The sequence below is a fragment of the Maylandia zebra genome, linkage group LG1 (genome assembly GCF_041146795.1).
Source record: "Maylandia zebra isolate NMK-2024a linkage group LG1, Mzebra_GT3a, whole genome shotgun sequence".
NCBI lineage: Eukaryota > Metazoa > Chordata > Actinopteri > Cichliformes > Cichlidae > Maylandia > Maylandia zebra.
The window spans coordinates 45296732-45368820 of record NC_135167.1 but is presented as its reverse complement, the minus strand read 5'-3'; the positions used below and the strand labels follow the sequence as shown (position 1 = coordinate 45368820).

Genomic DNA, 72089 nt, shown 5'->3' with positions numbered 1-72089 from the left:
TACTCAATATTCCAGCGACGAACAGCTCAGAGCCCCAGCCTTAAGAGCCAGAGAACTGCAATCCGCTCGAGATTAGCTGCAGGTGCGTGGGCCAAGGGCAGGAGCCCAATCAGAGCTCCGCCCAGGCAGACAGGTAGGAGAGACAGAGTGAGAGAAAAACAACAAACACTTGTGGCCACACTGGGCTGGCCGGGGAGGCACAGGGACCATGACAGTACCCCCCCCTCAACGGGAGCCCCCCGGCGACCCACCAGGCTTACCCGGGTGCAGGCGGTGGAAGTCACGGAGCAGGTCCCTACCCACGATAGCCGACCGGGGCACCCAGGAACGTTCCTCTGGCCCGTAGCCCTCCCAGTCAACCAGGTACTGAAAACCCCGACCCCGGCGGCGGGAGTCCAAGATGCGCGAGACGGCGTAAACCAGCTGGCCACCCACGAGCCGGGGCGGCGGGGCTTGACCTGAGAGACATGGAACACATCATGAATACGCATGTTGCGTGGCAGCGCCAAGCGGACGGATGCAGGGTTGATCACAGCACAGACATCAAACGGGCCGATGAAGTTGGGGGAGAGCTTCCTGGATTCGGCACGTAAGGGCACGAAGCGAGTGGAGAGCCATACCTTCTGCCCCACCACATACTCAGGGGCGGCCGTCCGGTGGCGATCCGCGAGTGCCTTATTCCGTTCCTTCGTCCGGAGTAAAGCCGCCCGAGTGGCCCGCCAGGCCCTGCGACACCTGCGGAGGTGATGTTGGACAGACGGAACAGTATGCTCACCTTCAACCATGGGAAACAGAGGCGGTTGGTATCCCAGAGACGCCTCAAAGGGTGACACACCGGTAGCAGAGGACGTGTGACTATTGTGAGCATACTCTATCCACGGCAGGTGTTCACTCCAGATGGCCTGGTTATGGGAGGCGACACAGCGGAGGGCGGCCTCCAACTCCTGGTTGATGCGCTCCGTTTGGCCGTTGCTTTGCGGGTGGAAGCCAGAGGAGAGGCTCACCTTGGCACCTATGGCAGAGCAGAACTCCCTCCACACCCGCGACGTGAACTGAGGGCCCCGGTCCGAGACAACGTCCTCAGGGATGCCATGGAGCCGAAAAACGTGCGTGGTGAGGAGTCGGGCAGTGTCCAAGGCTGTGGGGAGCTTAGGAAGCGCAACGAAATGGGCAGCTTTGGAGAAACGGTCAACGACGGTCAATATTGTAGTGTTACCTGCAGATGGTGGCAGACCAGTGACGAAATCCAGAGAGATGTGGGACCAGGGTCGGCTGGGTGTGGAGAGTGGCTGCAGACATCCAGACGGATGTTGATTGGAGTGCTTATTTCGAGCACAAGTGGTGCAGGCGGTGACGTACTCCCGTGAGTCTTTAATGAGGGCGGGCCACCAGAAATACCTGCGCAGGAATGCAGTGGTGCGGTTAACTCCTGGATGGCAGGAAAAACGGGCCGTGTGAGCCCACTGGAGCACCCGGGACCGGACAGCCGCCGGAACAAAGAGTCGATCAGGGGGGCCCGTGCCAGGATCAGGGTCGGTTTCTTGTGCCTCCCGGATGAGCTCTTCGATCTCCCACGTAACTGCTCCAATAACGCAGGAAGTGGGCAGAACAGATCCAGGGTCGGACTCCTCCCCGACTGCGGCGTATTGCCGGGAAAGAGCGTCTGGCTTAACATTACGGGAGCCTGGCCTGTACGTGATGGTGAAATGAAACCGGGTGAAAAACAAAGCCCACCTGGCCTGCCGTGAGTTGAGCCATTTCGCCGAGCAGATGTATTCGAGATTTTTATGATCGGTCCAGACAATGAACGGCTGTGCAGCTCCCTCCAACCAGTGCCTCCACTGCTCCAGAGCCAGCTTTACGGCCAGAAGTTCGCGGTCTCCGATGTCATAATTCCTCTCAGCTGGGGAAAGACGACGAGAGAAAAAAGCACAGGGGTGGAGCTTACCCTCGAACCGTTGGGAGAGCACGGCCCCTACTCCAGACTCCGATGCATCCACCTCCACAACGAACTGCAGGGTGAGGTCAGGCTGGCGAAGGATCGGGGCGGTGGCGAACCGTTCCTTGAGGCGAGAGAAGGCTTCCTGAGCCAGCAGGTCCCAGTGGAATGGCACCTTGGGTGATGTTAACCTAGAGAGAGGCAGAGCAATTTTACTAAAATCCCTGATGAAACGCCTGTAGAAGTTAGCAAACCCCAGAAAGCGCTGAAGCTGCCGGCGATCGGGTGGTCTGGGCCAGTCCAACACTGCCTGAACTTTTGCCGGGTCAGGTTTCAAGTCCCCTCTGGTGATGATGTAGCCCAGAAACGCCACTGAATCCATGTGGAAGTCACATTTCTCTCCTTTAACAAAGAGCCTGTTCTCCAGCAGGCGCTGCAGGATCTGCCTTACGTGGACCTCATGTTCCGCTTTAGATTTGGAGAAGATGAGAATGTCATCTAAGTAGACAAAAGCACATCGGTTAATAAAGTCTCTGAGAACATCGTTAACAAGAGCCTGGAACATGGCTGGGGCGTTGGTCAGGCCGAAAGGCATCACAAGGTACTCGAAATGGCCTAGGTGAGTATTGAAGGCCGTTTTCCACTCATCCCCTTCACGGATTCTCACCAGATGGTAGGCGTTGCGCAGGTCCAACTTACTGAAGATCGTGGCACCCTGAAGTAACTCAAAAGCAGAAGAAAGAAGGGGCAGAGGATACTTGTTACGAACAGTGATTTTGTTAAGCCCGCGATAGTCGATACAGGGGCGAAGGGTCTTGTCTTTCTTAGCAACAAAGAAAAACCCCGCTCCCACCGGGGAGGACGACGGCCGAATGATGCCCGCAGCGAGAGAGTCAGCAATGTAATTCTCCATAGACTCCCTCTCTGGCTGAGAAATGCTGTACAAACGACCAGAGGGAAGCGGAGCCCCAGGCAGGAGATCAATCGCACAGTCATACGGTCTATGAGGGGGGAGTGAACGTGCCCCATCTTTACTAAACACTTCAGCCAAATCATGATAAACACGCGGGACCGAGGTCAATTCCGGAGGCTCGACCGGCTGGTCAGGCCCTGGAGATGTGGTAGGAGCGGGTGCAGCTTGGAGACAGTTCATGTAGCATTCGATGCTCCACCCGGTTACTCTCTCTTTCTTCCAATCGATGTGCGGATTGTGTTGGAGCAGCCATGGATAACCCAATACAAGGGGGGTGCGCGGTGCTTGAAACACGAAAAGCTCGATGCGCTCTGAGTGGTTACCCGAGAGAGTAAGAGACAGGGGTTCCGTGATTTGGGTTATGTCCGACAAGCGTTGCCCAGACAGGGCTGTGACAGCAAGCGGATCGGGTAGGGCGTGTAGTGTGATGTTTAGCTTTTTTGCCAGAGCTGCGTCAATGAAACTCTGCTCAGCACCTGAATCCACTAGAGCTTGAAGAGAGTGGGTAACATTCTTAATGGTGAGTTTTGCAGGCAACATAAGCCGGGGGAGAGAACTTTTAGTAGTTATATCGCCCACCAGTATTCTCTCAACTACTGGCGAGCGCGCCCTTTTGCCCGTGCGCGGCATGAAGAGGCAAAATGGCCCTGACGGCCGCAATATAGACACTCACCGGCAGCCATACGCCGTTGACGTTCTGCGGGTGAGAGCTGCGAACGTCCAAGTTGCATGGGCTGCTCCTCCTCCTCAACCTCGCCGTGCTCGAGTGCCGCTCCAGGCCCCGGTGAGGCGTCCCGCGGTGGCCGAGGCTGAGCGAAGCGACGTTGCGTGCTTCGCCGTGCACGCAGGCGATCATCTATTCGGATGCATAGGGACATGATCGCACCTAAAGAGGAGGGTAACTCACGCACCATTAGTTCATCTTTAATCTCCTCACTCACATTGTTTAGCAGTGCCGTCTTTAATGCTTCCTGCCCCCACCCCGCTTGCGTCGCTAGTGTCCAAAAGTCAACTGAAAAATCTGCCATGCTCCGCTTACCTTGCTTCAGGTTCATGAGGCGGAGCCCAGCCGCCGCAGCAGTGGAGCCTTTATCAAAAACACTCCGGAACAGAGACAAAAAATCATCATAAGTAATTTCAGGACTAGCGCTCAGCACGGCTTGTGCCCAGGTCAGCGCACGATCTCGTAGCAACTGAACAAAATATGAGATCTTACTCCCGTCATTAGAGAAGGCATGAGGCCGCTGGCGAAACTGGAGAGCGCACTGCATAAGGAAACCCGCACACTTCCCTACATCCCCTGAAAACAGCTCAGGTGTGGGGAGATGAAACTCACACACAGCCGGGACCGGAACCGGTGAGGCAGCACTTACTGCGGAGCTTGATGACGCCTGGGCGGGTTCGCTGGTAGGCGAGGGTTCCGGCAATGGAGTGCGCTGAGCAGCTGCTAGTGTTAAGGCAGCGACATTCTCGCTGAGGTGAACAAGCATTCGCTCGTGGCGTTGTAAGATCGCTTCCAGTGTGACCGGGGCGGAGGGAGACGGGGAGGAAGCTGAATCTGCTGAGTCCATGGTGGCTGGAATATTCTGTCACGGGAGTGGAACGGACTCAGGCGCAGACTGAGGTAGCACAGTTCAACGACACTTTATTAATCACACTGGTGCACTATATACACGTGAAGGGGGGGGAAACACCAGGGTCCCGGGGATCACTTGGCTGGGGAGACACACTTCTTCGCACTCGCTCTGCTCCTCGTCCAAACAGTCTCCACACAAGCAGCTCAGCTCACTCTCCTACTCATGGGGTCCAGGGGTCACAAAAGGGCTGATCCAGGTAAACCTGTTTACACAGACGAGGGTAAGTCGAAGGCAAACACGGGAACAGTAGAATCGCAAGGAAGCCAGGCAATACTAACGAGAGTTACTCAATATTCCAGCGACGAACAGCTCAGAGCCCCAGCCTTAAGAGCCAGAGAACTGCAATCCGCTCGAGATCAGCTGCAGGTGCGTGGGCCAAGGGCAGGAGCCCAATCAGAGCTCCGCCCAGGCAGACAGGTAGGAGAGACAGAGTGAGAGAAAAACAACAAACACTTGTGGCCACACTGGGCTGGCCGGGGAGGCACAGGGACCATGACAGCTTATCTCAGAACTGTCGGTGAAAATTATTCTTGGAACTAAGTTTAATTGAGCTGCATTTTAAAGAGGTGCAATTTCACAATTTGTGTATATTTTCTAAGTTCACTATTTTGTCATGTGTTGAGAAAAGCACAGAATTAAAAATTACATGGTCTAATATTTACATTTAGCATAACTGCAACATGCTTTTTTCGTTTTTTTTTTTTTAAAGACTCGAAAGGACTTGAAATTCAAAGTTTCAGACTTGTGACTTTACTCGGACTTTTACACCAGTGACTTGAGACTCGACTCTGACTTGCCTGACATTACTTGAGACTTGACTTGTGACTTGAGGATAAAGACTTGAGACTTACTTGAGACTTGCAAAACAATGACTTTGTCCCACCTCTGTGGCCAAGGTAGAAAATGTAGAAGAGAAGAAGAAAAAAGTGCAGCATGAATGAGGAAAACGAGTGCATTTTTTTCTTTTAGCCTTTCTCTCTCTCTTTTTTTAAATTTTCAAACAAATTTTGATGTTCTATTCAATATGAACAAATATATACAACACTGACAGTACTATTATTGACTATTATTATTGGTTGATCTGATATCCTTGTGTTGGTGTTGTTCCCAGATCATCATACTAAATGTTGTTCCAGGATCAACATTGCAAGTGACCAATCAGAATATTGTGATGTCATACTTTTGTGACTTCGGGAAAAACCGGCGTAAAACAAAAAACTGTACTAAAGCTGCGTGAAACCGCCTCTGTCCGCCGATCAACGGATCCTAACCGTAACCCTTTAATAAACAGTAAGCAGAATTGATATTGTCCTTGCAACATTGGAATTTCATAAATGCACGAATGGCTTGGCGCGCAAAAGAATAACGTCACAACAATGTGATTGGTCACTTGCAATGTTGAACCTGGAACAACATTTTCATGATGGTCTGGGAACAACACCAACACGAGGATATCAGATCATCCATTATTATTGTAGGGGCTACCTTAGAATATAAAGCGCCTTTATACAGGCGATAGCGCTGTGTGAGTAAAATTGATTTGTCTTCCAGGAAAGTGAACAGTGTGCTCTAGAATTATCGTTCCTCACAGTTAAAAAAAAACCTTCTGATATTACATGATATTACAATCACTGTCACTCAATGTTAAAATGAGTGACAGGCATAATGTGTACAATGTTCAAAATAAATAAGCATGTTATATAATAATAATAATAATAATAATAATAATAATAATAATAAATAGCACATTAGCATTTGGCATATTGTGAGTAAAGTAAACCTGAGGCTAATAAAAGTGACATTAGTTTTGTATATTCAGAAAACAAAGTATAGAGAAATATAAAATTCTGACAAGATGACAGCATTAAATTAACAGATGAAGGGATAATAAATAGGCTACAAACATGATTTTTGGAACTGGTGACAAAAACAATATTCAGACCATGAATATTAGTATGCTAAGGGTAATCTGTGCAGAGCTTCACTGGCTGCTCTCTGCCCAGCCTGGAGGTCACTGCAAACTCTCGGTACCTCAGCAGAGCTGGCAATATCATCAAGGACCACTCTCACCCCAGCAACCAACTGTTTGAACTATTATCGTCAGGCCGACGGTACAGGTCACATAAAACCAGGACAAACAGATTCAGGGATAGCTTCTTTCCCAGAGCTATCACCGTAGTAAATAAGCACAAAAACAATTGAACCTATTCCATACCGTCACTGTCATTATATTATGCTGCTATTCATACTGTCATTATATTAATGCTGCTATCCTGTATACATTGTACATACTATTGTTTGAGTACTTACGATTGTTTTTTTGTACTTTTTATATTTTACATTTATATTTATTATTGAAACTTGCACCAAGGGAGTGGCACTCCAATTTCGTTGTACTCTGTACAATGACAATAAAGGCTATTCTATTCTATTCTATTCTATTCTATTCTATTCTATTCTATTCTATTCCTCAGGGAGGGGCAATCATATGCCATAGTAGTTTTTTGTGTGTAGTCCAAATATGGACTAAAGACACTTGTATTTCGGTTGTTGTTTGTTTTGGCCTCTCAGTTGTTCCAATGGCTTTTCCAAGACCTGAAAGAATTCAATAAATTAAATTAATTGCCATTTTTTATCATGTTGTTTCCATTCCACAGTTGCTGGGATGGAATTCAATACCCGGAAAACACTGGTGTCTCTTTTCACATTCATGAGCCGCTCAAAATAAATCATGTCTAAGGCTACGTCCACACTAATGCATTTTCATTTGAAAAATGATTGTTTTCTCTCCGTTTTGGCCTCCACACTGAGACGCCGTTTTCACTCATGGAAAACGCAGCGTTTTGAAAGCGCTCTCAAAAACGCATACACTTGAAAAAGGTGCTTTCGCGTTGCAGTGTGGACAGCGAAAATGGAAACTTTCTAAAATGATGGCGCATGTTAGTCATATGATGCAGTCATGTGACCAATCAAACTAAGATAGCGGAGGGCATTATACAGCAGTTGTTTTGTTTTCTCTCAGTTTTGACAGCGCTATTAAAGATTAATATCAGTCTGCACGTGCTCCAGAGAGCTTTTCTTCAAATTCTTTAACTCTCACTCACTTTTGCAACTTTGTACTTTTGTGTTACTCGCAGCAACAACTCCAGCTCATTGTTGGTCCATTTAAAAAACTCGATGCTTTTCCTCGACATTTTGCTGCGATGTTTCAAAGAGCTGGAAAGTAAATAAGCAGCAGACAGAAATGAGGCAGGTCGAATCTTCTTGCGTTTCACGCATGCGCAGTACAGGAACATAAGTGTTTGAGGCCGTTTCAATGTGGACGCACAACTCTGTGAAAACGACTGAAAATCCTAGTGTGGACGCGGAGCGTTTTCAGACGAAAACGCCGTTGTCAAATCTATCCGGGCTAATAAGTGCTGCAAAGAGCCTAATAAGCTCTTTGCAGCACAATCCTTTTTACTGATTGCATGTTTATTATCATCTGTGGTTGTTTCATTTATATACCACTCCTCTGGGTTTCAGGCTTGTCTATGCTGCTTTTTCTTTTTTTCCATTTTTATGCAGGGCCTCTCTTATGAACATCCAGTCCTCCCTATCAAGGCATACCAAATGTGTGTTTATGTGTATCAGTTCCTACACCTTCAGAATACAACTAGAATGCAGTATGTAGAGTGTAGTGGGCCAAAAATTACTCATTGTCTCTGTCTGCTGGAGGCAGAAAGCAGCGGCTGCTTTAAGCCAGTTTCCTGCTGATACACAGCGTAGAATGTGCGATCTGTAAGTTCTGTCTGTCAAGATCTATTCTGTCTTTGTATTTTGCATCTCACTAGCAAAATTTACAGCAGGCACACATTAGTACATGTAGTCAAAAGAAACAAACGGATGGAAATATGAACATTGCAGCTACCATTGGGATGATGGTCTCTTAGTAGGTATGTTGCAGCAAGAAGCATTGGTAACAACTTTTTATTTCCCTCCTGGATCAGTTTGGCACATTGGTGACTTGCAGTGGGAGGATGTGTGCTGCACTAATTTGCTACTGAATTGCACCACCAATTCAGTGGCAAATTAGAATCCAAACAAACAAAAGAAAGATGTAGGTACAGAAACTGCAAATATCCTGGACAAAAGACTTCATGAACACTGGAAACACGAACGTAACAGACTGGAAACATCAGATCAAAACCAACAGCACGAAAGAGATTAGCACATGCCATTAAATGCTCAGCATTTGCCTTCCTGTTATATCCCATTTCTATACATTTCTGAAATATACACTTCAACACTCAAACATTTTCAGGATATGACTGGTCTGTCTGTGAAGGTCCTCAGTCATCGTCTGGAGTCCAGACGCTATTCTTTCCAAGCTCCTTAGACATATGACTGGTCCACTGTACGTACATGCTGCTCTCCTTTTTCATCTGGCATTTATCACATGGAATAAAAATTCTCAAAATTATTCCAGTGTATCAATTTTTAAGTGATATCAAATCCTCCCTGTATCTGTGATACAAAACCATATATATTTTCTTTGAGTTGTGCCCTTTAGAATAACTAAATTTTTCATGCAAACCAGACTGAATAAAAAAAGGCTCTTAACCAAAATGTAGCAAATAACCTAATATTGCAGCTTTGGAAAAGTAAAAAATAAATAAATAAATAAATAAATAAAAATGTTTTTTTGTTTGTGTCTGTATATTCAGTTCCTCACATAAAGAAATTTTATAGGACTACAAGTGGAAATGAACTGAGGCCACAAAGGTCGGTGTGGGAAGCTGTTAGGATTGAGGTGAACATTATGGTCAGACTTAGCATTTGGTTGTTTCAGGTCAAAGAGGATAGTTGTGCGCCTCTGAAAGGATGAAGGGGTTAAGCTTCACCCCACCCATCTCCTCACCCATTCTGCACTGTCCAAGCCTGGATGACCTCCAAACAAAACCATCAGAATGTCCTGTCCACGGGGAGGCTATTGTTCTATAAAGTAGGTCAGAGCCTGCAGCTATCACAATCAATTTGGACTGATTGGAGACTATTGAGAATGAAGACAGCAAGATATAGGCTGCACAGCCGATCACACTTGTTGATATAAACTGAAGGAACAGGAATTAATTATAGTGTTCTTTCGATTTCATCGCCCTCTTTCTAATTTTCATGTGTCAGGCCTCCTTATCCTTCTAGTCATTGTTCTGTCCCACCCGTCCCAACCTTTCTCCTCTACATTAATACTCCTTCTTTCCTCATCCTTTTTGTATAATGTAATTAGTCATGTGGAGCATATGGAGCATCACATTACATAAGCCAACAGCAGCTGCAGCAGGATTCAACATAATGCAAATCGGGGGCCACATTTGTTTCGCAGAGCACTTCTACAGCATTCATCTGCATTAATATTAAACTTTATGGAGTTATTCTTTATACTTTATGGATGTCACAGGAACAAGGAGCTCGAACAATAACTTGCTGGTGCTGGCCTCTTCCTTTCACAAGACGATGAAATTACATTCATAAACTATTGCTTCCTAGCCTGTAGTATTAATGTTGCATTAGTAAAATAATAATAATAATAATAATAATAATGGATTGGATTTATATAGCGCTTTTCAAGGCACCCAAAGCGCTTTACAATGCCACTATTCATTCACTCTCACATTCACACACTGGTGGAGGCAGCTACGGTTGTAGCCACAGCTGCCCTGGGGCAGACTGACAGAAGCGAGGCTGCCATATCGCGCCATCGGCCCCTCTGGCCAACACCATCGGCCCCTCTGGGGCCAAATATAAAGATTGGTGTTGATTAGATGCAAAAGGAGGTTTTGGTTTCAGAACTACTTGCAAACACTGTACATATAAATGATTCTTTGTTCATTTCTGGGCTATACCTTTTGTGTTTTCTTTGCCATTTTCATTATCAAACCATACTGCATCAAAAGTAATTAGTCAGTGTAATATAACCATATTTTAAATGCCTTTTTAGGCACAATAAGGTCAATGGTAGTGGCTGAAAAAGAAAAAGAAAGTCCTTTATAACGGAATAGTTAATCTATCCAACCATTTTCTGGGACCCCACTAGATGCCTCGTTATATCCCAAAAAGGTTGATTCTGTTCATCAGGGCGTAACGTTTTCAGTGTGAGAAACATTTCATCACTCATCCAAGTGACTTCTAAATTCTCTGCTGACAGCAGGTTTCCCTTTTCACATAAATGGCCTCCTTGACTGCCTGCTCAAACCAGCATCTCTGTCCAGGATGTTACATCCTCATCATTGAAAGAGTGTCCACTGGTCTGTAGGTGTAAATAGTGGAGTCCTGGCCTGACGAGTTGTATTCCCTGATGTATAAATCACAGCAAACCCCTGGCACTTAACAGCGTACACTACGTTACGGTGTTTGTGTCGGGGGACCGGATCCTTGGGGTGGACCAATTTTTAGCCCAGTGTGTTTTGGGGTTTAAAAGCCACAGAGACTCAGTGTTTAGAAAAAAAATGTGTCTCAACTGTTGTGATACTCCTGACACATATGGGATCTGTAAGGGTTTTTACTTAGGTAGCAGTTGTCCTTCTTCTCTCCTGGATCGCCTGGAGCTGTCTTTAGGCACCTTCTCAGCTTTGACAAATGTCCAGCTGGGATAACCACATTTACTCAGAGGGCCTTCTTGATGTGATGTTCTTCTGCTTCCCTGGCCACTGTGTCTGTGGGGACACAGCGGCCACGGGTTGTAGTGTCCCAATGACACCCAGTTTATGCTCCAATGGATGGTGAGAGTCAAACCTTAAATACTGATCCATATGTGCAGCTTTTAAATGTCCCATATTACTGATGGAAATCTCACAGTCTAAGAAGGCTAACCAGCCACTTTTCATATCGTCCCTGGTGAACTTGATGTGTTGGTCCACTGAGTCAATGTGATCCGTGAATTTTGGTGCATCCTGAAATTTGATTTTCGCCCAGGTGTCATCCACATACCAGAACCAATGACTTGGTTGTGTTCCTGGGTAGGATAACATGGCCCTCTTTTCCCCTCCCACATGTAAAAGTTGGCCACAATGGGTGAAACTGGGGAAACCATGGCACACCCATGTTTCTGCCTATAGTAATGACCCTTGTATGTGAAATAGGTGGAATTAAGACACTGTTTATAAGGTTGGGGAAACTGCAGTCAGCTGAGACTGAAGAAGTCACTTGGGTGAGTGATGAAACATTTCTCCCACTGAAAATGTCCAGATGAATAGATCAACCTTTTGGGATTTAGTTACTTGGTTGATTGAGCATGCATCAAGACATACCATGTTATACTTTTTACAATATATTTTTTAGAATGTTGACACCAGCACATAGTGCTAAATATGATATAAAATGATCTGATTGTGTTCAGTATTTAGATTTACAATTTTTTGCTTATTTAAGTGTTTTTATCGATTTCTATTTTGTTCTTTTTAGACTTATTCCAGGGCAAAATTCGTTATTTGTAGATAATTTATTTATAAGCTGTTTGACCTAAGTAAGACATAGTCCTAATTGGCTATTACTGTCAGGGCTTCTTAGCATGTGACCAATCATAGGTGATTAGATAAGAGGGTGCTGGTGCGCTTGACAAACATCATTGTGATGGACCGAGCAGCAAAGGAAACTTAGGCACAGGTTAAAGTCCAAAAAAAGGATTTTTTATTTAACCCAAAAACATTATTGGTTAACTCGTGCAAAAAGAATGAAAATCTTGGGCCCATAAAAAGCACCAGAGTATCTGTGTTTGTTGCAGAAACAATGATGTGGCTTAACACTCCAATGCTAGGTATTTAATGCAAGATCCCAACAAGCTCGGACCCAGTATCTTTCAGCCCAAACATTTGGTAGTGAACACAAGTAAGACTGGCTCAAATGGAACTAGCTCTTTCACCTCTTCACCTCCCTTCAGTAAGAGCATAATTATAGACTAATGGGTTCATTAGCCATGTGTTATTCTAAGGTTTGAATTAATCCTGGGTGCCTGTTTCCTAGCTTCTGCTACCATATGGACCAGACTGGAATATACTGGCACAATGGTACATCTGATGAAAAATGTGGACAGTTGGCTAAGGTATTATGTAATGTTCTTATATTTGCTGATTAAGTAGTTATCTGATAATGTTATTTTGGTCTTTTGATGGTAAGTGTAGCATATGAATGAACTTATCTTATGTGGAGAATGTTCCTCACTGCTCCCCATTACATTACATTTACATTTATGCCAAACATTATATCTTGGTTCCATCAAAAACATAGCGAAGTCTTATTATTCTGTACATTTTGGTAAGTGAAAGAGTAAAGTTCTGAAGTATGTAATGTGAAACCTAAATTATGCAGCTATCAGAAAATCCCACTGAGTGGGACTCAGCAGGAAACTGGCCTGAGTGGGACTTATGATGCATTATTTGACTAAAAACACTCTTGAAAATTGGGCCTGGCATTGTCCTGTAATTACCCTTTCTTCCACAGAGGCAGCCATTGGGCTGAGGGTGGTCCCATCTTGATGTTTAGTAAGGTTTGGTGTGGTATTTTGTTTGTCAAACACTGGGATGTCCTTTTCCTCTGAGTTTCTGTGGGTAGCTACTGTCCATGTTTGTTTCATTCCAAATATGCCAGATGCAGAGTTTTGTTCATCTATATTTTCTAGTGAAGATTAACATGACAACTATAACTGGTTCTGTCAGTCACACATCAACCATGCTAATCTCATTTGAGGTTTACAAAAAATAAATAAATTTTGTCTTTAAATCTAATTGGAAGCATATGCCTTCAGTCATCTTATAAAAAACCATTACTTTATTTTTGTCGTTTTGTTGTCTTGCTACTATGTGGTTGTTTTGCATTCTTTGTTTGTGAGCCTTATGTCTTGTAATCCTCAATTGATAGATGTGTGATAATCAATACATTCAGCAGCTGTGGTAGCATGTTTGACCATAGGGGATTTACTTTAATAATTACACCACCCAACGCCAGATCAGTCAGCCACATTTATCCCCTGATACTACTAATTATAAAACTGTGCCTGTGCGCCCTTTGCGCTGTTCTTTAGATCAACAACTTTAATCTGTTGTAGTAAGGTATTAATTCCATTTGATAGATGTCAGCTTAGGTTTGTGACGATTAATGTGTGGCAGCATACTGTATTAGCGTGGGCCTCCCATTGTCAGGAGGGTGTGTGGATCATTAATTTTATGGGGGACAACTGTTTCATGGCTGAAATTGACAACCTTGCTCTGCTTCCTGAGTCTATAGGTGCTGTAACATAGTAATGTCATGTGCAGCCATTAAGAGGTCTGTTTTCTCAGAATTTATTGAAACTGATTATATTAGGCAGTATTTAAGTGTTATAAAACACAAATCTATGGAGCAGTGTAAAACATGTTTTGTTCCAGACTTCTTAAAAATTACAAAGGGAGCAGCTTAATAAGAAATAATGAAAAACACTTACAGTGACAGAAATAGCCTATCATATATAATATTGCTAGTCATTATTATAGCAGCTGCCTCTAAATAATAGACATTGTTTCTTGTGCTCATTGATCTCTAATGGTAAAAGGAAATGTGAAATATGCACATGATGAACTCAAAGGCCAAATGTTCTTAAAAATTTAATGAGTCACACAAAATATCCTTTCTGCTATGACAAAAATGTATTATACCGGTGTTTATTTAAAACTTATATAAAACTGATAAAAATCAGAGCTTCTGAGATGCAAGTCTAAACCGGGCCTTACTCAGCTAGCACAGCAATAGTAGTGAACCTTTTATTGAGCACTTTGTTGGGGGTAACAGAAAGTTTATTTTAAGCATGACCATCCATCCATCCATCCATTTTCTGAGAATTAACTGGGGCTGGGTCAGTGGGGGCAGCACCCTAAGTAGAAGCCCAGACTCTGCTTCCACTATGGAAGGCATGTCAGTGGGCCTGTGAAGATCTCCAAAGTATTCCTCCCACATTCTGACTATATTCTCAGTGCATATTGAATAGGGCAACACCTCCCCTTCCCGAGTCACCTGATGATTTGCCAAAATAGTTTGGAGGCCAACTAAAACTTTGTCTTAACTCCTCACATACCCAAGTTTTTTGCCTTGGCTACTGCCAGAGCTGCATTCCACTTGGCCTGTTGGTACTTGTCAGCTGCCTCCGGAGTCCCACAAGCTAACTAAGCTCAATAGCACTCAATTCAGGTTGATGACTCCTTTCACCTCCGGTGTTTACCATCTGGTTTGGGGATTACGACCACGACAGGCATCAACCACCTTACAACCACAGTTCTGTGCAGCCACCTGAACAATGGAGTTGCATGACATGATCCCTTCAGACTTAATGTCCCCAGTCTCCTTTCGAATACTTTTGAATTTCTGCTAAAGGTGTGAATTGATGATTTTGTAGACCAGGGCCTCTTGCAGGTGCTCCCGGTGAACCTATTCTATACCTTTGAATGTTTTTTTGCCTCAAAACCCACCTCAGTAGTAGTGGTTAGCATGAATGTAAACACATGAATGGCTTGAGGGTTAGGGTAAATAAAAGACCTCATAGTACCGTATAACCCCAATAGAGCACTTCACTCTCAGACTGCTGGTTCTGATGAGATTTAAAAGTAGAATAGGAGGCAGCACCTTCAGCTTTCAGGACCATCTTCTATGGAACCAGAATAGGCTTAAAACTTTCCTTTTTGATAATGTTTACAGTTAGGGCTGGATCAGTGACCCTGAATCCTGTCTTGGTTGTGTTCCAATAGGCTCTAGGCTCCTTTTGGATTATCTATGTGCTCACACACCACTCTGCATTTAATCATTAGTTATTATTAATCTCTGACTCTCTTCTACAGAGATGGCAGATTTAACTCTTTATTTTCCAGACCCACAGCAAATTACAGTACAGGTACACACTGATCCCACAACATGTAAAAAGAGGGCTTGCATAAAAACAACTGTACCTAAAAGTGTACCTCAAAGTGACATTGTGGCTATACATTTAATAATAATGGATTGGATTTATATAGCGCTTTTCAAGGCACCCAAAGCGCTTTACAATGCCACTATTCATTCACACACTGGTGGAGGCAGCTACAGTTGTAGCCACAGCTGCCCTGGGGCAGACTGACAGAAGCGAGGCTGCCATATCGCGCCATCGGCCCCTCTGGCCAACACCAGTAGGCGGCAGGGTAAAGTGTCTTGCCCAAGGAGACAACGACCAGGACAGAGAGCCCGGGGATCGAACCGGCGACCTTCCGGTTACAGATACGCTTCCCTACCCCCCTGAGCCACGGTCTCCCCGTGTGTAGGGTAGTATGTGTAGGGTAGCTGCCCAGTAATAGAAGATGAAATTCAACATCACCTTTTCTCCTAACCGTTTAGGCCTCTATAAAGAAATATTTAACTTATCCTTAGGGGCTTTTTATTCCAAACAAAGCCCAAGACAATGCCATCAAGTTTCCTGATAAAGGATATGAGGATAAAATTGGGATAAAATTTTGGCAAAACATTCATTTTAACTAGGCTTATCCGACTAGCTACAGATAAGGGCACTAAGGACATTCTCTCAAAATCTTCCTGTATTCTCATGAGGACAACTGTGAAATTGTATTTAAACAAGTTTTTAAACCCACAGACTTATAAAATATATTCTAAATTGTTTTAAATTGGATCGTATAACAGGGAGTTACAGGGTGCAGCACTGATCAGGAAAAATCTGTTCTTATCAAGAATCAGCTTGTAGCCAGAGGCCATGTCCACACGAATATGTTTTTCTCTCCGTTTTGGCCTTCCGTCCACACTGAGATCGCATTTTCGGTCAAAGAAAACGCAGGGTTTGAAAACGCTCTCCAAAGAGGATACATTTGAAAACGCCGTTTTCGCGTCCTGTGTGGACAGCGTAACTTTCGGCTTTCGGAATCTATGACACATTTTAGTCATATGATGCAGTCATGTGACCAATTAAACTAAGATAGCGGAGGGCATAATACAGCAGTTGTTTTGTTTGCTCTCAATTTTGACAAACCAAAGATTAAGTTTGTACATGCTCCAGATAGATTTTCTTCAAATTCCTTAATTCTCACTCGCTTTTGCAACTTTGTACTTTTGTGTTACTCACAGCAACAACTCCAGCTCATTGTCAGTCGATTTAAAACACTTTTCCTCGACATTTCACCGTGACGTTTCAAAGAGCTGGAAAGTAAATAAACGGCAGACAGAAATCGTCTTACGTTTCATGCATGTGCAATACAGGAATGTAAGCATTTCAGTTGTTTCAGTGTGGATGAACTACTGGTCAGAAACGATTGAAAATGATAGTGTGGATGCAGAGATTTTAGACGAAAACGCAGTTTTCAAATTTATCCAGATTAGTGTAGACGTAGCCAGAGATTGAACCACACAAGTTAAAGACAGAGAGGACTTACCTGGCAGAGAAACATTTAAAAGCAAACCATCACGCCACTCTTAATTGGTGATTCTAAATAGCCACAGGTGTGAATGAGAGTGTGAATGGTTGTCAGTCTCTCTGTTTTTTGGCTATGTCATAGACTGCTGACTTCCTCGGTGTGTGCTCTGCCTTTGAGGTGAGAATGGTTCAGGCATTATTAAAGGGCAAGATCAGAGAGGCTAAGGACAATTACAGGAAAAAGCTGGAGTGGAACTCCAGCAGAACAGCATGAGAGAGGTGTGGAGTAGCATGAAGACAATCACTGGACTCAGGCCATCCAACAGCAAGGGAGCTGGGGGCAATGGATACAGAGCTAATGAGTTGAATGTATTTTTCAACAGATTTGACACTACCCTTACCCCACCTGTCACTTTCACTAATGACCAGGTTCAGAGAAAAATGAAGACTCCACTCAGGCAAGTCTGCAGGACCAGATGGGGTGAGTCCCCGTGTCCTTAAGGCCTATTTCCCCCAGTTTTGTGGAGTCTTTAATAAATGTTCATGTTGAGTCTGAGTCTGCAGGGGGTCCCAATGAAGACGTCATGTCTTGTAACTGTACCAAAGACCCAAGTCCCAGTGGCCCCCAGAATTACAGGCCTGTGGCACTAACATTCCATGTTATGTAGGCCCTGGAAAGATTCATACGTGACCAGCCCCCGTCTTTCAGACCACATCAGGATCCCCTTCAGTTTGCTTGCCAGCCCTGCCTCGGAGCTGAGTACGTCATCATCTACCTGCTCAATCGTGTCTACACCCATCTGGACCAGCCAGCGAGCACTGTGAGAGTCATGTTTTTTTTACTTTTCTTGTGCATTCAACACCATCAGGCCGACCCTCCTGGGTGATAAGCTGACAGCAATACAGGTGGATGGCTCTCTGGTGTCCTGGATTGTTGATTACCTCACAGGAAGACCACAATATGTGCTTCTTCAACATTGTGAAGAGGCACATATTGAGATCAGCAACACAGGGGCAACACTGGGGTACCGCAAGGGACTGTCTTCTCCCCTTTCCTCTTCACCCTCTACACCAGAGACTTCAGCCACTGCACAGAGACCTGCGTCAGAAGTTTTCTGATGACTGCGGTGGTTGGATGCATTGGTGAGGGTGACGATTCAGAGTATTGGGCTGTGGTCGACTCCTTTGTCACGTGGTGTGAGCAGAATCATCTGCAGCTCAATGTGACAAAAACCAAAGAATTGATTGTGGACTTTAGGAAGACCAGGAAAACCTTGACCCCTGTTTCAACCCAGGGGGTCGATGTGGACATTGTGGAGGACTATAAATACCTCGGAGTACATATAGACAATAAACTGGACTGGGTTAAAAACGCCACTGCGCTCTACAGGAAGGGCCCGAGTCTCCTCCATTTTCTGAAGCAGCTGAGGTCCTTCAACATCTATGGTCAGAATTTTTTACGAGTCTGTTGTGGCCACTACCATCCTCTATGCTATTGCATGCTGGGACAGCAGGTTGACACAGGAAATCATTCCTGCCTGTTCAACTCCTCCATCTAATGCACAGTACACACTACACTGTAATCCCAAAAGTTATTTGCATTCAAATGGTTTAGCTATAATCACTGATGGTAATTAATTTTCTTTGTAAAACTAAAATCATATAACTGTGTCAGACAGAACTCATTGGTGGAAGCTTTTTGCACTTAACCTATATTGTTTTGCATGTGATGCACTAAAATGAATACATTTAACATGGTCCTTTCTATTTTAAGTTCATTCTAATAAATAGTTTAAGTTCAATTTTTTATAAGAGAATACGTTTTAAACTCAACACTCAAATAATAAAAGTAAATTTGATGTTTACTGATCATGTTTAGTTGAAAGCACTTTCACTATTTTTAAGTTTTTGTTGCCCCTCCCATATTTTTCCCGGCACTGGAACCGAAGAGACGTCTGGACTTGTTTGTCAGGAAAAATTAAGACAAGTTGTTTTTGGTGGTTTTGCCTGGGATTGGACATGTTTGTTTCAGTCTACAGTCGATAGGGAGTACTTTTCCTCAAACCTCCACGCAAACTGGTAAGTTAAATCTTTGTATTTCAACTTTAAGCAAAAATAGTTGCATGTTACATTACGCAAATGTGCACGCTAATTCAATCTACAGTGAACCCTCGTTTACCGCGGGGGTTACGTCCCAAAAACAACCCGCAATAAGTGAAATCCGCAAAGTAGTGAAAAGTATTTATTATAAATGTTTTAAGGCTGTAACCCTCACAGCTACGTGTTTTTACGTGTTTTGGAGTTTTTACGTGTTTTGGAGTTTGTACATGCTTCAGAGTTCGTACGTGATTTGAAGTTTGTATGTGCTTTGTCTCTAGGGGCCACTGTAAATATACTTTTATTTATTCACTCCATATAAAATATAATAAATAAATCATATAATACAAAAATCAACTATTCACATTTCAACTTTTAACTATTTAAATTTTCAGCTTTTTCCTTTTACAAATTTAAAGTGAAACAACACAAAACACTGCAAACCACAACACAATTAAATATAAATTAAAATATGAAAACAAAAAGAAACATGCACATTATCTGTCATATGGGCCTGCATGAATAAACTTAATGAATCCTTTATCCTCTGCAACCGAAAATAGTTGTGGATGATTACTATACCTTTCTAATGTGACGTTGTTGTCCCTGGCTCTCTTTCTCTCTCTCCCCCTCTGGATCTGTTCCTGTGTTACTGAGTGTAATTACCGCCCCTCCCCCTTCTGCCCAGCGTAAAGCACAAGGCTCGCTTGCTGAGTGAAGCAGAAAAAAAGTGCGAGAGAGAGGCTGAGAGAAAGAAAAAAAAAAAAACCCACGTGACGGCTCGCGATAAGGAGCCGGCTCGCGTCGTTCACGTCAAAGACCCGGCTCTAAGAGCCATTTCGTTCACGAACGACCCATCACTACCAGGGACAACAACGCCACATTAGAAAGGTATAGTAAACATCCACAACTATTTTCGGTTGCAGATGATAAAGGATTCAGAAAGTTTATTCATGCGGGCCCATATGACAGAGAATATGCATGTTCTTTTAGTTTTCATATTTTAATTTATATTTAATTGTGTTGTGGTTTGCAGTGTTTTGTGTTGTTTTCACTTTAAATTGGTTTAAAAGGAAAAAGCTGAAAATTTAAAGTTAAAAGTTGAAATGTGAATAATTGATTTTTGTATTATATTATTTATTTATTACATTTTATGTGGAGTGAATAAATAAAAGTATATTTATGGTGGTCCCTAGAGACAAAGCACATACAAACTTCAAAGCACATACAAACTTCAAATCACGTAAAAACTCCAAAACATGTAAAAACACGTACAAACTCCAAAGCACGTAAAAACTCAGAAGCACATAAAAACTCAAAACACGTACAAAAGACAACAGAAGTGCTCCAGGATGCTGGGCGCAGTGTTGAGCTTTTGTTATCTTGTGGCTACACAAGCCAGCAAGTACCAACGACCGGATTTGGTGTGTGGTAGTAACAGGTAAATGAATTTTTTTTTTAATTATTTGAATATATATGAGTGCCTGTGTATAAATACACAAACAATACACACATGCTTTCAATTGTGTAATTTAAGTGATCTAGTAGCTCTGCTTTGGAAGTTCAGTTCATGCTAGAAATGTGTTTTGGAGTTTGTACGTGTTTTGTCTCTAGGTGCCACCGCATATATTTATATATAAACATATATAAATAAAACCACTTTTTTTTTACGTTAGTAATTCCTTTTGTGCATAATTTTATATTATTGTGAATAATAAATTAATTAAAGCAACAAAACAACCTGAAGAGCTGGTTCGGAGCCGAAAGTGAGCCGAACCGAAAGAGCCGGATCTCTAAAAAGAGCCGGAAATCCCATCACTACAGATCAGTTTTACAAATCAAAATGTATTAAGAAAAACTACTAAAAGCACAGAGCTGTAAAATCAGAAAAGTTCTTAAGGTAGCAGGGCTGAAACTGCAAGATAGTTAATTAAAACACTTTATTAACAAACAATGATAAAAATGACCAGGCTACATTAAAACCATAACAGCTTGATAAAATAACTAAACAAAATGGTGGAGACCGGCCACTTGAGGAGGCAACCTACAGAGAGGAGTGCCCAAGGGTGCAACCAATTACTCACCCGTGTAGTTCCACTGCAAACCTCACTATCACTCACACTGAAATCTAGATGGTGCAATCTACCTATGCCTGGTGTGTACACTCTCATGCATTGGGGAGCGGATTCCACCTCACGTGCCTAGCCCCTCAACAAGCGGCCGCACCTCCACTAAAGCAATAAAGCATAAAACGTTAAACAAAATAGTAAAAGATAAATAAAACAAATACACCCTGAGTTACAGTACTTTATAAAAGCAAGATTAAAATATAGCAAACAATTTCGAGTAAAAGCCCATAAAACCAGGAGTCAGTCGAGGCCAGTCCATAAACGTTTGTAAGATAACCGGCCACAACAAGACAGAATAAAACGAACAAGACGGAACGAGACAAAATCGGAAAAGACTGCCAAATGCCTCCATGTGGTAGTGGTAATTATTAGCTGGGAAGGTGTGGACGTTAGTGCTGCATTTGCGGACATCACATAAAATCCTAACCCAAAATCTGCTTCACTACACTTAGTTATGCTGCAATAGACGTAGGCTGCCGGGGATTCCCATGATGCATTGAGTTTTTCCTTTCCAGTCACCTTTCTCACTCACTATGTGTTAACAGACCTCTCTGCATTGAATTATATCTGCTATTAATCTCTGTCTCTCTTCCACAGCATGTCTTTATCCTGTCTTCCTTCTCTCACCCCAACCGGTCGCAGCAGATGGCCCCGCCCCTCCCTGAGCCTGGTTCTGCCGGAAGTTTCTTCCTGTTAAAAGGGAGTTTTTTCTTCCCACTGTCGCCAAAGTGCTTGCTCATAGGGGGTCATATGATTGTTGGGTTTTTCTCTGTATCTATTATTGTACGATTTACTGTACAATATATAGCGCCTTGAGGCGACTGTTGTTGTGATTTGGCGCTATATAAATAAAATTGAATTGAATTGAATCAAGTGAAAGGTGCAGTGTCAGTATCAGCTTAGGAAACTTCCTTCTACAAACACAGTAGATTGCTTTAATGTTTCTTTGATAAAGTCTGAACTTGAAACTGAAAGATTAAACTTTGAAACCTTTCACCTTAAAGTGTGTCATCGTCCTGGGTTTTGGATGCTGTTTTTTGAGTTTTTGTGAATTTATGATTTTTTTTTTTTTTGGTTGCGAGAATAATTTATGTTTAACCCCTTAACACCTAATGTATCATATTTGATACATGCAGTTTTTTGTGAGTTTTTGAGACTGCTACATCATCAGTGTGACTTTCCCCCCTGAAAGATATGAATAAATTGAGCATTTTTAAGCAATTTTAAAAAAATGCCAGAATGCCAGATTCCCTGGTTTTGTTCTCTAGTTTTTTTTCTGGACTCTATTAACTCACTGGATTGATAAGCATCAGTAGCTTGCTTTGACTTCAGCTCCAGTCTGTGATGTCCTGCATTTTGGGTCCACTATATACTGGCAGAATATGAAGTGCCTACAAAACATACTCATACTCAAACTCGTACTCATATTATTGGTTGATCCTGAAGTGTCTGTCTCACTTTATTGTCTTTCTCCACACCACTGAGAACACACTTTGATGTTAAAAATTTTGTAGAATTTGTGGAAGCCCTTCAATGGGGGAAATATATGGGCTACTGAGTATTCAGGTTGGGTGGCCAAATGGAAGTCAGTCCCGGACTGTCATTTTAATGTCCATCTCCTCATTCACCTGCTAATAGGATCAAAAGCAGGAGGGTCATGGCCTGGCAACCAGCAGGGCGTACCATCTGCCCCAGATAGACGGTCGAAGCCATCTCTGTGGATTAGGAACTACTTTGTTTGTGTGTGGGGATGATGGGTAGGAATTGTATGCCAATCATAAGATTTATATTACTTCCTCTCATTTTCAAAATGACACATCCATGTAGATTGTAACCACTTATCGCTTGCACTCTTCAAGTCCACTGTTGTGGAAGCATCTTTGTTCTCTTCCTTTAAAGAAACCAAACATTTAGCACCACAATATTAAGTTACAAAACCTGTTTTGGGCTGCAGAATCAGAATACTTTAACAAACCCTAAGGAAATGATGTGGGCTGCAGTTGCTCCAAGACAATAACAGTAACAGACTAAACAAATTAAACAATACAAATTTTGTAACACTAAGTTTAAAAAAATATAAGAAATAGATCGAATATATATACGAATAGCTCAATTTAGATATCAAGAATATTACAGAGTAGTGATGGTAAGTTCGTTTCTTTTTACTGAATCGAGTTTGAATGAGTCACTCACCGAAGTGAATCGGATTTTGAGTCATTTGAGTCACTGAGTCAGGTGACCAGAGAGTTCAAAAAATTTACATTTTCACTCAAACTTAATTTGTTTCTCTTTTCATGTAAATCCTACTGCTAAGATGAGTTGAGTGAAAAAGAAAAACAACGATTTTTATAGAGCAAAAAAGAGCAAAAAAAAAAGATTTCTAAAGGGAACATTTGTTTTATTTATTTTTATTTTATTTTATTAATATTTTCCTCTAATGTGTCAAATATATATTTTCTCATCTAAATGTCCACTGAGCTGTGAGCCAGGGGGCGGTAATGCGCCTTAACATTGGTTACCAACCAAGAAGAAGAAGAAGCTGTGAGCCAGGAGGGAGGGGGTGAGTGAGGGAGGGGGTGAGTGAGGGGTCGTGTCCAAATTCATGGGCTGCATCCTCCTGAGGACCCGGCCTTCGCGGTCTACGTGGGCCGAAAATGTCGAAGCACTTTTGCAAATATGCGATGTCTTGATAAACCGAGCAGATATTTGATGTTTACACAACTACTTTCTCACCTGAAAATATGTTAAAAGTTTATTTTGTGACCCAGAAAGATTAATAAGAGTAATTTTAAAACTTAGTAGCGGCCGCCATTGTTGGAAACTGGAGTTTGGCTGGGCCGCGCTATGAATTCTGGGATATGGTGGGCCACGAAGGACACACCCGACCCATCCTTCAAATTCGGGGAAAAGGAGGACGCATTTGTCGGCTGCATTCGGAGGAGTCTACGGATTTGGACAGCCTTCGGCGCGTTGCTGTGATGTAATCGGTCTACAAATGCGGCCTCAGGAGGATGCAGCCCATGAATTTGGACACGACCAGGGAGTGATTCGTTCATGCTGCGATTCAGCACAGGAAGGGAGCGGGTGAGTAACTCAAATGTGCTGTTAGCATGTTAGCAGAGCGATGCTACTGTGAACTGAAGAGCTATCCGGTTGTTCAGTGATGACACGACGAATCCTGCTTCCGGGCCTAAAGTAGTCTGCGTTTAATATGGCTTTTGTGTTGTTAACATGTTTAATGTTTTGTATTTTCTTCTATTTAATCTCAAAAAGCTCCTAAAACAGTCAGTGATCACTGTTGACCTCCCTCGGCTTTTATTACCGCTAATCATTTATTTAAGCTCAGTTTTTAAAACCTTAGGATGTAGCTACAGCCCAGCCCATGCAGCAGTATATGAATGACTAACCTCGTATTGTGGATGGATTATCTCAGTTGTTCTCCTGGCTGAAGTTTGGTCCTTTTACAGCATCCTGCCATGCGATTGCATTTGTTCCTGACCACTGAGAACACTCACGTTAACTTTTATCCAGTGGAAAAAAAGTTAGCTTGTTTATATTATGCTAACATAGCTGTGTCGCTAGTGGTCACGTAGCACATCATTATATACCAGCTAGCCAAACTTCAGTAACCCTACAAACGTCACTGCTTTTTAGTTTTCTGTCTTCATTTATGCTGGAAGTGTCATGGTTAGGGTTGCCAACTGTCCCTTAAAAAACTGAATCGTCCCGTATTTAGAAACAAAAGTACACGTCCCGTATTGAGCTAATAAGGGACGCACTTTGTCCCGTAATAAGTAGTCTATAAATGTTAATGGAATTAACGCTTTGTTGGAAAACATAATTCCCAGCCCCTCTCCTGCTTTGTGACCAATGAGCTGACAGCACACTTATGACAATTCGAGTATGACAATTCAGATTACCACTCATCTCATTGGTTGAGGAAAGGTCGCTTGCGGAGAAAATACCGGAAGACAACAGATGACCACAACAACAAGCCTGGCCAACAGGGAAACAAACGCCGACACTGCGGTGCAAGTCTCGGATGACAGTACACCTAATGCTGGGCAGACACTGTGCGATTTTCAAACTGCACGATTGACTCGCAGGGGTTAGAAGTTGGTAGGTCACGATGCAGATCTCACACTATACCGCCCGATGCTCTGATGCGACCTGAGTGCTCACACTGTGCCTCCATAAAATGAAGGTTATAACAGAAAATCTGTTGCTCGCTCTCCCTCTCTGTCTGTCACTCACACAGACACACCACCACCATCAACTTTGCTAAATTGCTAATGAAAAACATTGATCAGGCAGCTGTGATTGAGCAGTATGTAAATCCAACTATTTTCACGGTTGTTGTGGTCGTGATAATTTTGTGATGCCACATGGAAAAGGCTCGGATGAGCTTTCCAAAGTTCTACAAGTTGTGCCTCCATCGCTTGTGTCCAGATCACACGCTGCACAGCCGTGCTGCTCCGTCTTTTTCACCGACGTTTACGTGTTTGCGTGTGAGCAGTGGTCGTGAGGTGTTAATCATGTCTCGTTACCCCACGTATACTTTACGATGCACGACGCACGATGAAGGCCAAAATCGGGCTGATCGCCAAAACGGTCGCACGACTCAAAAATCGTCTCAAAATGGGCCAAAAACTGCACAGTGTAAGCCCTGCATTAGAGCAGCAATGTTTGTTCCCCTCAGAGAAAGAAAAATAGGCTGCAAAAGTACAGGGAGGAATGGGAAAAGGAAAACACCTGGCTGGAAAAGTGCACGATAACACCTTTAAAGCGCACTGCACTGTGTGCCGGCGCACTTTTTCCATAGGCATGCTTCTAGTGGTGGGCACATGAAGAACATGAGGGGCGTGAAAGCTCGGGGAACCCTTAACCAATTTCTTGTCCACCAGGCCACGGCAGAAGCAGATATGGGATGTAAACACTGGTGTGTTTGTTTTTAAACCCTCTGGTTAAGGTTAATATGGACATGTGCAGTGAATATCAACGCTATGTGGCCAGAAGTGTGATAATATAATTTATTTTGTGTAATAAACAACTGCAAGGATAGATGATTACAACAAATAGATGACTAATACATAAAAGTAATACATAGATGAATAATGATGATGACTTAAGATGCGTAATCATGGGAACAAGTGGGTTTACAAACAGGAGCAGCTGATTAGCATTAGAAAAGCTGAAATAATACCTCCACTGAAGCTAATTGTACTAAATGCACTAAATGTGCACAGTTACAAGAATATTTTTCATTCTATTGTTTTCTATTAATTTATATAATTTTAAGTTAAGCAGGACAGAGTTCTTTTAAAGAAAGATTTACTTATATTCTCAAAAGTTAAGCATGACAGGCTTCTGTTTAAGAAAGAGACCTGTTTTACTGTGTTAATGTTGTCATTTTGAGCTAAAAATAAATAGCTAAATGATCATTTGTTTCCCATATGGTCATATCACAAAGAATATGCATCTGCTTAAATCAAATTCAAGTCAAATGGTAAAAAATAATTTCACACACAAAAAAAAAGAGCTAGAAAATTCACCACACTGGGAAGGGTGAAGACAACTGGGTTGCCCGGCCCTGGCCACGAGGTGTCCCTTATTTATTTTTCAGGGAGTTGGCAACCCTAGTCATGGTCCTGGGCCATGTTGGCCCAGTATTCTTAGTTTTTGTGTGTTTTGTATTTTGTTCCCTATTTATGCCTTGGTTCCTAGGTTATTTAGTTAAGATGTTCCTTATTTGGTTACCTCCTGTGTGCCCCTGTGTATCTGTGAGCCCTCGTCTCTTCTTGTGTTTTATTCCATGTTCTCCCCATGCTCTCTCTCCTCCTGTCTGAACCTCCGTGTACTTCCTGTTTTACTTTGACAGTCTCTCGTCAGTATGCATCATGTTGTGTTCACTCCTGCCCTGTCTCGTTATGGTTATCTGTGTCAGCTGTGTTCCCCGTGTGTTCCCACTTCCCTCGTTAACCCTCTGTGTATTTATGTCTGCGTCTCCCTCAGTTCGGTGTCGCGTTCTCCCTCATGCTGTGTGTGATTCTCCCTGTGTTTCTTGGTGAGCTTTATATTTAGTTTTTCCCAGTTTAGTTTTATATTACCCGTGATCTGCCTTTCCAGCAATAAAGCTGAGCTCTCTGAGTTTAGTCCCCGTGTCCCCGTGAGTGTGCGTTTGGGTCCTCTCCTGCCTGCCACACAGCCGAATCATGACAGGAAGTGATAACAGAGCTGTACGTTTGAATTTGTTTCCAAAACCCCGCAGTCAGGACATGCTATATTGTATTTAGATAGAAGCTAGCGAGCTAACTTCCTGCTAACTTCTAACTCCGTTAAATGTCATAAATTCCGTTTTCATGGATGCCTGGATGTTAAACTCAATTGTTACACCTGGTAGAGCAGAACGCTGATCATTTTATTAAAGATGAAAGACTTTAGACAGTTTTTCAACTCTCAGTAATGCCACAGTGATCATTTGATATATGGACCTGCAGCGGAGTTTAGGCCCAGACACGGCTAGTGACGTCAGACTGAACAACCGGATTGTCTTGATGTGGGCTTCTACTCAGGGTTTTTTCTTCCAGTTCAGAGCAGAAATGTTTTTGTTAAGAAACTGGCTGTTGTTTTTTCCACAGAATTTTAATTATAAGCTAGATATATTTCTACTAATGAAATTAGTTTGCTAACAGCAACAGGGATGAGTTAGTGAGTCAGTTGGGCTTGTGAATCATGATTCACGATTCAGTGAAGTGATTCTCGAGTATTGAACGATTCGTTCATGATTTGCACATCACTATTACAGAGATGAAAAATATATGATTGATAACTGTAACCTGTGAAACTTCCTCATTTGTTCTTTTTTTACTGTAGAGCATGTGCAAAAGGGTATAACTATCGCAGTGTGTACTAGGGCTGGGCGATATGGCCCAAAATTCATCTCGATATCCTTTAGCTGGATGGTGATACAACAGGGCAAAAAAGTATTTAGTCAGCCACCGATTGTGCAAGTTCCCCCACCTAAAATGATGACAGAGGTCAGTAATTTGCACCAGAGGTACACTTCAACTGTGAGAGACAGAATGTGAAAAAAAAATCCATGAATCCACATGGTAGGATTTGTAAAGAATTTATTCGTAAATTAGGGTGGAAAATAAGTATTTGGTCACCTCAAACAAGGAAAATCTCTGGCTCTCACAGACCTGTAACGTCTTCTGTAAGAAGCTTTTCTGTCCCCCACTCGTTACCTGTATGAATGGCACCTGTTTGAACTCATCATCTGTATAAAAGACACCTGTCCACAGCCTCAAACAGTCAGACTCCAAACTCCGCCATGGCCAAGACCAAAGAGCTTTCGAAGGACACCAGGAAAAGTATTGTAGACCTGCACCAGACTGGGAAGAGTGAATCTACAATAGGCAAGCAGCTTGGTGTGAAAAAATCAACTGTGGGAGCAATCATCAAAAAATGGAAGACATACAAGACCACTGATAATCTCCCTCGATCTGGGGCTCCACGCAAGATCTCATCCCGTGGGGTCACAATGATCATGAGAACGGTGAGCAAAGATCCCAGAACCACACGGGGGGACCTGGTGAATGACCTGCAGAGAGCTGGGACCAAAGTAACAAAGGTCACCATCAGTAACACACTACAACGGCAGGGAATCACATCCCGCAGTGCCAGACGTGTTCCGCTGCTGAAGCCAGTGCATGTCCAGGCCCGTCTGAAGTTTGCCAGAGAGCACATGGATGATACAGCAGAGGATTGGGAGAATGTCATGTGGTCAGATGAAACCAAAGTAGAACTTTTTGGTATAAACTCAACTCGTCGTGTTTGGAGGAAGAAGAATACCGAGTTGCATCCCAAGAACACCATACCTACTGTGAAGCATGGGGGTGGAAACATCATGCTATGGGGCTGTTTTTCTGCCAAGGGGACAGGACGACTGATCCGTGTTAAGGACAGAATGAATGGGGCCATGTATCGTGAGATTTTGAGCCAAAACCTCCTTCCATCAGTGAGAACTTTGAAGATGAAACGAGGCTGGGTCTTCCAACATGACAATGATCCAAAACACACCGCCCGGGCAACAAAGGAGTGGCTCCGTAAGAAGCATTTGAAAGTCCTGGAGTGGCCTAGCCAGTCTCCAGACCTCAACCCCATAGAAAATCTGTGGCGGGAGTTGAAAGTCCGTGTTGCTCGGCGACAGCCCCAAAACATCACTGCTCTCGAGAAGATCTGCATGGAGGAATGGGCCAAAATACCAGCTACTGTGTGTGCAAACCTGGTAAAGACCTATAGTAAACGTTTGACCTCTGTTATTGCCAACAAAGGTTATGTTACAAAGTATTGAGTTGTATTTTTGTTATTGACCAAATACTTATTTTCCACCCTGATTTACAAATAAATTCTTTACAAATCCTACCATGTGGATTCATGGATTTTTTTTTCACATTCTGTCTCTCACAGTTGAAGTGTACCTCTGGTGCAAATTACTGACCTCTGTCATCATTTTAAGTGGGGGAACTTGCACAATCGGTGGCTGACTAAATACTTTTTTGCCCCACTGTACTTTGCATTACATTTTGAATCCACTACCTTAAAAGAGCTCCAATTTACAGACAGAAATGTCAAAAATGTTACAACTATCCCCGGTCTCCCCTACTGGAACAGACGGGGAAAAAAAAGGTCTAAGGCAGACTCACTCCTGAGTGAAGGGAATCTGCAGGAGCCCATCTCAGTGACTACCAAGCCAGCTAGTTTTTAAAAAATGTATATTTTATGTATATATTATGTTTTTAAAGGTAAATATTGAAAATTCAAATGTAATAACGCTGTATTACAGCACTATAAAGACAGTATTAAAAAAAGCTAATACATTAATAAATCTAACTCTTCCCAGGTTCATATTCACACAAAATTTGGTGAAATTAATCAAAACAATCAATTTGTACTTGATACAATCTGCAACTAACAATATATTATAACTGCAATACCATTTTTTTGTACATTTTTTGAAAAGGTGAATCCATTAACTTTATATGTGAAAATACATGTTTAAATATACAAGAGTTTAATGTAAAATTATATGTAAAAACCTATATCACCTATATTACAGTTGATATCATCAAAAATAAACAACGGCCTGTTGTAATTATAAACTCAGTTACTAAACTTAGCAGAAAATGTTCTGTATTTTTTAAAGTATTTAATGTATTAAAGTGTTACTAATTTCCTTTTAATAAAACATTTATGTATGTATGTATTTATTTGTTTTTTACAGTGTATGAAAAGTGATTTTATCAACTATATTGCTGTTCTGAGCTCTGGCAGGACAAGCACAGGATTCCACTGTCAGAGGCCATAAGAAGAACCTTAAAGACATCAGTGCTGTTTCTGTGCTATGATGAAACTCTTCAAATAAACCATCTGATCGTTCCTTTTTAAATGATCATATAGGCTCCATGCTTTACAGCAACTCTAGAGAACTTTTTAAGTAGCGGTTTAATTATAGCTACCTTAAACGTCTTTGGTAAACAGCCTGTCAGTAAATACAAACTGATCATAACTAAAGTATTTTCTCCACTAATCATGAATTCATTATTACTAAGAGCTAAAGCAAAATAAGTCTCAACAGAGCTCTGGCCTTTTCCAAGCGTAGCTACAGTGCTGAAAAAAGAGACGGTCCATTCAACACTTTTCAGTTATTAGTGTGAATGCTTTAAAAGCATTCACAGTATTGTTGTTGTAATCTTTATTAGTGTGAATGCTTGAAAAGCATTCACAGTATTGTTCTTCTAATCTTTATTATTATTAGTGTGAATGCTTGAAAAGCACAGTATTGTTCTTTTAATCTTTATTATTATTAGTGTGAATGCTTGAAAAGCACAGTATTGTTCTTCTAATCTTTATTATTAGTGTGAATGCTTGAAAAGCATTCACAGTATTGTTCTTCTAATTAGTGTGAATGCTTGAAAAGCATTCACAGTATTGTTCTTCTAATTAGTGTGAATGCTTGAAAAGCATTCACAGTATTGTTCTTCTAATCTTTATTAGTGTGAATGCTTGAAAAGCATTCACAGTATTGTTGTTGTAATCTTTATTAGTGTGAATGCTTGAAAAGCATTCACAGTATTGTTCTTCTAATCTTTATTATTATTATTAGTGTGAATGCTTGAAAAGCATTCACAGTATTGTTCTTCTAATCTTTATTATTAGTGTGAATGCTTGAAAAGCATTCACAGTATTGTTCTTCTAATCTTTATTAGTGTGAATGCTTGAAAAGCATTCACAGTATTGTTCTTCTAATCTTTATTATTATATTTTCTTATTCCGTACGTTTTTTGAAAGCCTACTCCTTCAAAACCGTTCAACTTAGAAAAACCATTCAAACATCGTTAGATTCCTATTATTTTGGACATGACTGCTTCTATTTTTCTCATTTTTAACATTTATATTTTTAATTTTATTCAACTTTATTCAACAAAAATTTCCCATGTATTTCAATGGGGAGACCCTTCAAATTCTCATTCAACTTACTCATTTTTAAACTCTTACTACTTCCACATACATTGACATAGAGCCACCATTCAAACTTTAAAACGAAGACAAGACATTCAACTATTCAACTTGTATTTATCTTTTCAATATCTATTATACTTTTTCTTCAGTTCCAGTTTAAGTTTCATGATGTTTTTTCACCCGTTTCAGAGTTTATAATGGGTGTGTATGGGACGGAATGTTGGGGCTAGAGTGAGACAGCTCAACTGCTAGAGTGAGAGGAGCAAAAAAATTAATCTTAAAATCTTTTTTAAAACTGCTGCTGTGTCCGCAGCGTTTGCTCTACAGGTATGATTTTACCCTCAAAACGTAGCCATCGCTGTCCTCTTTCATCCAATGTGTTTACTATTGTCCTAGGTGTTATGGTTCTTTCATAAATGTCACCAATGCGCAGCCTCCTCCCTCCAACTCTTCCATAGACTCTAATGTTAAAATGGCTCAGAAGGTTCGTTTGAAAATCAGAAGAGCATGGTGTCTTTCCACTGTCACCACGTCCATATAATAAACTCCACAGGCATGAAAACTGAGAATTCAGTAGACTAGAAGCTGCTGTCGCTCACGGTGAAAGAATTTCGTGAATACGACTTGTACTTTTCATATGGGAACAATTTGTTTCGGCCTGACTTTTCTGTTCATTTTAAGCAGCAAAAGTGAGGTGCATGTCTGTGTCGTGTGTATGGAGCCATTGGGTGCAGTCACTATAGCAACCAGGCTCACACCTGCCTGCTTAACGAGCTCTCTCTCACTCTGCCATGGTTAAAATGTTAGATTGTAGTAAGATTAACTTTTTCAATAGTACAATAAGACAGATTTGACAGGGTTTTGCCACAGATTAATAGTTTTTCAGTAGTTAGTATATGCCAACTAAGTAGAGCATTGTGATTGGCACAAAGGTTTTTCAGATCTGGGCAGTTGGAGTCAGTTGATGACTTCAAAATCATCCTTTCTGACTGGATAATTAAAGCTCTCAGCATCTATCGGTCTGTAGTTAATTTTCCCACCTTTTAACTAACGTTTAACTAATCTAATCTCATTTAATGTCTTTGTTTATAGTCTGTATAGTTTATCTCCCCACGAATACACTCAAAGTAGTCTTAAAATAAAACCCACAAAACAGTTCAAGATTTAATACTTTTTATTTGCTCATTTAATGCCAGTTGCCCTGTTTTTCTGTATGTCACTCATTCGCTTATACTTGGGCAAAAAGGACCAATTTGTACACTAGTATAGTGTATTTTTTCCCTCTATCTCTCTATGTCTGTCACACACAGAGACCAACACACAGACATGTATATGCTCATTATTGCTGTTCAAACTGATGGTCAAATTTCCAAGCACCACCTGAACGCCTCATCTGTTTTTAACCTATCACTGGACCAACTGTCGTCATTCCGCTTTGCTCTCTGCTGTGGTAAGTACAGTACACTCAGTACTGCAGTGTTTTATTTTTATGATGGAAAAAATACATGTTTGACATTTAAACTCACATATCAAGTCCAACAGAGTTAAAAACAATTCAAAGAAGAAAGAAAGAAAAAAGAATAACCTTCGCTATCATTTATATACGTTTATTACGTTTTGCTGTTAGCAGCAGTGCTAACGCTAGCTTCAATGCTAATGCTAGCAACAATGCTAACGCTAGCTATAGTGCTAACACTAGCCTTAGCAGTTGTTAACTGACAAAAATAATATTCCTGTGATATTTATTGCCGGTCAGTGAGACCAAAGTAAGAAATTAGCTTTATTATTGCCATTGTGGCTCAGTTTTAACAGTAAGAGTGCTAGCGCTAGCGCTAGCAGCATTGCTAGCGCTAGCTGCAATGCTAACGCTAGCTGCAATGCTAACGCTAGCTGCAATGCTAATGCTAGCTGCATTGCTAACACTAACTGAAGTGCTAATGCTAGCCGGAATGCTAGCGCTAGCAGCAATGCTAAGGCTAGTAACAGTCTAACAGTAGCCTTACATAAGTGGCAATACTTCAGTTAACTAGTTTGAATTGTAAAATGACTGCTGTATCAGTTGGTGTGCTATATTACTCTATAATTACCCTGCTGACTAGAAGTTCAGTGTATCATGTCGTGTGGGCTTTGTATTTCTGTTAGTCTGATAACACTGTACAGACAACTAACGTATTATTTCTCGTTTCTTTCAGGAACCTGACTGACACTGTGCTTTGCCTGGTAGGTGTGCACATACTGTAAGAGAAGTAGACCAAAATAAAAAAATAATATGACTAATATAAGCTGTAAAGTGATGGGTTCAAACTTTGTGCTAGACCTTTTAAACACAATTTTATAATAAATACACATAAGTGCAGCTTAACAATTGGGCTAAAATATTTTTTTCGTACATTTTTGTAGTCACACTACATGTGATTAATTAATGATTCACTCAATCATATTTGTATTTAAAAATATTATTGCTGAATTTAATTAAATATTTATTCTTTTAAAAAGTGCCCAATTATGCAACTTTTTGCACATGGCAGCCGACAACAGTTTAGCTTGAATATTTGTTTTGTCCTTTTGCAGTAGTCACATTTAGTTCATACAATTACCATGTGATATAATTTTAATAAAATTATTTTTTTTTCTTGTTTTTTGTTCAGAGTGTGTAGAAGAAGAAGAACAAGGACCAGATCTCCAGTCTTCTCTCTCACATCCCAACCCCCCAACCCCTCTATCCTCTGTCCTGCTCCACCTATTGTCTCTGCCTTCTTTCCATCTGTATTTCACTCTGTGGTTTGTGAGAAATTTTGCCAAACCAACAATCCTTTTGCGGTTTGATTTAAAGCCGTGTCTCTCCTGCTCTGTCTGTTCTCTCTGCTAAATTTTCTCTCTACCTGTTTTTCACTCTTGGCTTGCTGCTGAAAAACGCCAAGCGACACAGTCCTCCTGTGTCTTCTCCAATCTTCACATGTAAGATCCAACAGTGTGAGGCACATAGCAGCCAGAAACTGTAATGCCACAGAACAGAGAGGCTTCATCATCACCATCTTCATCACCGTACGATCAGAGCGTGAGACTTCACATCTGGAGCACAGGAGACATTCTGTGATAAGTCCTCCTTCTAGCTTGTCCCACAAGCAGTCGGTGAGATTTACTCACAACAAAAAGGGTTAATGACATAATTTCCATGAAAACATGTGTTCATTCTTTGTAAACTGTTTAAATTGTGTTTTCACTTGACCTTAGGAGTGTTAGAGTGTATTGTAATGTCTGTACTCAGGTGTTTCCCTCTGTGATCCATCCCCTTCAGAGCTGAGACACTCAGGACTGAACAGACTGCACAGTTTCTGTGACTGAGCCTCCAAAACACCTTCTTTGAAACCACTCATGATAGAAGGGCTTTATATTTGCAGCAGCACTACTACAGGTATTCAGTTTATTACAGGATGTGTTTGTTTCTTAGGACCAGCTCTGAGTGCACACTACCTAACATATACACCTTTCTGTTCACTACAAACCAACTACTCTGGATCATACGGCCAGTTGGCAGGAATGTTGCTGCAGGAAAACATCCCTGGAGATCACCATCATTGTCAGACTGACTGTGCCTCCTCTGTGCAGTGTCAAGATCCTCCCTAAATGAGTGTGTAAGTTAACATTTTCATTATTTTATTCCCTTTGACAAGACAAGTATCACTGATATTTACATTTACAACTACATATGTTGCTGTTTTCTGCTCTTCTTTTAAAGTTCTCAGCTATCCTGCTTCTGTGCTGCTTGCCACACATCAAACTCTGGCCGGATGACAGGGAGGATCCACTCTGAAGTCACTGGACATTATGAGGATCATATGGGACTTCATAGTTTCACAGTAACATTGTGCTCTGTGATTACAGGTTTTAAATGGATACAATGACTGCCTCTCTCTGATCAACAGGCTAAAGGATTGTTTTCATTGTTAGTGCTCTGTACAATGTATGCTTATTTAGTATTTCATCACAGAGCAAACCTTTATTTATTTAACATATTTTTATTTTGTTTTAATGTTGAATTAACTGTAGGGATTTTTTTAAGTGGGCACTCGGGATGTCATATGACCAGAAATGTGGTAACTGGAATTCAACAGTATGGAAGAAAAAATCTGCTAAGAACAAAACACACACAAAACCCCCCAAGAAAATTCAAATTCATTCCATGTAATCCAATCTAAAACATTTTAAACTGCTGAACAGCAACACAAACAGTGTTAAAAAACAGTGTTAACAGAATGATTATGATGAGTTTGTACCAAAGTTTCAGGTCACATGGCACACCTAGTGTGTAGTGTGGGGTATCAGCTGGTAAGTATAGGTTTTTTCATATTTGTGTCCTTAGAGTTCAGATAGATAAAGACTTGTGTATAATAATTAGTCATAAGCACAACTCAAAGTCAGGGACTAACTAAATTTGGGACTTTGTGTCTGAGCCCAGGTTAAAACACTGTGTAAAAAAGCATTTAGCGGCATGGCTGAACAATGCTGTAAACTATTGATACTTATTTATCCATGTTCACAAAAAGGACTAATGTTTTTATTTGATTATGATGTATATAATACCGGTACTATTAAACATGATATACATATGTGTATATGTCTGAAAAACATTATGCTGTATATGAAAGTTTGTATTTTCTCCAGAATGTTTGTTCATCTTTTCAGTTCAATTTAACAAATTTGTTTTTACATTTATTTTTATTATTTTTTTTATGAATTAGAGATTTATAAAACATAATTCCACTCTTTAAGTGATTAGAAGAATATGAACTTTTGTTATTCATTCAGAGGTTTGCTGACTACATTTTCTTTTTGTCATTACTCATCTTTTTCTAATTAAAATTTTAAACATTTTCAGTTATTTTCCAACTTCTTCTGTGTGAACATCAGCTTTCAAAAGTTCAGCACTTTTGTTTTCAGGTTAAAAATTCTTTATTTTCCAGCTAATTCAACATTTTTAGCTTAATATTCAGCAATTAATTCATTTCAGTGCATACATTCAGATTCAAGCATTCACACTGCAGTTTCTTCAGAAAATGCACTTTCTAGTTATTATTTTCTATTCCGTACGTTTTTCGCCGACTATCTCCTTCAAAACCGTTCAACTTAGAAAAACCATTCAAACACCATTAGATTCCTCTTCTTTTGGAATGGTGTGCTTCTACTTTTCTCATTTTTAACATTTATATTTTTAATTTTATTCAACTTTATTCAACAAAAATTTCCCATGTATTTCAATGGGGAGACCCTTCAAATTCTCATTCAACTTACTCATTTTTAAACTCTTACTACTTCAACATACGTTCACATAGAGCCACCATTCAAACTTTAAAACGAAGACAAGACATTCAACTATTCAACTTGTATTTATCTTTTCAATATCTATTATACTTTTTCTTCAGTTCCAGTTTAAGTTTCATGATGTTTTTTCACCCGTTTCAAAGTTTATAATGGGTGTGTATGGGACGGAATGTTGGGGCTAGAGTGAGACAGCTCAACTGCTAGAGTGAGAGGAGCAAAAAAATTAATCTTAAAATCTTTTTTAAAACTGCTGCTGTGTCCGCAGCGTTTGCTCTACAGGTATGATTTTACCCTCAAAACGTAGCCATCGCTGTCCTCTTTCATCCAATGTGTTTACTATTGTCCTAGGTGTTATGGTTCTTTCGTAAATGTCACCAATGCACAGCCTCCTCCCTCCAACTCTTCCATAGGCTCTAATGTTAAAATGGCTCAGAAGGTTCGTTTGAAAATCAGAAGAGCATGGTGTCTTTCCACTGTCACCACGTCCATATAATAAACTCCACAGGCATGAAAACTGAGAATTCAGTAGACTAGACATTGCTGTCACTCACGGTGAAAGAATTTTGTCAATACAACTTTTACTTTTCATTTGGGAACGATTTGTTTCGGCCTGACTTTTCTGTTCATTTTAAGCAGCAAAAGTGAGGCGCATGTCTGTGTACGTGTGTATGGAGCCATTGGGTGCGGTCACTATAGCAACCAGGCTCACACCTGCCTGCTTAACGAGCTCTGCCTGCCACTGTACCAAGATTCAACTTAAGCACTTCTCTTTCAACTGCTGCTGTGTCCACTGTTACAGCCATCATTTTACCCTCAAATTGTCGCCATTATTGTTCTCTTTCCAACACCGTATCTTTCAAAGCTCAGGCATTTAAACTTTTTAAACTGTGTGGATCAAAGTGGAGGGATCACATTTGAGTCATTCAGTGATTCAAAGAATATGACCTTTTAATATTCATTCAGATGTTTTCTGACTCTAAATGTTCTTTTCTCATTTCTTAGGGTTTTCTAATTTACATTTAAAACATTTTCAGTTTTTTTCCAACTCCTTCTGTGTAACCTTCAGCTTTTAGCAGTTCAGCACCTTTGTTTTCAGGTTAAATTCGTTTTTTTTTTTGTTTTTTTTTTAATCTCATTCAATATTTTTAACTCAAAATTCAGCAATTAATTCATTTCAGTGCATACATTCAGATTCAAGCATTCACACTGCAGTTTCTTCAGAAAATGCACTTTCTAGTCTTTATTATTATTATTAGTGTGAATGCTTAAAAAGCATTCACAGTATTGTTATTCTAATCTTTATTATTAGTGTGAATGCTTGAAAAGCATTCACAGTATTGTTCTTCTAATCTTTATTATTAGTGTGAATGCTTGAAAAGCATTCACAGTATTGTTCTTCTAATCTTTATTATTATTATTATATTTTATCTATTCCGTACGTTTTTTGTAATCCTACTCCTTCAAAACCGTTCAACTTAGAAAAACCATTCAAACACCGTTAGATTCCTATTCTTTTGGACAACACTGCTTCTATTTTTCTCATTTTTAACATTTATAATTTTAATTTTATTCAACTTTATTCAACAAAAATTTATAATGTATTTCAATGGGGAGACCCTTCAAATCCTCATTCAACTTACTCATTTTTAAACTCTTACTACTTCCACATACATTGACATAGAGCCACCATTCAAACTTTAAAACGAAGACAAGACATTCAACTATTCAACTTGTATTTATCTTTTCAATATCTATTATACTTTTTCTTCAGTTCCAGTTTAAGTTTCATGATGTTTTTTCAGCCGTTTCAGAGTTTATAATGGGTGTGTATGGGACGGAATGTTGGGGCTAGAGTGAGGCAGCTCAACTGCTAGAGTGAGAGGAGCAAAAAAATTAATCTTAAAATCTTTTTTAAAACTGCTGCTGTGTCCGCAGCGTTTGCTCTACAGGTATGATTTTACCCTCAAAACGTAGCCATGGCTGTCCTCTTTCATCCAATGTGTTTACTATTGTCCTAGGTGTTACGGTTCTTTCATAAATGTCACCAATGCACAGCCTCCTCCCTCCAACTCTTCCATAGACTCTAATGTTAAAACGGCTCAGAAGGTTGGTTTGAAAATCAGAAGAGCATGGTGTTTTTACACTGTCACCACGTCCATATAATAAACTCCACAGGCATGAAAACTGAGAATTAGGTAGAGTGGACATTGCTGCCGCTCACGGTGAAAGAATTTCGTCAATACGACCTATACTTTTCATTTGGGAGCGATTTGTTTCGGCCTGACTTTTCTGTTCATTTTAAGCAGCAAAAGTGAGGCGCATGTCTGTGTACGTGTGTATGGAGCCATTGGGTGCAGTCACTATAGCAACCAGGCTCACACCTGCCTGCTTAACGAGTTCTGCCTGCCACTCTGCCAAGATTCATCTTAAGCACTTCTCTTTCAACTGCTGCTGTGTCCACAGTGTTACAGCCATCATTTTACCCTCAAATTGTCGCCATTATTGTTCTCTTTCCAACATCTTGTCTTTCAAAGCTCAGGCATTTAAACTTTTTAAACTGTGTGGATCAAAGTGGAGGGATCACATTTGAGTCATTCAGTGATTCAAAGAATATGACCTTTTAATATTCTTTCAGATGTTTTCTGACTCTAAATGTTCTTTTCTCATTTCTTAGGTTTTTCTAATTTACAATTAAAACATTTTCAGCTTTTTTCCAACTTCTTCTTCTGTGTAACCTTCAGCTTTTAGCAGTTCAGCACTTTTGTTTTCAGGTTAAATTCGGGTTTTTTTTTTATCTCATTCAAAATTTTTAACTTAAATTCAGTAATTATTTCATTTCAGTGCATACATTCAGATTCAAGCATTCACACTGCAGTTTCTTCAGAAAATGCACTTTCTAGTTATATTTTCTTATTCCGTACGTTTTTTGAAAGCCTACTCCTTCAAAACCGTTCAACTTAGAAAAACCATTCAAACATCGTTAGATTCCTATTATTTTGGACATGACTGCTTCTATTTTTCTCATTTTTAACATTTATATTTTTAATTTTATTCAACTTTATTCAACAAAAATTTCCCATGTATTTCAATGGGGAGACCCTTCAAATTCTCATTCAACTTACTCATTTTTAAACTCTTACTACTTCCACATACATTGACATAGAGCCACCATTCAAACTTTAAAACGAAGACAAGACATTCAACTATTCAACTTGTATTTATCTTTTCAATATCTATTATACTTTTTCTTCAGTTCCAGTTTAAGTTTCATGATGTTTTTTCACCCGTTTCAGAGTTTATAATGGGTGTGTATGGGACGGAATGTTGGGGCTAGAGTGAGACAGCTCAACTGCTAGAGTGAGAGGAGCAAAAAAATTAATCTTAAAATCTTTTTTAAAACTGCTGCTGTGTCCGCAGCGTTTGCTCTACAGGTATGATTTTACCCTCAAAACGTAGCCATCGCTGTCCTCTTTCATCCAATGTGTTTACTATTGTCCTAGGTGTTATGGTTCTTTCATAAATGTCACCAATGCGCAGCCTCCTCCCTCCAACTCTTCCATAGACTCTAATGTTAAAATGGCTCAGAAGGTTCGTTTGAAAATCAGAAGAGCATGGTGTCTTTCCACTGTCACCACGTCCATATAATAAACTCCACAGGCATGAAAACTGAGAATTCAGTAGACTAGAAGCTGCTGTCGCTCACGGTGAAAGAATTTCGTGAATACGACTTGTACTTTTCATATGGGAACAATTTGTTTCGGCCTGACTTTTCTGTTCATTTTAAGCAGCAAAAGTGAGGTGCATGTCTGTGTCGTGTGTATGGAGCCATTGGGTGCAGTCACTATAGCAACCAGGCTCACACCTGCCTGCTTAACGAGCTCTCTCTCACTCTGCCATGGTTAAAATGTTAGATTGTAGTAAGATTAACTTTTTCAATAGTACAATAAGACAGATTTGACAGGGTTTTGCCACAGATTAATAGTTTTTCAGTAGTTAGTATATGCCAACTAAGTAGAGCATTGTGATTGGCACAAAGGTTTTTCAGATCTGGGCAGTTGGAGTCAGTTGATGACTTCAAAATCATCCTTTCTGACTGGATAATTAAAGCTCTCAGCATCTATCGGTCTGTAGTTAATTTTCCCACCTTTTAACTAACGTTTAACTAATCTAATCTCATTTAATGTCTTTGTTTATAGTCTGTATAGTTTATCTCCCCACGAATACACTCAAAGTAGTCTTAAAATAAAACCCACAAAACAGTTCAAGATTTAATACTTTTTATTTGCTCATTTAATGCCAGTTGCCCTGTTTTTCTGTATGTCACTCATTCGCTTATACTTGGGCAAAAAGGACCAATTTGTACACTAGTATAGTGTATTTTTTCCCTCTATCTCTCTATGTCTGTCACACACAGAGACCAACACACAGACATGTATATGCTCATTATTGCTGTTCAAACTGATGGTCAAATTTCCAAGCACCACCTGAACGCCTCATCTGTTTTTAACCTATCACTGGACCAACTGTCGTCATTCCGCTTTGCTCTCTGCTGTGGTAAGTACAGTACACTCAGTACTGCAGTGTTTTATTTTTATGATGGAAAAAATACATGTTTGACATTTAAACTCACATATCAAGTCCAACAGAGTTAAAAACAATTCAAAGAAGAAAGAAAGAAAAAAGAATAACCTTCGCTATCATTTATATACGTTTATTACGTTTTGCTGTTAGCAGCAGTGCTAACGCTAGCTTCAATGCTAATGCTAGCAACAATGCTAACGCTAGCTATAGTGCTAACACTAGCCTTAGCAGTTGTTAACTGACAAAAATAATATTCCTGTGATATTTATTGCCGGTCAGTGAGACCAAAGTAAGAAATTAGCTTTATTATTGCCATTGTGGCTCAGTTTTAACAGTAAGAGTGCTAGCGCTAGCGCTAGCAGCATTGCTAGCGCTAGCTGCAATGCTAACGCTAGCTGCAATGCTAACGCTAGCTGCAATGCTAACGCTAGCTGCAATGCTAATGCTAGCTGCATTGCTAACACTAACTGAAGTGCTAATGCTAGCCGGAATGCTAGCGCTAGCAGCAATGCTAAGGCTAGTAACAGTCTAACAGTAGCCTTACATAAGTGGCAATACTTCAGTTAACTAGTTTGAATTGTAAAATGACTGCTGTATCAGTTGGTGTGCTATATTACTCTATAATTACCCTGCTGACTAGAAGTTCAGTGTATCATGTCGTGTGGGCTTTGTATTTCTGTTAGTCTGATAACACTGTACAGACAACTAACGTATTATTTCTCGTTTCTTTCAGGAACCTGACTGACACTGTGCTTTGCCTGGTAGGTGTGCACATACTGTAAGAGAAGTAGACCAAAATAAAAAAATAATATGACTAATATAAGCTGTAAAGTGATGGGTTCAAACTTTGTGCTAGACCTTTTAAACACAATTTTATAATAAATACACATAAGTGCAGCTTAACAATTGGGCTAAAATATTTTTTTCGTACATTTTTGTAGTCACACTACATGTGATTAATTAATGATTCACTCAATCATATTTGTATTTAAAAATATTATTGCTGAATTTAATTAAATATTTATTCTTTTAAAAAGTGCCCAATTATGCAACTTTTTGCACATGGCAGCCGACAACAGTTTAGCTTGAATATTTGTTTTGTCCTTTTGCAGTAGTCACATTTAGTTCATACAATTACCATGTGATATAATTTTAATAAAATTATTTTTTTTTCTTGTTTTTTGTTCAGAGTGTGTAGAAGAAGAAGAACAAGGACCAGATCTCCAGTCTTCTCTCTCACATCCCAACCCCCCAACCCCTCTATCCTCTGTCCTGCTCCACCTATTGTCTCTGCCTTCTTTCCATCTGTATTTCACTCTGTGGTTTGTGAGAAATTTTGCCAAACCAACAATCCTTTTGCGGTTTGATTTAAAGCCGTGTCTCTCCTGCTCTGTCTGTTCTCTCTGCTAAATTTTCTCTCTACCTGTTTTTCACTCTTGGCTTGCTGCTGAAAAACGCCAAGCGACACAGTCCTCCTGTGTCTTCTCCAATCTTCACATGTAAGATCCAACAGTGTGAGGCACATAGCAGCCAGAAACTGTAATGCCACAGAACAGAGAGGCTTCATCATCACCATCTTCATCACCGTACGATCAGAGCGTGAGACTTCACATCTGGAGCACAGGAGACATTCTGTGATAAGTCCTCCTTCTAGCTTGTCCCACAAGCAGTCGGTGAGATTTACTCACAACAAAAAGGGTTAATGACATAATTTCCATGAAAACATGTGTTCATTCTTTGTAAACTGTTTAAATTGTGTTTTCACTTGACCTTAGGAGTGTTAGAGTGTATTGTAATGTCTGTACTCAGGTGTTTCCCTCTGTGATCCATCCCCTTCAGAGCTGAGACACTCAGGACTGAACAGACTGCACAGTTTCTGTGACTGAGCCTCCAAAACACCTTCTTTGAAACCACTCATGATAGAAGGGCTTTATATTTGCAGCAGCACTACTACAGGTATTCAGTTTATTACAGGATGTGTTTGTTTCTTAGGACCAGCTCTGAGTGCACACTACCTAACATATACACCTTTCTGTTCACTACAAACCAACTACTCTGGATCATACGGCCAGTTGGCAGGAATGTTGCTGCAGGAAAACATCCCTGGAGATCACCATCATTGTCAGACTGACTGTGCCTCCTCTGTGCAGTGTCAAGATCCTCCCTAAATGAGTGTGTAAGTTAACATTTTCATTATTTTATTCCCTTTGACAAGACAAGTATCACTGATATTTACATTTACAACTACATATGTTGCTGTTTTCTGCTCTTCTTTTAAAGTTCTCAGCTATCCTGCTTCTGTGCTGCTTGCCACACATCAAACTCTGGCCGGATGACAGGGAGGATCCACTCTGAAGTCACTGGACATTATGAGGATCATATGGGACTTCATAGTTTCACAGTAACATTGTGCTCTGTGATTACAGGTTTTAAATGGATACAATGACTGCCTCTCTCTGATCAACAGGCTAAAGGATTGTTTTCATTGTTAGTGCTCTGTACAATGTATGCTTATTTAGTATTTCATCACAGAGCAAACCTTTATTTATTTAACATATTTTTATTTTGTTTTAATGTTGAATTAACTGTAGGGATTTTTTTAAGTGGGCACTCGGGATGTCATATGACCAGAAATGTGGTAACTGGAATTCAACAGTATGGAAGAAAAAATCTGCTAAGAACAAAACACACACAAAACCCCCCAAGAAAATTCAAATTCATTCCATGTAATCCAATCTAAAACATTTTAAACTGCTGAACAGCAACACAAACAGTGTTAAAAAACAGTGTTAACAGAATGATTATGATGAGTTTGTACCAAAGTTTCAGGTCACATGGCACACCTAGTGTGTAGTGTGGGGTATCAGCTGGTAAGTATAGGTTTTTTCATATTTGTGTCCTTAGAGTTCAGATAGATAAAGACTTGTGTATAATAATTAGTCATAAGCACAACTCAAAGTCAGGGACTAACTAAATTTGGGACTTTGTGTCTGAGCCCAGGTTAAAACACTGTGTAAAAAAGCATTTAGCGGCATGGCTGAACAATGCTGTAAACTATTGATACTTATTTATCCATGTTCACAAAAAGGACTAATGTTTTTATTTGATTATGATGTATATAATACCGGTACTATTAAACATGATATACATATGTGTATATGTCTGAAAAACATTATGCTGTATATGAAAGTTTGTATTTTCTCCAGAATGTTTGTTCATCTTTTCAGTTCAATTTAACAAATTTGTTTTTACATTTATTTTTATTATTTTTTTTATGAATTAGAGATTTATAAAACATAATTCCACTCTTTAAGTGATTAGAAGAATATGAACTTTTGTTATTCATTCAGAGGTTTGCTGACTACATTTTCTTTTTGTCATTACTCATCTTTTTCTAATTAAAATTTTAAACATTTTCAGTTATTTTCCAACTTCTTCTGTGTGAACATCAGCTTTCAAAAGTTCAGCACTTTTGTTTTCAGGTTAAAAATTCTTTATTTTCCAGCTAATTCAACATTTTTAGCTTAATATTCAGCAATTAATTCATTTCAGTGCATACATTCAGATTCAAGCATTCACACTGCAGTTTCTTCAGAAAATGCACTTTCTAGTTATTATTATATTTTATTTTTCCGTACGTTTTTTGAAAGCCTACTCCTTCAAAACCGTTCAACTTAGAAAAACCATTCAAACATCGTTAGATTCCTATTCTTTTGGACAACATTGCTTCTATTTTTCTCATTTTTAACATTTATATTTTTAATTTTATTCAACTTTATTCAACAAAAATTTATAATGTATTTCAATGGGGAGACCCTTCAAATCCTCATTCAACTTACTCATTTTTAAACTCTTACTACTTCCACATACATTGACATAGAACCACCATTCAAACTTTAAAACGAAGACAAGACATTCAACTATTCAACTTGTATTTATCTTTTCAATATCTATTATACTTTTTCTTCAGTTCCAGTTTAAGTTTCATGATGTTTTTTCACCCGTTTCAGAGTTTATAATGGGTGTGTATGGGACGGAATGTTGGGGCTAGAGTGAGACAGCTCAACTGCTAGAGTGAGAGGAGCAAAAAAATTTATCTTAAAATCTTTTTTAAAACTGCTGCTGTGTCCGCAGCGTTTGCTCTACAGGTATGATTTTACCCTCAAAACGTAGCCATGGCTGTCCTCTTTCATCCAATGTGTTTACTATTGTCCTAGGTGTTATGGTTCTTTCATAAATGTCACCAATGCACAGCCTCCTCCCTCCAACTCTTCCATAGACTCTAATGTTAAAATGGCTCAGAAGGTTCGTTTGAAAATCAGAAGAGCATGGTGTCTTTACACTGTCACCACGTCCATATAATAAACTCCACAGGCATGAAAACTGAGAATTTGGTAGACTAGACATGGCTGTCGCTCACGGTGAAAGAATTTTGTCAGTACGACATGTACTTTTCATTTGGGAACAATTTGTTTCGGCCTGACTTTTCTGTTCATTTTAAGCAGCAAAAGTGAGGTGCATGTCTGTGTCGTGTGTATGGAGCCATTGGGTGCAGTCACTATAGCAACCAGGCTCACACCTGCCTGCCACTATGCCAAGATTCATCTTAAACACTTCTCTTTCAACTGCTGCTGTGTCCACAGTGTTAAAGCCATCATTTTACCCTCAAAACGTCGCCATCGTTGTTCTCTTTCCAACATCTTGTCTTTCAAAGCTCAGAGATGTCAACTTTTTAAACTGTGTGGATCCAAGTGGAGGGATCACATTTGAGTCATTCAGTGATTCAAAGAATATGAACTTTTAATATTCTTTCAGATGTTTTCTGACTCTAAATGTTCTTTTCTCATTTCTTAGGTTTTTCTAATTTACAATTAAAACATTTTCAGCTTTTTTCCAACTTCTTCTTCTGTGTAACCTTCAGCTTTTAGCAGTTCAGCACTGTTGTTTTCAGGTTAAATTCAGGTTGTTTTTTTTTGTTTTTTTTATCTCATTCAAAATTTTTAACTCAAAATTCAGCAATTAATTCATTTCAGTCCACATGTCTGTGTCCGTGTGTATGGAGCCCTTGGGTGCAGTCACTATAGCAACCAGGCTCACACCTGCCTGCTTAACGAGCTCTGTCTCTCACTCTGCCAAGATTAAATCAAAAATGTGTGTTACATCTAAGCAGTTGTAGTAAGATTAACTTTTTCAATAGGTACAATAAGACAGGTTTGACAGGCTTTTGCCACAGATTAACAGTATTTCAGTAGTTAATATAGGCTAACTGAATAGAGCCCTGAATTATTGCCCTGTTAAATTCAAGTTGATTGTGTATTGGTGGACTTGTCTTCTCCACACAGGTTTTTCATACCTCGGCAGTTTTAGTCAGTTGATGACTTTAAAATAATCTTTTCTGACTGGATAATTAAAGCTCACAGCATCTACCTGTCTGTAGTGTATTTTCCCACATTTTAAATAATCGAATCTCATTTAATGTCTCTGTTTTTAGTCTGTATAGTTTATCTCCCCACGAATACGCTCAAAGTAGTCTTAAAATAAAATCCATAAAACAGTTCAAGATGACATACTTTTTATTTGCTAATTTAATGCCAGTTGCCCTCTTTCCTGAGTATAAGCGAATGAGTGACATAAAGAGAAAAAGTACCAATTTGTATGCTGGTGAGTCTTGTGTATTTTTTTCTCTGTCTCTCTATGACAGAGAAATATATATGCTCATTATTGATGTTCAAACTGATGCTCAAATTTCCAAGCACCACCTGAACGCCTCATCAGTCTTTAACTAATCACTGCACCAACTGCCGTCATTCCGCTTTGCTCTCTGCTGTGGTAAGTACAATACACTCAGTACAGCACGGTTTTAATTTTATGATGGTAAAAATACATGTTTGACATTTAAACTCACATATCAAGTCTTTTTAAAGTTCAACAGAGTTCAAAGAATAAAGAAAGCAAAAAAAGAATAACCTTTGCTACCATTTATATAGGTTTATGACTTTTGCTGTTAGCAGCAGTGCTAACGCTAGCTTCAATGCTAATGCTAGCTATAGTGCTAACACTAGCCTTAGCAGTTGTTAACTGACAAAAAGAATATTCTTGTGATATTCCTGTGATATTTATTGGCGGTCAGTGAGACAAAAGTAACAAATGAGATTTATTATTGCCATTGTGCCTCAGTTTTAACAGTAAGAGTACTTTATGACTTTTGCTGTTAGTAGCAGTGCTAATGCTAGCTTCGATGCTAATGCTAGCATCAATGCTAACGCTAGCTATAGTGCCAACACTAGCCTTAGCAGTTTTTAACTGACAAAAAGAATATTCCTGTGATATTCCTGTGATATTTATTGGCGGTCAGTGAGACAAAAGTAACAAATGAGCTTTATTATTGCCATTGTGCCTCAGTTTTAACAGTAAGAGTGCTAGTTCTACCAGCAGTGCTAACACTAACTGAAGTGCTAACGCTAGCAGGAATGCTAGCGTTAGCAGCGATGCTAAGGCTAGTAACAGTCTAACAGTAGCCTTATATAAGTACTTAAATAAATACTTCAGTTAATTAGTTTGAATTATAAAATGGCTGCTGTATCAGCTGGTGTGCTATATTACTCTATAATTACCCTGCTGACTATAAGTTCAGTGTATCATGTCGTGTGGGCTTTGTTTTTTTGTTAGTCTGATAACACTGTACAGACAACTAACATGTTATTTCTTGTCTTACACTTTCAGGAACTTGACTCACATCTGTGCTTTGCCTGGTAGGTGTGCACATTCTGTTAGAGAAGTACACCAAAATTTTAAAAAAAGAGTCTGACTAATATAAGCTTTAAAGTGATGGGTTCAAACTTTGTGCTAGACCTTTTAAACACATTTTTATAATAAATACACATAAGTTCAGCTTAACAATTGGGCTAAAATATTTTTTTCGTACATTTTTGCACATTACATGTGATTAGTTAACAATTCACTCAATCATATTTGTATTTAAAAATATTATTGCTGAATTTAATTAAATATTTATTCTTTTAAAAAGTGCCAAATTGTGCAACTTTTTGCACATGGCAGCCGACAACAGTTTAGCTTGAATATTTGTTTTGTCCTTTTTCAGTAGTCACAATTAGTTCATACAATTACCATGTGATATAATTTTATTAAAATTATTATTTTTTTCTTGTTTTTTGTTCACAGTGTGCAGAAGAAGAACAAGGACCAGATCTCCAGTCTTCTATCTCACATCCCAACCCCCCAACCCCTCTATCTTCTGTCCTACTCCACCTGTTGTCTCTGCCTTCTTTCCATCTGTATTTCACCCTGTGGTTTGTGAGAAATTTTGCCAAACCAAGAATCTTATTGCGGTTTGATTTAAAGCCGTGTCTCTCCTGCTCTGTCTGTTCTCTCTGCTAAATTTTCTCTCTACCTGTTTTTCACTCTTTGGCTTGCTGCTGAAAAATGCACAAGCCAATAAAACAATAAAGAGTGCATATTTTGCCTCAACCTGAGAACAAACTGAACAAACAAAGAAAACTCTGCGGTTTGATTTAAAGCCGTGTCTCTCCTGCTCTGTCTGTTCTCTCTGCTAAATTTTCTCTCTACCTGTTTTTCACTCTTGGCTTGCTGCTGAAAAATGCCAAGCCATTAAAGCAATAAAGAGTGCATATTGCCTCTACCTGAGAACAAACTGAACAAATAAAGAAAACTCTAATTCACGGTTTGATTGTGATTTCCCAGCCGTGTTTCTCCTGCTCTGTCTGTTCTCTCTTCTAAATTTTCTCTCTAGCTGTTTTTCACTTTGCGCTTGCTGCTAAGTTGTGCCAAGCCAATAAAGAGAGTGCATATTATTCTCTCGACTGACAAACTGTCAAACAAACAAAGACATCTGTTTCTGAGAAATAAAAACTGAAATATAAAGACAAAGAAAACATCTCCTGCTCTGTGCCACTCTTATTTTATAAACATATTTTCTAAAGACTAAGAGAAACACTTGTGTAAAAATGCCAAGGAAGCAGAAAAAGTCACAAGCTGCAAAACAACGCTGGAAGAAGTTCCATGAGTTTCATGAAGTACCAACATGTGAACAAGCTGAGTGTGATTTTCCTCAGAGCTCTGCAGAAGACTTTGTGTCTGCAAAGACCAATGCTGATGGTGTCAAACAGGCAGGTCAACATGTTCCTGCACATGTACAACAGGTATCCTATGCAGATGCTGTAAAGATTGGATTGCAGCATGAATTTAATGATCATCAGGTAAACCATAGAGACCAACCTGAGGTGTCAAGTGCCCCACAGGTGGGTTATGCTGATATTGTAAAAAGAGGCCGTCACAGTGATGTGGCAGGACCATCTCATGCAGAAAGAGTGAACTTTGAAAACCAGCCCTCTGTTACACATATCTGTGCATCTCACAGCCAGGCTCATCCCAAATATGGAGACTCCAGAAACAAGCAGTGCACATGTAACTCACTCACATTTCTTGCTTTCCTTCATGAGAATGATAACATGACTACAGCTGACCTTAATCTGGTCTTGGATAAAGGTGATGTGATGTACAAAGAGGCCAAGAAAAGATTTCCTAAAAATATTCATTTGGCAACCGATGAGCTGCCAGACAAAGTTGATGCTCGCTGGTCTATGTATGATGTCGACATGACACAGCCTTCCCGGTATGGGACATTTGAAGAACCTCCAGAGGAAGCAGTAGATACCTTTCTCAGCTTAGAAGCAGGACTGAGCTGCCTGTTGTCAGATGTGCAGTATGCCTTATTGATTATGAGTGGATTGTGTATCGCAGTGTTCAGATCCACATCAGGCAAATATGGTTTCTTTGATCCACACTCCAGAACACCCAGTGGTCTTCCTCTACTACTACAGTCACGTAATCGTGGTACAGCAGTGATGCTGAAATTCACACTCCTCAGTGACATGATTAAGAGGCTCCAAGATTCTTATGAAATGATGGAGATATCACCCTCTTGTAACTATGAACTGAAGCCTGTGCAGTTCTACAGTATGAGCACAGTCAACCTGAGTGATACTATCACAGACACAGTCTGCAGACCAACAGCTGCCACTGCTGTGGCATCTACTCACTCTGATACAACTGTTGATGAAGCAAACTCCTCTACTCCAAGGAGAAACACAACGACTGATCTGACTGAGAACATCTTTTGTCAAATGTCCATTTGTACGCCACCGGTGAAACAAAAAGAAGTCCACGTGACTCAGTTCACATCATATGAAGATCAGAATGAACCTCCTAATATACCAACTGAAGAACTATGCAGTGAATTAAGTTTCCTTCCATCAAGTGATGCTTTTTCATGTCAATCAAATGCTGCCATAACAAATGTTGCTGCCTGTGACCTTTCTGATATAGTTTTACAAAAAGTGAAAAAAGTTAATAAACAACAAAGGCAAAAAATGAGAAGAAGATTAATGGCATCAGAGAAACCCAGAAATCAGAGAAAAGAAAACCAAAAACGGAAAGAACGACAAAAGTATGCTTCAAACAAAGAGTACAAAGAAAAGAAAAAGTCTTGCACAAGCGAGGCATATAAAAACAATCCTGAAGTCAGACAGAAAAAACAACAGTATATGAAAAGACGTTACTGTGAAAATGATGAATTCAGAAAGAAACAAAAACAATATGTTAAAAAACGTTTTTCTGAGAATGCTACAGTTAGAAAGAAACAACAACAATATATTAAAAGACGCTACTGTGAGAACGATGAATTCAGAAAGAAACAACAACAATATATTAAAAGACGCTACTGTGACAATGCTGAATTTAGACAAAAACAAAAAAACTATATCACTAAAAGGTATCAAGAAAACCCTGAATTCAGAGAGAGACAGAGATCTCGAGTGACTCAGCGTTATGCACATGATGACGCATTCAGAGTAAGACACAGACAACTAATGAAACAACTAATGCGAGACAGGTATCAAAGTAATCTTGCCTTCAGGATTATGCACAATATGAGATGTGCAATGAAAATAAAAAGGAAATACAGATGGGTGAACAGACAAACCCAAGAGAGTGACAACAGTGTGATCAACGAGGCCATATCTGTGTTCAAATCACAAATCAAAGCTGGACCATCATACCCATGTACTGTATGCTTCAAGGCTTCATTTCCAAACCAAGTGCGACCCTGCACAAGGTCAAAGTATGTCAAAAACCCACATGTAGTTGCAACATGTTTGACAGGAAAGTTTGTTCATGTTTGTGATGAAAACTGCAGAAATGAGCAGTGCAAAGTGCCTGATGAGAGAAAGAGAGAGTGGATATGTCACACCTGCCACGATCATCTTAAAAATGGATCCATGCCAGCGCTTGCTGTTGCCAATAAGTTGGATCTTGCTGATATTCCAGCTGAACTTTCTGATCTCAACATACTGGAGAGACATCTCATAGCCAAGTGCATACCATTTGCCAAGATCATTCCTCTTCCCAAAGGCAGACAAAGAGCAATTAGAGGAAATGTGGTCTGTGTCCCATCAGAGGTACAGGAAACTGTTGAAACACTACCTCGATTGAGAATTAATTCTCAGGTCATGAGAGTAAAACTGAAGAGACGCTTGTCTTATAAAGGTCATCAGCTGTTTCAGACTGTAAGCTGGTCTAAACTTGTGCAAGCACTGCATAAACTCAAGCAGATTCATCCACAGTATAAGGATGTGAGCATCAGAGATGATGCTGAGCTGTGTGATCCAACTCTTCCTGATGAAGATGATGAGGATGATGATGATGAAAACATGAATGAGGACGATTATGATGAGGCTGATTTAATGGAAATTGACAGCTGTGAGAAAAATGCACTGAGTGAAGCACAAAATATAAATGAACAGGACATTGACATGTTACCCTGTGATGGTGAACAATCGCATGAACAGATGAGAGATGATTCAGAGCAAGCAGATGGACTGACTAATGGTGGTTTTGCACTCGAGTCCTGTTTGCAGCCCCCTGATGTGGCTGAGGAGATATGTTTCAGTGAAGGAATCTACTCTGTTGCTCCTGCAGAGAGAAACAATCCAATAAGTTTTTTCAAAACACCTAAACTGGAGGCCATGGCCTTCCCTGTGCAGTTTCCTACAGGCCAAAACACACTTGATGAAAGAAGGCTGATCAAAGTATCCCCCAGTGGGTATTTCAAATCAAGACTTTTCTGCATTGATGATCGTTTTGCCAAAGACACAAACTATTTATTCTTTGCACAGTTTGTGACTGAAATACACTTGGCTACATCCAGCATGACAGTACAGTTAAGGAAGGCAAAGCCTCTGACCAGAGATGGTAGAAAAATAACCTCAGGCATGTTACAAGATAAACATGAGGTGGAGAAACTGGTGCGAAATAAAGATGCAGTGAGATTCATGCAGCCTCTGAGAGGAACCCCAGCCTATTGGGAGAAAACAACAAGAGATCTTTTTGCCATGATCAGACAGTTGGGAACTCCCACGTTCTTTTGCACATTTTCAGCTGCTGAAATGCGCTGGCCTGAAGTGATTGAGGCAATAACAAGGCAGCAAGGTGAACAAGTGAATTTTGAAGGACTCGACTGGTCAGCAAAGTGTGACATCCTGAGAAGCAATCCTGTCACAACAATGCGCATGTTTGACAAGAGAGTTGAAGCATTATTCAGAGATTTACTCTTATCTCCCGCAGAGCCACTTGGCAAAGTCATTGACTACTTTTACAGAGTTGAGTTTCAGCACAGAGGAAGCCCACACATACACTGCCTCCTGTGGGTAGAAGGTGCTCCTGTGTTTGAGGAGGATGATGAGCAAACTGTTCTTGATTTTATAAACAAATACATCACAGCTCAGCTGCCTGATCCACATAAACAACCTGAACTGTACAAAAAAGTAACAGAAGTGCAAAAACACAGTAAGAACCACACAAAGACGTGCTTTAGGAGTTTAAGCTCCGGGTGCCGTTTTGGTTTTCCCAAACCACCCTGCAATGAGACAATGATCACAAGACCCAGTGAGGATGATGCACTGGAAGTAGAAACGGCAAAGAACAAGCTCAGACCACTGAACCAGCTGCTGAATGAACCTGAAACTGCTTCCATGAGTTTAGAGCAGCTCTTGGAAAGATGCAAGTTGATACATGCAGAATATCAGAGATACCTGAATAAAATGAACATGAGGAGTACGATCATACTAAAGCGTGATCCAAAAGACTCTTGGATAAACGGCTATAATCCACATCTGCTTGAAGCCTGGAACAGTAATATCGACATAAGCTTTGTTTTAGATGCTTTTGGTGCTGCAAATTATTTAATGAAATATATATCAAAAAAAGAGGGCGGGCTATCTGAGTACCTGAAAACTGTCATTGAGAACTCCCATAAGGACAGTGTAAATGAGTGCGATGAAATGAGAGTCGTCATGCAGGCATATTCAAAGAAGCGAGAGATCAGTGCACAGGAGTGTGTTGCTCGTGCATGTGGTCTTCACATGAAGCAATGTTCACGTGCTGTAATATTCATACCAACAGATGATAATCCTGTGAAAATGAGTCGTCCCCTGTCAGTTCTGGACAACACAACACCTGAGTCTTCCAATGTTTGGATGACATCTTTGAATGACAAATACAAAGCCAGACCTGAAACACCAGAGTATGAGGAGATGTGCATGGCAGACTTTGCTGCTACTTGCAGGATTGTCTATGGCCAACAGAAAAAAGGTAAAGATGTTTTGCCCCTTCTCAATGAGATGGGGTTTGTGCAAAGGCGCAAAAACAATAAGCCTGCTATCATCAGATTTCACCGCTGCTCACAAGAAAAACATCCAGAGCAATATTACGGAAGACTGCTTAAACTGTACCTTCCTCATCGTTCAGACCACGAACTGAAAACACCATCGTTGCCAACCTATCAGGCTTTCTATGGTGCTGGCTGTGTACAGCTGCCAGGTACTGACCGTCTTGAGTACGTGCAACACATTGTCAAAAGAAACAGAGAAAAATATGAGAAAAACAGTGAGGAGATCGAGAGCGCTGTTGAGGAATATGAGCAGAACAGAGGTGTGACTGACGAATGGTGTAATCTGGCACCTGAATCAGATCTCGTAAGGTTGCCACTTGTTGAACAAGAAAGAGAGCGAGACAATGAAAATGAACAGGAAGATGTGCCCGACTACAGCCGTCAGGCTGATGCTTCAACAGAAGTCAGAGCCATCAGGGAACCCCCTGCTATTGATCCCACATTGTTACGTCAGATGTTTCAGAATCTGAACAAGAAGCAAGCCTGCATATTTTATGCAGTTAGAGACTGGTGCATTAAAAGAGTCTGTGCTCTAAATCCAGAGCAGTTTTTCTTTTATATTAATGGTGGTGCTGGAACAGGAAAATCACATCTTATCAAATGCATCTACTCAGAAGCATCTAAGATACTGAGCAAAGTGCCCAGATATGCAGACGACGTTGACATATCAAAACCCACTGTCCTGTTAACTGCTTTCACTGGGACTGCAGCATTTAACATTTCTGGAACAACACTGCATTCTCTTCTCAAGCTGCCTAGAAGCTTAAAACCTCCCATTCAGGGACTTGGCAATCAGCTGGATGAAGTCAGATCAGAACTTTTGAATGCTGAAATAATCGTCATTGACGAAGTGTCTATGGTGTCAAGACATCTGTTTGCATATGTAGATGCAAGACTCAAACAGATCAAAGGGACTCGGAGACCCTTTGGAGGCATGTCAGTCATTGCTGTCGGAGACTTCTATCAGCTACCCCCAGTGCGACAGTCTAAACCTCTCTGTGTGCACGACCCGTCCGAGATCGACCTGTGGCGGGAGCATTTTCAGATGATCACTCTGACTGAGATTATGCGTCAGAAAGATGATGTTGTCTTTGCAGAGATGCTGAACAGAATTCGTGTGAAAGGAAAGTTGGATGAGCTTTGCGAAGCAGATAGAAATTTGTTGTCACAGGCCATAACTGAACCAGCCCTTTGTCCAACTGATGCGTTGCACATTTTTGCAACTAATAAAGAAGTGGATGCACACAACTCTGCAACACTGGCTCTGCTCCACACTCATATCATTGACATCCATGCAGATGATTATAGAAAAGATCCTAGAACTGGCAGAATGGCACTTCAAGACAGACCATTGAAAGGAGGTAAAAACGAGTTACCAGACACACTGAAAGTTGCAGAAGGAGCTCGTGTCATGCTCACCAGAAACATTGACATACAAAATGGTTTGGTTAATGGAGCTTTTGGAATACTACTTAGAGTAGTTCACTCTGAAAACGACCAACACATCATCAAGCTTGGACTTAAAATGGATAATGAGACATCTGGAAAGAATAACCGCACACCAGCAGACGACATGGTGTACATTGAGAGAGCAGAGGAGAATCTGAAGCAGAAAGGAGTGGTACGAAGACAGTTCCCAGTGAAGCTGGCCTTTGCATGTACAATACATAAGGTACAGGGTATGACAACTACATCAGCTGTTGTCTCTCTTAAGAGCATTTTTGAGCCCGGCATGGCCTACGTAGCTGTCAGTAGAGTGACGTCTCTCAGTGGACTGTATCTTCTTGATATGGAAGAGAAAAAAATATTCACCAACCCAGAAATCACTGCAGCGCTTGAGAACATGAGACAAGCCAACCTTGATGACATGATGCCTCTTCTACACGTGAGGCAAACACTGAGCAGGTCAGAGGTTTTCACCATTGTTCATCATAATACAGAGGGACTGCCAGCTCACATTAATGACATCAAAAGTCACCATGAATTGTGTCTAGCAGATGTTTTGTGCCTAACAGAAACACACCTGCGGGGCTCTTTTGTCGCAGAGAGTCTCCACTTGGAAAATTACAATTTGTTCAAACGCAACAGACACCTGTCCTACACAAACTTTCCCCAGATGGCTAACAGAAGTGGTGGTGGAGTTGCTGTTTATGTGAAAAGTGACATTCAAGTGCATGAAAAACAGTACATCCATAATGTAACTGACCTTGAATTTCTGGCTTTAAAGGTTGAAGCACCAGTCAGTGCTCTGATTGCAGTTGTATACAGACCTCCAGACTACACTCTGAGGCCATTCCTGAAAAACCTGGTAAGCCTATTAGACTCATTGGAGATCATGGACTGTCATCCCATCATAGTTTGTGGTGATTTTAATGAGAATGTTTTATCCAGTGCAAACAAACCAATCCTGGAGCTGTTTGAGTCTAGGGGATACGCACAGGTCATCACTGCCCCTACCACAGAGAAGAACACACTGCTTGACCTAATTTTCATTTCTCAGTCAGATCGATGTCTCCATTCTGGAGTCATGAAGACATACCATAGTTACCATGACCCAGTATACTGTGTATTGTCCTGTGATGATTCATGATCTAGATCTTTGAATACAGTAAGTAATATCTATATTTTTGAATGACTTAAGAAAGTAGAGCGATGCTTGAACTCCAGAAAGAAGTCCAGACGCTTTTCTTTGCAAGCTCCTTTGACTACGATGACCTGGATGACTGAGAACCTTCACAGACATAAAGTAGAGCGATATTTAAAAGTTGACGCCCTGCATTGCAGTATAATGTTTGAATTGTTTACATAAAATACAATTACATGAATTAAGTAATGATATCAGTAAAAGATGACAATTTTATTTATTACAGAAAATCTAAAATTCACTAACAGTAACCTATAAATGTCAGAAAAATCAAATATAGCAGTTTAAAATGAATAGTGTAGGCATATCCTCTCTGCAGCCAGGCTTCAACATCCTGCCAGGCTGCCCCAGTCTCACTGTGGCTGGGAGGGAGGGAGGGTGGACCAGAGGATTGCCTACACAACACATAAATGTTCAACAGCTTCTTCATTGTTTCTGAGAGAACAATAATGACTAAAGGTTGCTTTTTAAAAAAACAAACAAACAAACAAACCTAATTACAGCAATAATGACAGTTAAGCCACTTTATGTGTGCCTCTATTTTGAAATACTATTTACAAAAATGTTATTATTTTGGTTTGTTATAAACTTTAAACTTTTTCAAAAGTATACGATTATATTTTTGGACCAATTTTACTATGAAACATAAATTTTTATGAGCTTTTATCATGTTTCTGGCCAGTGCAATCATCAGGGTGGGTCTGGGTTGATAACTGCACATTTCTGGCCAGAAATGTTTCAGCAGTGTTACATATGTAGTGCATATGTTACACTTGCTTTCTGTTACCAGCTGATACCCTACATTTGTATAGACATTGGATGGTGTGAGGTTGGGGAGTTGAGTGGGAGGGGGGGGGGGAGGGTACGGTGGGAGTTGAGGGGGGGGGTTTCCTTTCCTGTTAGGTTTCCTTTTTTTTTCTTTTTTTTTTTTTAAGCAAGACACAGTCCTCCTGTGTCTTCTCCAAGCTTCACATGTAAAATCCAACAATGTGAAGCACATAGCAGCCAGAAACTGTAATGCCACAGATCAGAGAAACTTCATCATCACCATCTTCATCGCCATACGATCAGAGCGTGAGACTTCACATCTGGAGCACAGGAGAGATTCTGTGATAAGTCCTCCTTCTAGCTTGTCCCACAAGCAGCCGGTGAGATTTACTCACAACAAAAAGGGTTAATGACATAATTTCCATGAAAACATGTATTCATTCTTTGTAAAGTGTTTAAATTGTGTTTTCACTTGACCTTAGGAGTGTTAGAGTGTATTGTAATGTCTGTACTCAGGTGTTTCCCTCTGTGATCCATCCCCTTCAGAGCTGAGACACTCAGGACTGAACAGACGGCACAGTTTCTGTGACTGAGCCTCCAAAACACCTTCTTTGAAACCACTCATGATAGAAGGGCTTCATATTTGCAGCAGCACTACTACAGGTATTCAGTTTATTACAGGATGTGTTTGTTTCTTAGGACCAGCTCTGAGTGCACACTACCTAACATATACACCTTTCTGTTCATTACAAACCCACTACTCTGGATCATATGGCCAGTTGGCAGGAATGTTGCTGCAGGAAAACATCCCTGGAGATCACCATCATTGTCAGACTGACTGTGCCTCCTCTGTGCAGTGTCAAGATCCTCCCTAAATGAGTGTGTAAGTTAACATTTTCATTATTTTATTCCCTTTGACAAGACAAGTATCACTGATATTTACATTTACAACTACATATTCCTGTTTTCTGCTCTTCTTTTAAAGTCCTCAGCTATCCTGCTTCTGTGCTGCTTGCCACACATCAAACTGTGGCCGGATGACAGGGAGGATCCACTCTGAAGTCACTGGACATGATGAGGATCATATGGGACTTTATAGTTTCACAGAAACGATGTGCTCTGTGATTACAGGTTTTAAATGGACATAATGACTGCCTCTCTCTGATCAACAGGCTAAAGGATTGTTGTCATTGTTAGTGCTCTGTACAATGTATGCTTATTTAGTATTTCATCACAGAGCAAACCTTTTTTTCTTTAACATATTTTTATTTTTTTATTTGTGGGGATAGGTTAATTGATTAATCCAAATTGTCACTAGGTGTGAATGTGCGAGTGAATGCGAGTGTGAATGGTTGTCTGTCCCTGTGTGTTGGCCCTGTGACAGACTGGCGACCTGTCCAGGGTGTACCCCGCCTTTCGCCCTATGACAGCTGGGATAGGCTCCAGCGCCCCCCGCGACCCTGGAAAGGATAAGCGGAAGCGAATGGATGGATGGATGGATATTTTTATTTTGTTTTAATGTTGAATTAACTGTGGGGATTTTTTTTAAGTGGGCACTCGGGATGTCATATGACCAGAAATGTGGTAACTGGAATTCAACAGTATGGAAGAAAAAATCTGCTAAGAACAAAACACACACAAAACCCCCCAAGAAAATTCAAATTCATTCCATGTAATCCAATCTAAAACATTTTAAACTGCTGAACAGCAACACAAACAGCGTTAAAAAACAGTGTTAACAGAATGATTATGATGATTTTGTACCAAAGTTTCAGGTCACATGGCACACCTAGTGTGTAGTGTGGGGTATCAGCTGGTAAGTATAGGTTTTTTTTTTCATATTTGTGTCCTTAGAGTTCAGATAGATAAAGCCTTGTGTATAATAATTAGTCATAACCACAACTCAAAGTCAGGGACTAACTAATTTTGGGACTTTGTGTCTGAGCCCAGGTTAAAACAATGTGTAAAAAAGCATTTAGTGGCATGGCTGAACAATGCTGTATTGATACTTATTTATCCATGTTCACAAAAAGGACTAATGTGTTTATTTGATTATTTGCATGTGTTAAACTGTGTCACCACCTTACGCTTTCATTTGACTTTACTCAAAAATCTCTATACAGTTCTCTTTTACCACTGTGTGGACTCTGTTTACATTAAAACATAAAGAAGAATGAGTAATAAAAAGATGTGTAGACAGATTAAGTAGACCGATAGAAACAGCTGTTCAGCCATGTTCTAAGAAACCAACACAATTTAAAGGTTCAGGATTGTGGTTTTAAAAGTTGAATTTTCATGTATTTCATATCTTGCTTATTATTTTTTATTTAGTTATTTAATTTAGTTATTTTTATTTATTCTACTAGTCCTTTTCAGAAAGAAGCTGTAAAATATGACTTAATATTTTTATGTTATTTTCTATGACATACAAAACAAATTGATGTATGTAATACTATTAAACATGATATACACATGTGTATATGTCTGAAAAACATTATGCTGTATATTAAAGTTTGTATTTTCTCCAGAATTTTTGTTCATCTTTTAAGTTCATTTCAATTAGAAGAATTTGAACTTTTAATATTCATTCAGAGGTTTTCTGACTCTAAATTTTCTTTTGTCATTACTCATCTTTTTATTATTTACATTTTAAACATGTTTAGCTTTTTTCCAACTTCTTCTGTGTGAACATCAGCTTTCAAAAGTTCTGCACTTTTGTTTTCAGGTGAAAATTTCTGTATTTTCCAGCTCATTCGGAATTTTTAACTTAACATTCAGCAATTAATTCATTTCAGTGCATACATTCAGATTCAAGCATTCACACTGCAGTTTCTTCAGAAAATGCACTTTCTAGTTATTAGTGTGAATGCTTGAAAAGCATTCACAGTATTGTTCTTCTAATTAGTGTGAATGCTTGAAAAGCATTCACAGTATTGTTCTTCTAATCTTTATTATTAGTGTGAATGCTTGAAAAGCATTCACAGTATTGTTCTTCTAATCTTTATTCTATTTTATTCTGTATTCCGTACGTTTTTTGTACTCCTACTCCTTCAAAACCGTTCAACTTAGAAAAACCATTCAAACACCATTAGATTCCTCTTCTTTTGGACATGACTGCTTCTATTTTTCTCATTTTTAACATTTATATTTTTAATTTTATTCAACTTTATTCAACAAAAATTTCCCAAAATTTCCCATGTATTTCAATGGGGAGACCCTTCAAATCCTCATTCAACTTACTCATTTTTAAACTCTTACTACTTCCACATACATTGACATAGAGCCACCATTCAAACTTTAAAACGAAGACAAGACATTCAACTATTCAACTTGTATTTATCTTTTCAATATCTATTATACTTTTTCTTCAGTTCCAGTTTAAGTTTCATGATGTTTTTTCACCCGTTTCAGAGTTTATAATGGGTGTGTATGGGACGGAATGTTGGGGCTAGAGTGAGGCAGCTCAACTGCTAGAGTGAGAGGAGCAAAAAAATTAATCTTAAAATCTTTTTTAAAACTGCTGCTGTGTCCGCAGCGTTTGCTCTACAGGTATGATTTTACCCTCAAAACGTAGCCATCGCTGTCCTCTTTCATCCAATGTGTTTACTATTGTACTAGGTGTTATGGTTCTTTCATAAATGTCACCAATGCACAGCCTCCTCCCTCCAACTCTTCCATAGACTCTAATGTTAAAACGGCTCAGAAGGTTGGTTTGAAAATCAGAAGAGCATGGTGTTTTTACACTGTCACCACGTCCATATAATAAACTCCACAGGCATGAAAACTGAGAATTAGGTAGACTAGACATTGCTGCCGCTCACGGTGAAAGAATTTCGTCAATACGACCTATACTTTTCATTTGGGAGCGATTTGTTTCGGCCTGACTTTTCTGTTCATTTTAAGCAGCAAAAGTGAGGCGCATGTCTGTGTACGTGTGTATGGAGCCATTGGGTGCAGTCACTATAGCAACCAGGCTCACACCTGCCTGCTTAACGAGCTCTGCCTGCCACTGTACCAAGATTCATCTTTAGCACTTCTCTTTCAACTGCTGCTGTGTCCACAGTGTTACAGCCATCATTTTACCCTCAAATTGTCGCCATCGTTGTTCTCTTTCCAACACTGTGTCTTTCAAAGCTCAGGCATTTAAACTTTTTAAACTGTGTGGATCAAAGTGGAGGGATCACATTTGAGTCATTCAGTGATTCAAAGAATATGACCTTTTAATATTCATTCAGATGTTTTCTGACACGAAATGTTCTTTTCTCATTTCTTAGGTTTTTCTAATTTACAATTAAAACATTTTCAGCTTTTTTCCAACTTCTTCTTCTGTGTAACCTTCAGCTTTTAGCAGTTCAGCACTTTTGTTTTCAGGTTAAATTCGGGTTTTTTTTTTTATCTCATTCAATATTTTTAACTCAAAATTCAGTAATTAATTCATTTCAGTGCATACATTCAGATTCAAGCATTCACACTGCAGTTTCTTCAGAAAATGCACTTTCTAGTTATTATTATTATATTTTATTCTGTATTCCGTACGTTTTTTGTAATCCTATAACTTCAAAACCGTTCAACTTAGAAAAACCATTCAAACATCGTTAGATTCCTATTATTTTGGACATGATTGCTTCTATTTTTCTCATTTTTAACATTTATATTTTTAATTTTATTCAACTTTATTCAACAAAAATTTCCCATGTATTTCAATGGGGAGACCCTTCAAATTCTCATTCAACTTACTCATTTTTAAACTCTTACTACTTCCACATACATTGACATAGAGCCACCATTCAAACTTTAAAACGAAGACAAGACATTCAACTATTCAACTTGTATTTATCTTTTCAATATCTATTATACTTTTTCTTCAGTTCCAGTTTAAGTTTCATGATGTTTTTTCACCTGTTTCAAAATTTATAATGGGTGTGTATGGGACGGAATGTTGGGGCTAGAGTGAGACAGCTCAACTGCTAGAGTGAGAGGAGCAAAAAAATTAATCTTAAAATCTTTTTTAAAACTGCTGCTGTGTCCGCAGCGTTTGCTCTACAGGTATGATTTTACCCTCAAAACGTAGCCATGGCTGTCCTCTTTCATCCAATGTGTTTACTATTGTACTAGGTGTTACGGTTCTTTCATAAATGTCACCAATGCACAGCCTCCTCCCTCCAACTCTTCCATAGACTCTAATGTTAAAATGGCTCAGAAGGTTCGTTTGAAAATCAGAAGAGCATGGTGTCTTTACACTGTCACCACGTCCATATAATAAACTCCACAGGCATGAAAACTGAGAATTTGGTAGACTAGACATGGCTGTCGCTCACGGTGAAAGAATTTTGTCAGTACGACTTTTACTTTTCATTTGGGAACGATTTGTTTCGGCCTGACTTTTCTGTTCATTTTAAGCAGCAAAAGTGAGGCGCATGTCTGTGTACGTGTGTATGGAGCCATTGGGTGCGGTCACTATAGCAACCAGGCTCACACCTGCCTGCTTAACGAGCTCTGCCTGCCACTCTGCCAAGATTAATCTTAAACACTTCTCTTTCAACTGCTGCTGTGTCCACAGTGTTACAGCCATCATTTTACCCTCAAATTGTCGCCATTATTGTTCTCTTTCCAACACCGTGTCTTTCAAAGCTCAGACATTTAAACTTTTTAAACTGTGTGGATCCAAGTGGAGGGATCACATTTGAGTCATTCAGTGATTCAAAGAATATGACCTTTTAATATTCATTCAGATGTTTTCTGACTCTAAATGTTCTTTTCTCATTTCTTAGGGTTTTCTAATTTACATTTAAAACATTTTCAGTTTTTTTCCAACTCCTTCTTCTGTGTAACCTTCAGCTTTTAGCAGTTCAGCACCTTTGTTTTCAGGTTAAATTCGGGTTTTTTTTTGTTTTGTTTTTTAATCTCATTCAATATTTTTAACTCAAAATTCAGCAATTAATTCATTTCAGTGCATACATTCAGATTCAAGCATTCACACTGCAGTTTCTTCAGAAAATGCACTTTCTAGTTATTATTATATTTTATCTATTCCGTACGTTTTTTGTAATCCTACTCCTTCAAAACCGTTCAACTTAGAAAAACCATTCAAACACCGTTAGATTCCTATTCTTTTGGACAACACTGCTTCTATTTTTCATATTTTTAACATTTATATTTTTAATTTTATTCAACTTTATTCAACAAAAATTTATAATGTATTTCAATGGGGAGACCCTTCAAATCCTCATTCAACTTACTCATTTTTAAACTCTTACTACTTCCACATACATTGACATAGAGCCACCATTCAAACTTTAAAACGAAGACAAGACATTCAACTATTCAACTTGTATTTATCTTTTCAATATCTATTATACTTTTTCTTCAGTTCCAGTTTAAGTTTCATGATGTTTTTTCACCCGTTTCAGAGTTTATAATGGGTGTGTGTGGGACGGAATGTTGGGGCTAGAGTGAGAGAGCTCAACTGCTAGAGTGAGAGGAGCAAAAAAATTAATCTTAAAATCTTTTTTAAAACTGCTGCTGTGTCCGCAGGGTTTGCTCTACAGCCACCATTTTACCCTCAAAACGTAGCCATCGCTGTCCTCTTTCATCCAATGTGTTTACTATTGTCCTAGGTGTTATGGTTCTTTCATAAATGTCACCAATGCACAGCCTCCTCCCTCCAACTCTTCCATAGACTCTAATGTTAAAATGGCTCAGAAGGTTCTTTTGAAAATCAGAAGAGCATGGTGTCTTTCCACTGTCACCACGTCCATATAATAAACTCCACAGGCATGAAAACTGAGAATTCAGTAGACTAGACATTGCTGTCGCTCACGGTGAAAGAATTTCGTCAATACGACTTGTACTTTTCATATGGGAACGATTTGTTTCGGCCTGACTTTTCTGTTCATTTTAAGCAGCAAAAGTGAGGTGCATGTCTGTGTCGTGTGTATGGAGCCATTGGGTGCAGTCACTATAGCAACCAGGCTCACACCTGCCTGCTTAACGAGCTCTCTCTCTCACTCTGCCAAGATTCATCTTAAACACTTCTCTTTCAACTGCTGCTGTGTCCACAGTGTTACAGCCATCATTTTACCCTCAAAACGTCGCCATCGTTGTTCTCTTTCTAACACTGTGTCTTTAAAATCTCAGACATTTAAAATTTTTAAACTGTGTGGATCAAAGTGGAGGGATCACATTTTAGTCATTCAGTGATTCAAAGAATATGATCTTTTAATATTCATTCAGATGTTTTCTGACTCTAAATTTTCTTTTCTCATTACTCATCTTTTTCTAATTTACATTTTAAACATTTTCAGCTTTTTTCCAAATTCTTCTCTGTGTGATTGTCAGCTTTTAGCAGTTCAGCTTTTTTGTTTTCATGTGCAAATTTCTGTATTTTTCATCTCGTTCAACATTTTTAACTTAAAATTCAGCAATTAATTCATTTCAGTGCATACATTCAGATTCAAGCATTCACACTGCAGTTTCTTCAGAAAATGCACTTTCTAGTCTTTATTATTATATCATCTTCCGTACGTTTTTTGGCATCTAACTCCTTCAAAACCGTTCAACTTAGAAAAACCATTCAAACACCGTTAGATTCCTATTATTTTGGACATGACTGCTTCTATTTTTCTCATTTCTAACATTTATATTTTTAATTTTATTCAACTTTATTCAACAAAAATTTCCCATGTATTTCAATGGGGAGACCCTTCAAATTCTCATTCAACTTACTCATTTTTAAACTCTTACTACTTCCACATACATTGACATAGAGCCACCATTCAAACTTTAAAACGAAGACAAGACATTCAACTATTCAACTTGTATTTATCTTTTCAATATCTATTATACTTTTTCTTCAGTTCCAGTTTAAGTTTCATGATGTTTTTTCACCCGTTTCAGAGTTTATAATGGGTGTGTATGGGACGGAATGTTGGGGCTAGAGTGAGACAGCTCAACTGCTAGAGTGAGAGGAGCAAAAAAATTAATCTTAAAATCTTTTTTAAAACTGCTGCTGTGTCCACAGCGTTTGCTCTACAGGTATGATTTTACCCTCAAAACGTAGCCATCGCTGTCCTCTTTCATCCAATGTGTTTACTATTGTACTAGGTGTTATGGTTCTTTCATAAATGTCACCAATGCACAGCCTCCTCCCTCCAACTCTTCCATAGACTCTAATGTTAAAATGGCTCAGAAGGTTCGTTTGAAAATCAGAAGAGCATGGTGTCTTTCCACTGTCACCACGTCCATATAATAAACTCCACAGACATGAAAACTGAGAATTTGGTAGACTAGACATTGCTGCCGCTCACAGTGAAAGAATTTTGTCAATACGACTTTTACTTTTCATTTGGGAATGATTTGTTTCGGCCTGACTTTTCTGTTCATTTTAAGCAGCAAAAATGAGGTGCATGTCTGTGTACGTGTGTATGGAGCCATTGGGTGCGGTCACTATAGCAACCAGGCTCACACCTGCCTGCTTAACGAGCTCTGCCTGCCACTGTACCAAGATTCATCTTAAGCACTTCTCTTTCAACTGCTGCTGTGTCCACAGTGTTACAGCCATCATTTTACCCTCAAATTGTCGCCATTATTGTTCTCTTTCCAACACCGTATCTTTCAAAGCTCAGGCATTTAAACTTTTTAAACTGTGTGGATCAAAGTGGAGGGATCACATTTGAGTCATTCAGTGATTCAAAGAATATGACCTTTTAATATTCATTCAGATGTTTTCTGACTCTAAATGTTCTTTTCTCATTTCTTAGGGTTTTCTAATTTACATTTAAAACATTTTCAGTTTTTTTCCAGCTCCTTCTTCTGTGTAACCTTCAGCTTTTAGCAGTTCAGCACCTTTGTTTTCAGGTTAAATTCGTTTTTTTTTTTTTTTTTTTTTTTAATCTCATTCAATATTTTTAACTCAAAATTCAGCAATTAATTCATTTCAGTGCATACATTCAGATTCAAGCATTCACACTGCAGTTTCTTCAGAAAATGCACTTTCTAGTTAGTGTGAATGCTTGAAAAGCATTCACAGTATTGTTCTTCTAATCTTTATTATTATATTTTATTCTGTATTCCGTACGTTTTTTGAAAGCCTACTCCTTCAAAACCGTTCAACTTAGAAAAACCATTCAAACATCGTTAGATTCCTATTATTTTGGACAACATTGCTTCTATTTTTCTCATTTTTAACATTTATATTTTTAATTTTATTCAACTTTATTCAACAAAAATTTCCCATGTATTTCAATGGGGAGACCCTTCAAATTCTCATTCAACTTACTCATTTTTAAACTCTTACTACTTCCACATACATTGACATAGAGCCACCATTCAAACTTTAAAACGAAGACAAGACATTCAACTATTCAACTTGTATTTATCTTTTCAATATCTATTATACTTTTTCTTCAGTTCCAGTTTAAGTTTCATGATGTTTTTTCACCCGTTTCAGAGTTTATAATGGGTGTGTATGGGACGGAATGTTGGGGCTAGAGTGAGGCAGCTCAACTGCTAGAGTGAGAGGAGCAAAAAAATTAATCTTAAAATCTTTTTTAAAACTGCTGCTGTGTCCGCAGCGTTTGCTCTACAGGTATGATTTTACCCTCAAAACGTAGCCATCGCTGTCCTCTTTCATCCAATGTGTTTACTATTGTCCTAGGTGTTATGGTTCTTTCGTAAATGTCACCAATGCACAGCCTCCTCCCTCCAACTCTTCCATAGACTCTAATGTTAAAATGGCTCAGAAGGTTCGTTTGAAAATCAGAAGAGCATGGTGTCTTTCCACTGTCACCATGTCCATATAATAAACTCCACAGGCATGAAAACTGAGAATTCAGTAGACTAGACATTGCTGTCACTCACGGTGAAAGAATTTTGTCAATACGACCTATACTTTTCATTTGGGAACGATTTGTTTCGGCCTGACTTTTCTGTTCATTTTAAGCAGCAAAAGTGAGGCGCATGTCTGTGTACGTGTGTATGGAGCCATTGGGTGCGGTCACTATAGCAACCAGGCTCACACCTGCCTGCTTAACGAGCTCTGCCTGCCACTGTACCAAGATTCATCTTAAGCACTTCTCTTTCAACTGCTGCTGTGTCCACAGTGTTACAGCCATCATTTTACCCTCAAATTGTCGCCATTATTGTTCTCTTTCCAACACCGTATCTTTCAAAGCTCAGGCATTTAAACTTTTTAAACTGTGTGGATCAAAGTGGAGGGATCACATTTGAGTCATTCAGTGATTCAAAGAATATGACCTTTTAATATTCTTTCAGATGTTTTCTGACTCTAAATGTTCTTTTCTCATTTCTTAGGTTTTTCTAATTTACAATTAAAACATTTTCAGTTTTTTTCCAACTTCTTCTTCTGTGTAACCTTCACCTTTTAGCAGTTCAGCACTTTTGTTTTCAGGTTAAATTCGGTTTTTTTTTATCTCATTCAAAATTTTTAACTTAAATTCTGTAATTAATTCATTTCAGTGCATACATTCAGATTCAAGCATTCACACTGCAGTTTCTTCAGAAAATGCACTTTCTAGTTATATTTTATTATTTTTCCGTACGTTTTTTGAAAGCCTACTCCTTCAAAACCGTTCAACTTAGAAAAACCATTCAAACATCGTTAGATTCCTATTATTTTGGACATGACTGCTTCTATTTTTCTCATTTTTAACATTTATATTTTTAATTTTATTCAACTTTATTCAACAAAAATTTCCCATGTATTTCAATGGGGAGACCCTTCAAATTCTCATTCAACTTACTCATTTTTAAACTCTTACTACTTCCACATACATTGACATAGAGCCACCATTCGAACTTTAAAACGAAGACAAGACATTCAACTATTCAACTTGTATTTATCTTTTCAATATCTATTATACTTTTTCTTCAGTTCCAGTTTAAGTTTCATGATGTTTTTTCACCCGTTTCAGAGTTTATAATGGGTGTGTATGGGACGGAATGTTGGGGCTAGAGTGAGACAGCTCAACTGCTAGAGTGAGAGGAGCGAAAAAATTAATCTTAAAATCTTTTTTAAAACTGCTGCTGTGTCCGCAGCGTTTGCTCTACAGGTATGATTTTACCCTCAAAACGTAGCCATGGCTGTCCTCTTTCATCCAATGTGTTTACTATTGTCCTAGGTGTTATGGTTCTTTCATAAATGTCACCAATGCACAGCCTCCTCCCTCCAACTCTTCCATAGACTCTAATGTTAAAATGGCTCAGAAGGTTCGTTTGAAAATCAGAAGAGCATGGTGTCTTTCCACTGTCACCACGTCCATATAATAAGCTCCACAGGCATGAAAACTGAGAATTAGGTAGACTAGACATTGCTGTCGCTCACGGTGAAAGAATTTCGTCAATACAACTTTTACTTTTCATTTGGGAGCGATTTGTTTGGGCCTGACTTTTCTGTTCATTTTAAGCAGCAAAAGTGAGGTGCATGTCTGTGTACGTGTGTATGGAGCCCTTGGGTGCAGTCACTATAGCAACCAGGCTCACACCTGCCTGCTTAACGAGCTCTGCCTGCTCAGAGATGTAAACTTTTTAAACTGTGTGGATCCAAGTGGAGGGATCACATTTTAGTCATTCGGTGATTCAAAGAATATGACCTTTTAATATTCTTTCAGATGTTTTCTGACTCTAAATGTTCTTTTCTCATTTCTTAGGTTTTTCTAATTTACAAATAAAACATTTTCAGCTTTTTTCCAACTTCTTCTTCTGTGTAACCTTCAGCTTTTAGCAGTTCAGCACCTTTGTTTTCAGGTTAAATTCATTTTTTTTTTTTTTTTATCTCATTCAAGATTTTTAACTTAAATTCAGTAATTAATTCATTTCAGTGCATACATTCAGATTCAAGCATTCACACTGCAGTTTCTTCAGAAAATGCACTTTCTAGTTATTGTGTGGATGCTTTAAGCATCCACACTATTGAGTTCCTGTTTCTCTTTATTCTTTATTATTATTATTATTATTATTATTATTATTATTATTATTATTATTCTAGTTGCTTCCGTACACTTTTCGCCGTTTAACTACTTCCACAATTTTCAGCCGATTTTCACCGTTCAAATTTTAAACTATTCTGCTATTTTTGCTCTTTCCTGCTACGATTTTTGCTATTTTTAACTATTATACTTTTTAAAATATTCCACTTTTTTCCTTTAATTTGTCCCATTGAAATGAATGGGAAACTTCTGCAATTCTGCTAAAATTTGCTTGTTTTTGAAACTTAACTACTTCCTCATATTTTCACCTAGAACAACCATTCAAATTTTAAAATGCTCACAAATTATTGGGCTATTCAGGTATGATTCAGCTTTTTCAAATCTTCTACTGTTTTACTTTTATGCCTCTTAAAGTTTTGAGTTGCAAAATTGTGATTTTTCACAAAATACATGCGTTGTTATGGTTGCTATGCTCTTGGCTTCCAGTGTGTCACTGAAGGTTTTGCAGTCTTCTCTTCATGTCCGAACAACTGTTTGCTACTTGCTCAATTTTCACTCAACTTCCACAAATTATACATCAAAACGTAGGTATTTTTGCTGGCTTTCAGGAAATGTCACTATCATTGTTGTGGGATTTATAGAATTTTCGCAAATCTCCTCAGACCAACACAATGTCAGAAAACTCTCCATATAAAGTGAATGGAGAGCTTGTTCAAAATCACCGCTGGATTTCTGTAATGAGAGGCATATTCGAATCGTCATATCTCCTTAACGAAGCAAAGTTAAGACATGAGGCTTGTCCCCGAATATCTTCAGACACCCCTGACGCTCACAATTCAAGAATTTCTTTCTCACCTATTACCGTTCTGAAATGAGTTGGACTTGTTTGAGGGTAGGAAATTCGTCCTTCGCTCAGATTTCTTCAGATTTCAAACTGTGGAAATGAACCACTTTTTTCTCTCGTCATAACTTTTTGTTGGATTTCCACAGAGACCTGAAAATTTCCATGATTGTTCACCAAAGCCTGCTGTCTCTTACGGTGAAAGAATGATATCGATACTCCAAATAGATTTCAAGTCACAAAGCGTTGTTTGAGGGCAAGTCAAGGCAGTTTTTGCTTCGCTCTACTCAGTTATGGTGCATTACAAGTCAAATATCTTTAATAATTCATATTTTAATGATAAATTGTAAACACTGGAAGATTCCCCCATCTCTTCTGAACAAAACGGTGTAAGAATGACCGCTCTAGCCCCTACGGTTTGGAAATTATGGTCATTTGTTTGAGGGGAGTCCTCACTATGAGAAATAGGCTGCAATAATCCTGTGCCTCTCTGTGCTGCGTGTGTAAAAAGAGGCACATGTTTTGGCGGGAAAAAGTACACAGGCTCTCTGATTGGTGGATTCAAATTCAGCAGCTCCCAGGCTGACCTAGAAACTTACTTCTCTCTCCCTGTGCATTTTTTTGCTGATTTTTTCATTTAACAAGTATATTTGAGGGACCCTCAGCATGTTCAGCATTTTTTCAGCTGTCCATTTTGCTTTTCCAATTTTTCTGTTTAACTTATTACTATTGTGCTAAATAATACTGTTTCTGCTATTTTATAAGATTTGTGCTTAATATAGTATTTCTGCTTTTAATAGGATTTGTGCTTAATATAGTATTTCTGCTTTTTATAGGATTTGTGCTTAATATAGTATTTCTGCTAAATTATAGTATTTCTGCTTTTTATAGTATTTGTGCTAAAACATAGTATTTCTACTAAATGTAGTATTTATGCTTAATCATAGTATTTCTATATATTTCTGCCAGGTCCCCAGGCAGCCAATCCTCTGTGAGGACTTAGACATTCAAATTTTCAAATCAGGGCCTGCACGGTTTCCCAGCCAATCATATATGTGTCCTGAGGCATTCAAATTTGCATATTGGGGCCTTCATGGCTTCTAAGCCAGCCAATCATATCTGAGGGCTGAGGAATTCAAATCCACAAATCAGGGCCTGCACGGCTTCCCAGGCAGCCAATCATATATGTGTCCTGAGGCATTCAAATTTGCATATTGGGGGAATTCGTGGCTTCTAAGTCAACAAGTCATCCATGTCGTATATCTCTAAAAATTCACATTTTAATGATAAATTGTTAACACTGGAAGATTCCCCCATCTCTTCTGAACAAAACGGTGTAAGAATGACCGCTCTAGCCCCTACGGTTAGGAAATTATGGTCATTTGTTTGAGGGGAGTCCTCACTATGAGAAATAGGCTGCAATAATCCTGTGCCTCTCTCTGCTGCGTGTGTAAAAAGATGCACCTGTTTTGGCGGGAAAAAGTACACAGGCTCTCTGATTGGTGGATTCAAATTCAGCAGCTCCCAGGCTG

General features: G+C 39.5%; 4 long non-coding RNA genes across 6 annotated transcripts; all 4 read left to right on the top strand.

The window, feature by feature from the left end:
* The first annotated feature begins 32252 nt into the window (after positions 1 to 32252).
* LOC143419804 (uncharacterized) lies at positions 32253 to 36568 on the top strand. Of its 2 annotated transcripts, none has more exons than XR_013099817.1 (5): positions 32253 to 33927; positions 34339 to 34822; positions 34989 to 35105; positions 35222 to 35325; positions 35430 to 36568. It is a non-coding gene; the product is annotated as an uncharacterized LOC143419804 (long non-coding RNA). The 2 variants fall into 2 exon arrangements; XR_013099816.1 differs by having other exon boundaries at positions 32255 to 33910.
* A 4110-nt stretch (positions 36569 to 40678) lies between these two features.
* On the top strand, positions 40679 to 45012 carry LOC112429994 (uncharacterized). 2 transcript variants are annotated; one of them, XR_013099815.1, is made up of 5 exons: positions 40679 to 42371; positions 42783 to 43266; positions 43433 to 43549; positions 43666 to 43769; positions 43874 to 45012. It is a non-coding gene; the product is annotated as an uncharacterized LOC112429994 (long non-coding RNA). The 2 variants fall into 2 exon arrangements; XR_003024356.2 differs by having other exon boundaries at positions 40681 to 42354.
* Positions 45013 to 46847: 1835 nt separating this feature from the next.
* On the top strand, positions 46848 to 48881 carry LOC112436488 (uncharacterized). Its single transcript, XR_013099814.1, has 2 exons — positions 46848 to 48345; positions 48776 to 48881. It is a non-coding gene; the product is annotated as an uncharacterized LOC112436488 (long non-coding RNA).
* Positions 48882 to 57907: 9026 nt separating this feature from the next.
* On the top strand, positions 57908 to 60162 carry LOC143419803 (uncharacterized). Its single transcript, XR_013099813.1, has 3 exons — positions 57908 to 58434; positions 58551 to 58654; positions 58757 to 60162. It is a non-coding gene; the product is annotated as an uncharacterized LOC143419803 (long non-coding RNA).
* The last annotated feature ends 11927 nt before the right edge of the window (positions 60163 to 72089 follow it).